Source organism: Zea mays, chromosome 2, assembly GCF_902167145.1.
Source record: "Zea mays cultivar B73 chromosome 2, Zm-B73-REFERENCE-NAM-5.0, whole genome shotgun sequence".
NCBI lineage: Eukaryota > Viridiplantae > Streptophyta > Magnoliopsida > Poales > Poaceae > Zea > Zea mays.
This window is the reverse complement of record NC_050097.1, coordinates 6125159-6196856: the sequence shown is the minus strand read 5'-3', so window position 1 is coordinate 6196856 and position 71698 is coordinate 6125159. Positions and strand designations below refer to the sequence as shown.

At 46.8% G+C, this 71698-nt stretch overlaps 3 protein-coding genes across 3 annotated transcripts; 1 reads left to right on the top strand and 2 right to left on the bottom strand.

Annotated features, from left to right (window-relative positions):
* The first annotated feature begins 56045 nt into the window (after positions 1-56045).
* LOC103645857 (NEDD8 ultimate buster 1) lies at positions 56046-60626 on the top strand. Its single transcript, XM_008670566.3, has 11 exons — positions 56046-56566; positions 57517-57642; positions 57722-57818; positions 57934-57969; positions 58054-58241; positions 58612-58714; positions 58850-59031; positions 59114-59191; positions 59760-59862; positions 59945-59981; positions 60082-60626. The coding sequence occupies exons 1-11, from the start codon at positions 56223-56225 to the stop codon at positions 60492-60494; spliced, it is 1707 nt and encodes a 568-aa protein (XP_008668788.1). The 5' UTR covers positions 56046-56222; the 3' UTR covers positions 60495-60626.
* Positions 60627-60915: 289 nt separating this feature from the next.
* On the bottom strand, positions 60916-61860 carry LOC100281790 (uncharacterized). The gene has a single exon (NM_001154710.2). The coding sequence runs from the start codon at positions 61803-61805 to the stop codon at positions 61194-61196; it is 612 nt and encodes a 203-aa protein (NP_001148182.1). The 5' UTR covers positions 61806-61860; the 3' UTR covers positions 60916-61193.
* A 1469-nt stretch (positions 61861-63329) lies between these two features.
* LOC100284748 (36.4 kDa proline-rich protein) lies at positions 63330-64012 on the bottom strand. Its single transcript, NM_001157643.1, has one exon. The coding sequence runs from the start codon at positions 63908-63910 to the stop codon at positions 63485-63487; it is 426 nt and encodes a 141-aa protein (NP_001151115.1). The 5' UTR covers positions 63911-64012; the 3' UTR covers positions 63330-63484.
* Positions 64013-71698: the final 7686 nt, after the last annotated feature.

Sequence of the window (71698 nt, the reverse complement as noted above, 5' to 3'; positions counted from 1 at the left end):
AAATTTAAATTTGCTCGTAGCATGCTTTATAATGGGAGACACCTTGGCATTAAGGATGGCATTGGCTACCAAAGGGGAGACAATGTCAAACTTAGTGCCCCTCCTAAAAGATTGTCAAATTTTGTTAAGGGCAAGGCTCCCATGCCTCAAGATAACGAGGGTTACATTTTGTACCCTGCCGGTTATCCTGAGAGCAAGATTAGGAAAATTCACTCTAGGAAGTCTCACTCTGGCCCTAATCATGCTTTTATGTATAAGGGTGAAACATCTAGCTCTAGGCAACCAACCCGTGCCAAGTTGCCTAGAAAGAAAACTCCAAATGCATCAAATGAGCATGACATTTCATTTAAAACTTTTGATGCATCTTATGTGCTTACTAACAAATCCGGCAAGGTCGTTGCCAAGTTTGTTGGGGGCAAACACAAGGGCTCCAAGACTTGTGTTTGGGTACCCAAAGTTCTTGTTTCTAATGCCAAAGGACCCAAAACAGTTTGGGTACCTAAAGTCAAGAACTAAATTTATTTTGTAGGTTTATGCATCCGGGGGCTCAAGTTGGATACTCGACAGCGGGTGCACAAACCACATGACAGGGGAGAAAAAGATGTTCTCCTCATATGAGAAAAACCAAGATCCCCAAAGAGCGATCACATTCGGGGATGGAAACCAAGGTTTGGTCAAAGGCTTGGGTAAAATTGCTATATCCCCTGACCATTCCATTTCAAATGTTTTTCTTGTAGATTCTTTAGATTACAACTTGCTTTCTGTTTCTCAATTATGTCAAATGGGCTACAACTGTCTATTCACTGATGTAGGTGTCACTGTCTTTAGAAGAAGTGATGATTCAATAGCATTTAAGGGTGTGTTAGAGGGTCAGCTATACTTAGTAGATTTTGATAGAGCTGAACTCGACACATGCTTAATTGCTAAGACTAACATGGGTTGGCTCTGGCACCGCCGACTAGCCCATGTTGGGATGAAGAATCTTCATAAGCTTCTAAAGGGAGAACACATTTTAGGATTAACAAATGTTCATTTTGAGAAAGACAGGATTTGTAGCGCATGCTAGGCAGGGAAGCAAGTTGGAACCCATCATCCACACAAGAACATCATGACGACCGATAGGCCACTGGAGCTCCTACACATGGATCTATTCGGCCCGATTGCTTACATAAGCATCGACGGGAGTAAGTACTGTCTAGTTATTGTGGATGATTATTCTCGCTTCACTTGGGTATTCTTTTTACTGGAAAAATCTCAAACCCAAGAGACCTTAAAGGGATTCTTGAGACGGGCTCAAAATGAGTTCGGCTTAAGGATCAAGAAAATAAGAAGCGATGTTGAAGGCTAAAATGAGCCTTGCGGACGGTCCGGCCCTGAGGCCGGACGGTCCGCGGTCCGGACGGTCCGCGGTGGCGGCGCGGACGGTCCGCGCGCGCGCAGAGTCAGTTAGGGTTCCTAGTTTCTCGCGGGATTTGTTGCCTAAAACCGCGGGATTAACTCAGGAAACAGTTGGAAACGGATCCAGACCTCCCCCTTTATATAGATGAAGGGCTACGGCCGATTGAACCCCCATCAATCGAACAAATCAAGTCTATTTCTCGTTTTTACCTTACGCATTAGGAATAGTTCTAGTCTAGTTCTAGTTTAGCCTCTCAATCTCCAAATTCTCCGCCTCTCTTCGACTCTACGTCGATTAGAGGAGTCTAGGTCGGCCTGCCGAGCCTAGACAATACCTAGGATCTCTCCTCCCCGACGGGGTCCCTCCCGGGAGCGAGATCCAGGCGCCGCCGGCGACCTTCGCCACCCCCTGCGCACGCGCGGACCGTCCGGCCTGTAGGCGCGGACCGTCCGGCCGTCAGGCAGGAAACCTTTGCCCCTGCTCCAGGTCGCGGACCGTCCGGTCCCTGGTCGCGGACCGTCCGCGCCTGTGCAGAGAGCACCGCCGCCGGTTCTTGTTGAGTGTTTGGCACCCGAAAAAGGTGTCAACATACTTTTGGCGACTCCGCTGGGGACGGTGTTTAGATCTACTAAAAATCAGGCCCTCAAATGGCCGGTTCTAAAGATCACACCGATATCTCCCCGGACAATATCCTGAAGCCGGCTGTTGAAAGTCTGACGGCCGATGAGCAACAGCAATACGAGGACTACATGCGTCAAGCGAGGGAGAAATTCTTATCACAATACACGGTGGATCGCCACCAGAAAGTTGTCAAAGATGGAGAGACCGACGTCGCATCTCTTCTATCTTCGCTTCAAGTCCCCAACGTAAGTAAACCCGACGACATCCAATTTATTAAACAGTATGTAGATCAGCAGCAGGATCAAATGAAACAACATATTGTAGGGTTAGAAGAGTCAATTAGAAAATTAACGCGTACGTTGGAGAAGTCTGTTGCTCCTAGTTTTCCATCATATGAGACTAGTAACAGGATATCTATGTCTAATACATCGGCAACAAATGGGGATTTGCAGCCCCAACCATTATATGGTATGCCGATGAACTCATATACAGGACAAGTACCACCACCGCCATCCCTGCTTGGTAGATCGGCACCCTTGAACACGGTCGGACCGTCCGAGCTTCTGCCCGGACCGTCCGGCCCATATGCAGACCGTCCGGCTTGCTCTGCCGGACAGTCTGGGGCCGCCCTAGGACCACCGTCGTCCCTGCTTGGCAGACCGGTGACCCTGGACACGGTCGGACCGTCCGAGCTTCTGCCCGGACCGTCCGGCCCTTACGCGGACCGTCCGGCTTTCCCTGCCGGACAGTCCGGGCCCGCACCAGGACTACCACATGGCGTCCCGATAATGGCGAACGCAACCGGTCAGTTCGGATTTACCACCGGGCAAGCTGGATATGCATACGCAGAACCTGTTGTTGCACACCATGCACCAAATTATTACACACCACAGCAGCAGTATGTTTCGCCCTCTACATATTTAAACCATAACGTACCATACAACCACAGACCGATCAACACTATCGATCGGTCACGGCAAGAAGGTCGGTATACTAATACCCGACCAAATGAGCCCCACAGCCCAGGATCCGGTGGTCTGCCGCCGGGTGCAATGGAAAAAATTAGGGAAGAGATGACTGAACTATTTCGAGATAAGTTCGGAGTTAGTGTAGCCAGAGTAGGGCAATCATACCAAAAGTCGTATAATCACCGGTTTGACACTGTCCCATATCCACAAGGGGCAAGGATACCAGAATTTTCCAAGTTTTCTGGTGAGAATGGGAGGAGCACACACGAACACATAGGCCAGTTCCTAGCACACCTAGGTGAATTGGCCGATGGAGAAGCATTTCGTGTTCGGTTATTTTCTCTATCCCTTACTGGTACCGCTTTTGCATGGTACGCCGCCCTGCCTCCTAATTCCATTAATTCCTGGAATGAGTTAGAAAGTAAATTTCATGAACATTTCTTTGCCGGGGAATATGAATTAGGACTAGCTGACTTAGCTTCAGTTCGACAAGGACGCGAAGAATCGGTTAATGATTATATCCGGAGGTTCCGGGACACTAGAAACCGATGCTTTCGGATCCATGTCGCAGACAAAGAGCTAGCAGGGTTAGCTTTTAATGGGTTGCTATCCTACTTAAGAGGCAAATTAGATGCGACCCAGTTCTTTTCGATAGCCCAGCTACATCAGCGGGCTTTAGCCTGTGAAAGCCGATTTAAAGAGACGTCAAAATCGGCCGCCCGTACTATACATCTAATAGAGCGTGATAGTTCAGATGATGAATCCGCAGATGTATATACCGCTGAGTTTATTTGGCCAACAAAGGCCAAATCTTCAGCATGTTCTTCCTTACAGCCGGTTCAAAAGAATTGGCAAGAAGAGATTAAATTTACCTTTAATGTTGCCAAATGCGATAAGATATTTGATGAGCTACTTAAAAATGGCAACATTAAATTAACTCATACTATCCCTCCTATAGATGAATTAAAGAGACGTGCTTATTGTAAGTGGCATAATTCTTTTTCTCATGCCACCAATGACTGTAATGTTTTTCGTCGACGGGTACAATCGGCCATAAATGAGGGCCGATTGGCTTTTCAGGAAATGCAAGTGGACACACAACCATTTCCTGTTAATACAATAGATATCGCATGCAAAAAGATCTTAGTTCGGCCCGAAATGGCCGATAAAGGCAAAAGCAAAGACATCATCATTGGTAGTCCTCGCACGTCGAATATATCACAAAAGGAGATTGTTCGAAAGGCTCCGGATGATAAGGCTAAAAAGTCCGGAGGCACCGGGGGGCAGGTACAATTAATGAGTCAAGCACGGTAGCCTGTCCTGAGCATCACGGACGATCTGGCACCTACGTGCGGACGGTCCGGTGTTCAGATAGACGGTTCGGCTAACTCTGCCGGACAGTCTGCCTATGCCCAAAGGCGTCAGCCTCCACACAAAACCTTAAAAGGGAAGGAGACACAACGGCGAAGCACAAATGGTCGGCTGATCAAAGCTGACTCTACTGTTGATCAGTTGCTCTCCAAAAATGCTAGCAAAAAGACCATTCCACGTGATCGGTCAACAAAGAAACCCCGGTCACCTACTAAAACGAAACGGCCGAACAAAATGGCCCAAAAGGCGACGCGACAAGCATCGTCTGTTCATCCTATGAGACCAGGGTACTTTCCACCTGTTTATTCATCGTCGGTATATTGTCCTACCCAAATGTGGAATAACATGGTGATGAATGCATGGTACATGTATAGTCCCTTTGTCTATCCAGGCTGGGGGGCACCTCCATTCTATTCATTTTGATCCATTAATGAAGTGGTCATGGCCGAGAAAGATACAATCCAAAACGGCCTTTATACATTGGTGCTTTATTGAATGATCTCTATTTTGAAAAGCCGATGACTTACATCAGGTTTAGCTCATATGCTTTTGGTTCATCAACCTTCACCAAAAGGCAGGGGGGCATATGTTGAAGGCTAAAATGAGCCTTGCGGACGGTCCGGCCCTGAGGCCGGACGGTCCGCGGTCCGGACGGTCCGCGGTGGCGGCACGGACGGTCCGCGCGCGCAGAGTCAGTTAGGGTTCCTAGTTTCTCGCGGGATTTGTTGCCTAAAACCGCGGGATTAACTCGGGAAACAGTTGGAAACGGATCCAGACCTCCCCCTTTATATAGATGAAGGGCTACGGCCGATTGAACCCCCATCAATCGAACAAATCAAGTCTATTTCTCGTTTTTACCTTACGCATTAGGAATAGTTCTAGTCTAGTTCTAGTTTAGCCTCTCAATCTCCAAATTCTCCGCCTCTCTTCGACTCTACGTCGATTAGAGGAGTCTAGGTCGGCCTGCCGAGCCTAGACAACACCTAGGATCTCTCCTCCCCGACGGGGTCCCTCCCGGGAGCGAGATCCAGGCGCCGCCGGCGACCTTCGCCACCCCCTGCGCACGCGCGGACCGTTCGGCCTGTAGGCGCGGACCGTCCGGCTGTCAGGCAGGAAACCTTTGCCCCTGCTCTAGGTCGCGGACCGTCCGGTCCCTGGTCGCGGACCGTCCGCGCCTGTGCAGAGAGCACCGCCGCCGGTTCTTGTTGAGTGTTTGGCACCCGAAAAAGGTGTCAACAAGCGACAACGGGACGGAGTTCAAGAACTCACAAATCGAAGGCTTCCTTGAGGAGGAGGGCATCAAGCATGAGTTCTCTTCTCCCTACACACCTCAACAAAATGGTGTAGTGGAGAGGAAGAATCGAACTCTTTTGGACATGGCAAGGACCATGCTTGATGAGTACAAGACTCCGGATCGGTTTTGGGCCGAGGCGGTCAACACCGCTTGCTACGCCATCAACCGGTTATATCTTCACCGAATCCTCAAGAAGACATCCTATGAACTCCTAACCGGTAAAAAGCCCAATATTTCATATTTTAGAGTTTTTGGTAGCAAATGTTTTATTCTTGTCAAAAGAGGTAGAAAATCTAAATTTGCTCCTAAAACATTAGAAGGCTTTTTACTAGGATATGACTCAAACACAAGGGCATATAGAGTCTTTAACAAGTCCTCAGGACTTGTTGAAGTTTCTTGTGACGTTGTGTTTGATGAGACTAACGGCTCTCAAGTAGAGCAAGTTGATCTTGATGAGTTAGGTGAAGGACAGGCTCCGTGCATCGCGCTAAGGAACATGTCCATTGGGGATGTGTGTCCTAAGGAATCCGAAGAGCCTCCAAATGCACAAGATCAACCATCCTCCTCCACTCAAGCTTCTCCACCGACTCAAAATGAGGATGAAGCTCAAGTTGATGAAGTAGAAGATCAAGAAATTGAGCCACCTCAAGATGACGGCAATGATCAAGGGGGAGATGCAAATGATCAAGACAAGGAGGATGAAGAACCAAGACCGCCACACCCAAGAGTCCACCAAGCAATCCAACGAGATCACCCCGTCGACACCATCCTCGGCGACATTCATAAGGGGGTAACCACTAGATCTCGTGTTGCTCATTTTTGTGAACATTACTCTTTTGTTTCCTCTATTGAGCCACACAGGGTAGAGGAAGCACTTCAAGATTCGGATTGTTTCTTCTGAAAGCTCTCTTGTGAGTTTTGGTGTTTGGATGACAACTCAATTAAAGGACTAACAAGTGTGTTGAGTGTTGAACAGGTGCTTAGTGTAAAGCTGACAGGGTTCAACACAAGTGAACAAGTGTGATGGCCCAAGGACTAGATGATGATAGATGATGGGCATCACAAGTGAGATGGACATTGCAAAAGTGATACTCGGGTGCGTAGCTCGGAGACAACTGATCAAGCCAAGGACGGAGGCAAGAAGAGCTTCGAGGTACCAAGTGCACGGGAGAAGGTCAAGGAGACTGAGGAACCCAAGGCCAAAGGGTGAAGAAGAAGGCTTGCAAAGTCAAGGGTGATCGAGTTGAGAACAGCTACGGCACATCAAGGATCACTACATAAGGACGTGACTTACAACCAATGAGGTAATAGCTACAGTTATGTGGTGTAAGTCATAAGGCTCAAGATCAAGCTCTAAGAAGGAGATTAAAGTCACTAGAAGGAGAACAAGTGTCAAAACCAGAACTGGAAGCAGCCCAAAAGAGCTAAGTTCATCTTGATCTTTAGTTTGGGTTGTTCCTATGTTTGGAGATGTTCTATGTGACCTTTGCAGGATGTTGGAGCTAAGAAATATCAATCTAGATCAAGTCAAGCCGACTTGATGATTTATGAGTCCAACATCAAAGCTCAAGCATGTGAAATGCTATAGATGTAATAATTAAGAGAAGGTATGTTTCTAGACTTAGTACATTGGTTTTTGTGTACTAACATATTTGTCTAAGTGTTAGAAACAGAAAGAAGAAGAAAAGAAAGAGGTGAGAAAAAGGCTTGGCTGTGTACAGCCAAGAATCAGCTCAGTCTGGCACACCGGACTGTCCGGTGGTGCACCGGACAGTGTCCGGTGCGCCAGGCTGAACTCCGGTGAACTGCCTGCTCTCGGAAGAAGTCTGGCGGCGATCGGCTATAATTCACCGGACTGTCCGGTGTGCACCGGACTGTCCGGTGAGCCAACGGTCGGCCGAGCCAACGGTCGGCCGCGGAATCTGCGCGCGACACGTGGCCGAGCCAACAGTCGGAAGGGGGCACCGGACTGTCCGGTGCGCCAACGGCTCCCAGATCTGCAACGGTCGACTGCGCCATTTAAGGAAGGAAATCGGGCACCGGACAGTGTCCGGTGTGCACCGGACTGTCCGGTGCACCACCCGACAGAAGGCAAGGATTGCCTTCCTGGATTGCTTCCAACGGCTCCTAGGCCCCTTGTGCCTATAAAAGGGACCCCTAGGCACCTCAAGCAACATACAAGTGCAGCCAACAAGTGTAGACATCACTCGGATCAATTCTCACTCTCCCTCTTGCGTGTAACTCTATAGTTTGTGTAGAAGGCACAGCTATAAGCCTTTAGAGAGAGGAGAAGTACTGCTAAGAGCTAGAGCAAAGTCTTGAGCGTATCGTTACTCTGCTGAGGTGCTGCCAAGAAGGTTGTAAGCAGCCGCGGTTTCGTTGTAACAAACTCGATATAGTGGAAGGCTCTATCTGTCTGACTGACAGATCTGAGCAAACGGAAGACGGAGTTGAAATAGACTCCAAGCCCAGGTGTGGCTAACTCCAACGAGGACTAGGCAAGCATTTCAGGCTTGGCCGAACCTCGGGATAAATTCCTGTGTCCACGTGCTCTGCTTTGTGTTGTGTGCTGATTCTCTGTCTTATTCAGTTCTTACATTTGCACTTCACTACTCACTTGTGGTACTAGCTTTCTTTGAAGTGCAGGATATTCTTAAGACAGGAATCTCAATTCCGCTGCAACCTACTCGAAGAGTTCTTCACTCCACTGCGATCTTGTCTTCGAGTAGAGTAAGATATAAGTTTTAAAGTGATAATTTTTATTCGCCTATTCACCCCCCTCTAGGCGACATCCAGATCCTGTTCCCGGGCCAAAGGGAACTTTCAATTGGTATCAGAGGTAGGCCTCTCCAGTGTGGGCTTAGCCGTCCGGAGATGACGATGTCGTCACAAGAGGTAACTGTAGAACTTCTTTTAGGCGATGGTTCTAATTACAAGTCTTGGTCTATCTCTATTTATAATGCTTTCATGAGTGTTGATCCTGATTTGAGACAGATCTTTAATAGAAGTATTTTCCCCTCTGATTTTAGTAAAAATCCTTCTAATGAAGAACTAAGATGTTTATCTCTCAATCATCATGCTTGCAACATCTTAGTTAACTCACTTTCTAGAAGTGCTTATTTTTCTATCATGAGTAGTGATAGTGATTCATTTGCTGATGCTCATGATTTATGGAAAAGAATTAAAGTAAAATATTTCATGGCAAATTGTGTTGCTTCTACTCCCTATATTGCCTGTGATACTAACCATCCAAAGGGAGAAGAACGATGGCACCCAAACGATGAATCCACCTCGTCGACAGGTTCGTTCTCCACTAGTGATAAATGTTTTATTGCTAACAATGACGGTGGAGACGAAAGCCATAATGAGGAGGAATATGGGGATGACAGCAAGGATGAATCTTCATCATCACAAGATACATTTTCCTATATTGCTTCCACTGACATTAATGACAGGGAAAATGAGACCGATGATGTGGAAGAAGAGGAGATTCGCCGTTTCTACACCCATCTCAACAAAGAAGACAAAGCGCTCTTAATTAAGCTGTTGAGAAGGAACAAGGAACAAGGCGAGACGCTTCTCAGGCTAGAGGAGACTCTCATCAAAACAAACAACAGCCTGGAGAAGATGACCAAAGAACATGAGGAGCTAAAGTGCTCTCATGATGTCTTGGTCCAACGGTATGATTCAATTTTAATTGAGCAAAGTAGTAATGATGATACTTTATCTTGTGTTGCTCAACTTAAAATGGAAAACGCCATGCTTGAGAGACAAGTAGAAATTCTAAATTTAGAAAAGCTTGCTCTAGGTGAAGAGTACGATATGTTGTCATATTCTCATAATAAACTAGTTGATGACCATATCATGCTTGATGTTGCTCATGAGGTTATAATTGCGAACTTAAATTCATGTGAACCTCATTCTCGCACATGTGCGCATTTGAATTGTATATCACCATGTGCTAACCCCTGTTGTTCAAAAGAAAGCCAATGCTTGAATAAGCATCAAGATGCAGGGTCACAAAAGAAATTGTGTGGGAACAAGAAGCAAAGACAACTAAGGAGAAGACGCATTGCTCAACTCTCTCAAGATATCCACGGGCGCGTGGTGAAGAAGCTTGAGAAAGGAAAAACTGCAGCAAGTGTTGAGCTCCATAAGAAGATTGTTCCTAAAAATGATTCAATTAGTCATGTTATTTGCACTAATAATCTCTCTATGTCACCCAAAAGCAAAAAGAGAAGAGGAAAAAGGAGGTGCTTCAAGTGCAAGAGATTAGGTCACCTCATTGCTTCTTGTCCATACAAAGACAAGGACGAAGGGATAAGGAGATGTTTTGGATGCAATGAAAAGGACCACATGATCACCTCATGTCCGGTCATAAAGAATCAAGGACATGCACCCTCCAAGATGACCCTCATCAAGGAAAATGATAAACAACAAGCTTCATGTCGGGTTGAGCGACGTTTCTGCTATATGTGTGGTGAGCATGGTCATCCACCTGAGGTATGTAATAAAGGTAAGGTTCCTAAGCAAGTAAATTTGTCTCAATCTTATTCGCTTAGAATACCCAAACCATACACTTGTGCTAGATCAGTAATGAGATCACCTAGAACTAGCACAATTGCTATTTGGGTGCCAAAGGCACTTTTAGTTGATCATTATGGACCCATCCCGAGATGGGTACCAAATTGTGCTAACTAGACTATGCAGGCGCCTTGAGATGGACTGGAGACCATGGGAGAGCTTAAGACGGTTATCTAAAACTCTATGCTGAAGCTGTTAATTGTTTTGGTGTTTATTAACCCAAGGTTGAATTATTATAAGACACTAATCCCATGTTCATCTAAAGTGAAAAATGGAATAGGTCCTTGATCATTATTGGTGAATCAAACAAAGGACCTCGATTGCGCATCTTGCTCTCCAAAGGACGGTACCCGTGTATTTTAAATACATAATTGCAATTTAGCATTGCTCTTAAGTTGGCTTGTTGTGCTACCTGTCCTTGGAGTAGTTATGCTTTATGATTGCCTGTGTTAAATGGATCATAATAATGCTTGCTTAATCATGATTGGTGCTCTATAGGATATATCTCTTGAATCATTCATGGGTAGCTCTTTCATTTGTTATATCCACAACGATTAACTCTCTTGGTGTATATGGATTAACATGTAACTGTTTGTAAGTCATGCTATGTGCAAATATGACATTATTGTTTAGTCCATGTTCACATAATTACCCTGGTTTAGTATTGGGTGAATTTCAAATCCATGTCGTGCCCTTTTGAGCTATGAGGTGCGTGAGCAAAAGGAGCCCTGAATTTGTGATAACAAGTGCTCTCATAAAGGCAAAGGTATGGAAAATAGAGCTATGTTCTTGTCTTTCATTGGTAGTATCTTGGCTTAGGTGATTTATGCCTTAAAATGTTGTTTCTTTTGGTGCACCTAAGAAACCTTCTTAATTATGGCATGCTTAGACATTACGCTTAATATGCATGATTATGTTATTCTTCAATTGGCACTATGTGTTATACCTCTACTGCATTCTCTCGAGCTATGAAGTGCATAAATAATAGGAAATTTTCGGTTGGTATAGGTGGTGCACCTTCAATTGGTATATGTGATGCAATGATAGTTAAGTATGAAGCATGTCTAAGTAGAGTGTAAATGTTAGACTTCCTGTGAGTATTCAATTGGCTTAAGTGCTCCTGAGGCATGCATTGTTGTATTTAGTCAACCCTTCATTTAGCCTTCAATGGGTATTAAGTGGCTTTCAATTTGGTATTTAAATTGATATCTCTTTGTGTGATGAAAGTGATAGAGTATGCCTTGACCAAGGTATGTTGTGATCCCCTCTAGTTCTGAGGAAGCTAGAATGTGCAATGTGCAAGTCATTCAAATACTTGATGCACAACTTGAGGGGGAGCACACATAACTTGTGTATTTTTGAGACTAACTGCTTCTTGAGTGATCTTGTATAGTTTCAAGATGGAGAAAAGAAAGATAAGCAAGAAATGAAGCAATCTGGACTTGGGTATCTTCGTATGTCGAGAAATTGGTATCTTAAGGACAACAAGAAAAGGTGAGGATAAAGAATCAGGCACAAGTGTGGAGAAGCTCTCGAGAGATTAAATACTTTCAAGATGGGAAGTACACTACAACATGATAAAGGTACAAAAGGAAGTAGTAATCTTTTTGCGTATTTGTATCTTACTTAAATGTTGGTAGTGCATATGCTCAATAAGTAAGGGGGAGTTTTGATTATGTGTCTTAACACCCTGCTGACCCTTGACATCATCCTATGTTCTTGCTTGAATATGGTTTTGGTGTTTGATGTCAAAGGGGGAGAATATGTGCATTAAAGCTTATCTTAACCTGAGAGGAAAGCTTATCCTAAGGGGTTGTTGGGGACTTGTTCTCAAATGCTATGAATCAAGAACAAGGCAACATAAAATGTTAAATGATAATGTCCTTCGTCCAACGAAGCATCATTCCTTTGGAAATAATGAACTTTGGATGAAGGTGTGTAATAGTTTGATTACGAAGGTTTAATCCTCGTAATCGGATTTTGATAAATTGTATGAAATAATGTAAAGTATAAAATATCAGAGGTAAATGAATCGAACAATATTCATTTAATATATTCAAGTATTGGATACAATAATACCTATGCCTTGGCAAAGGATGATTTCCGAATGACGCGATTGCAATAAAGCAGGAAAGCGTGAACAGTAAAGGAATACTGTTCACTATTTATAGGCACAGGACACAGCCAGTGAGGAATTACAATTATGCCCCTCATAAAAGTTTACAACATTGACCCAGACCTTTGTGGACTAAAAGGTCATTCTATCTTTAAGTCGGTTTGTAATACCGAAGCTTCGTGAAGAGGAACCTTCGGCCATCTCACACAAGCAGCTTCAGCCGAAAACCGCTTCTTCCTTGAGGACCTTCGGCGACGAAGCATAGACCCAACAGTAGCCCCTTTCGCGGTGCCAAATCGTTTTTCGTAACGAGCTTGATCCGTGAAAAAAAACTCTTAAGCTTCGGGCAGCCGAAGGTCCAAAAAACACCTTCCCTGAGCTCGTTGTCGAGAAACGATTCAGTTTCCCAGCGCGTAGCGGTCCCACCTTGCAGAGTTACTGTTTGGTCTCTGCGGTCCACCACGCAGCGAGTGCGAGCGGGTGCCCGCCTGGTGTAAAAATCCTGGCGCTTCGCCTTCTTACCTGCAGTACTATATAAACAGACGAGTAGGTGTGAAGTTACCACAGCATTCATTGCTATTTGCACTGTTTCGCTGCCAAAATTTTTAACCATAGCCGAAGCTTGACTCTCGGAATCCAACGAAGCTCCTGCCTGAAACCTGCTTCGTCAGAAGAAGGAACTTCGGAAGAAAAAGTATTTATTTTCCACAAATTCAGAATTAAATGGCCAGAGTACGCTCTACTGCTAGGGTTGAACGCGAGGGAGGCGAGGCTGAAGGCTCGGAAACTGTTCCCATCTCCGAAGCAATGCAGCGATCTGGACTAGTAACTTCGGAAAGAACCCCCGCTGTTGAAGCAGATCAAGCAACTGCCGAAGCTGAAAAAGAGAACATTGATGAAAATATTGAGGAAACTGATCCTGAAGATGATTATCGCATTGCTATGCCAAGCAAACCCAACCACTTGGACTTTGGACAGTCTACTGTTTCGAAGGCTGATCTCTCCAAGATGGTAAAGTCGGGCTTTTTTAGTGAAAATCAGAAGAAGCTGCTTCGCTTCGGGGGAGAAGAAACTACCCCGAAGCCGGAGAAAAATGAAATAGTTATCTTTAAAAGCTTTTTAAAAGCTCGGTTGAGATTCCCCCTGAATGGGATTATTGCAGAAATATTGAAAAGGTTTGGAATCTATTTTCATCAGCTGACTCCTAACGCTATCGTTAGGCTCAATGTTTATATCTGGGCTCTCCGAAGCCAAGCGGTGGAACCGTTTGCTGACAGCTTCTGCCGGGTTCACGAGCTGCACTATCAGACGAAGGCCAGGAAAGATGGTTTGCATGACAATTTTGGTTGCTATAATTTTGCTTATCGGAAAACTACGAAGTTTCCTGTAATCAGCTACCGAAGCAAATGGGCAGCAGGCTGGAAGTCGGAGTGGTTCTATGTCAAGGTTGATGACGACAAAGAGAAGCTTGTGCAGAGTCCGCTTGAATTAATCTTCGGAGAAACTCGACCTCTTTGCAACATGGCACCAGAAGGTGTAACCCAACAAGCGATGGATGAATTCAAAATTATTGCAGAGCATATCAGTACAAGAGACCTGGTACAGGAGTTTTTGGCCTTCAGGGTTTTCCCTAGTTTAAAGGAATGGGATATGCCGAAGCTAGTGAGGAAGAAAAAAGAAGGAGAACTTGTGCGATTACCTTATTATTTCAAGTTCAAGAAATACTTTAAAGCACCATGCCAAGAGTGGCTTGATACAATTGAAGTAATGTGCAATGAAATTCTTGGCAATTACTCTAAAAAGGAAGACCAGTTAATGACTGCAGCCTTCGGCACCCGTCCGAAGCGGAGATTGAACCGAGTGCTGGACGCTTTGGGTTTTGAATACCCTGACTACGAAAATTTGAATAAAGATGCCGGAGGCCAGAAAAGAAAAAGAATAGTTGAAACTTCAGATAAAGATGAAATGGGACTAGCAAAAAAGAAGAATATTCCGAAGAAGAGGAAAGCGCCTTCTCCGAAGCGAAAAATATCTGACGAAGAAGAAACCGCCACATCACCCTCTGCCACTGATGTGGAGGCAATTTTGAAGGTAATGACTGAATCTCTGCCTGCGAAGCTAAGTCCATTGGGACATCAACTGACAAAGTTTTTTCAGAAGGAAAAGGAGCCTGAAAAAATGAAGAAAACGACTAAAGCAAAAAGGCAAAGAATCATCGCTGTGACAGAGGTCATTGACAAGACACCTCCAAGAGCTTCGGCTCAAAAGACACCAGCGGTTGAGGAAAGAACGGATGTTGAAATCACACCTTCGGAGGATGCGGCTGCCGAAGCTGCCTCAACTGAAAATTTGAACATGGAAAGCACAATCGAACACATTGACAAAATACTGCTAAATATGGCCACAGAGGAAGCTGCCACTGCTGCCGAAGAGGCTATAGCTGCAGTGCCAGGGAAAGAAAGGGGGATTGCTGACGAAGCTTCAGAGGACGAAGCCTTTATGTTCCAAAACTTGGTTGGAGAAAAATTATCAAAACCCGAAATAGAAGAGCTAAAAGAGTATGCCAAATCTTGCGGGTACAAACCAGGAGCACTCCTTTTCGGAGGTATTGATGATGAAAAATTGAACTGTATCCGAGACCAAACTGGAGCTAAGGTCATCGGTACTCTATCAAAGAGTATCGGTTTTCCGAAGCTAGAAACAGACATCAGCCGCTACCGACGACAGCATATCGTTGGTAGTTTGTTTTATTCTAATTTCAAGGTTAGCCACTTTCCCTCGAATTTTATTGTTTGTAGTAATAAAAACATGTATAACAAAAGTTGTTTTTGTGTAGAGTATGCTATTGAGCAAAGCCCTGAAAATGCAGCAAGATTTTGAAGACAAGAAACACGAAGTTATAATTGAAAATTTAGAAAGCAAAATAAAGGAGCAATCAGATGCTTTTGAGAAAAAGAACTTCGAGCTTCAGGCAACCGAAGGTTTATTGGCGGAAGCTGAAGCAAAAATAACAGATCTGAACACAAAGCTTCTCCGCCAATCTGAGCAGTTTGAACAAGAAAAGCAAGAGCTCAATATAAAACTTGAAACCGAAGCTCAACAAAATTCAGATTTGAAAAAAATATTGACGGGCCTTCAAGAAAAATGTTTGGAATTTAGCAACAGATGCATTCAACGATTAAGAAAATTTTTTCACTCAGTTGGAGCCAGCAGTGAAAAATTCACCCCGTCAGCCGAAGACCTACCAAAGACCTTCGAACATATTGAAGGTGAAATTGATGAGCTTGACGAAGTTATAGCCGGGCACGGTGACTTCTGTGCCTGGGTAGCTTCTCGGGGTACTGCTGCAGCTTTCCTGAAAGCTGGGTGTGATCATGGAAAGATTGTCAATAGGCCTAATTTTACTCTATCACCATCAATTCTAGATGATATTCCTGATCTCGCCCGAAGCATTTCTAACAGATTCGTGAAGTTAATATGGACACAAGGCGGGCGAGAAAAGGCTGGAGACGAAGCTCGGAGTCACCTTGAACCAGTAAGAAATCATACCTTATGCTTACCTTTTTCTTCAAGCTCAATTTTGACTTACAACAACTAAATTCATGTAGAACGACGAAACCGAAGCTGATGATTGAAAAGAATGACGCCGAAGCTAAGATCCCCGAAGGAGTAGTCTGTAAATAAACTTAGGAAACTTTTGAGATAACTTTTGTAAATGTAATTAAACTTGTCTTTAATGAACTCTGTTCATACCTTTTATCTTGTTCTTACCCTTCCAATGTGAAGTGCTTTGCTGTGGACGAAATTATCTTTTTTGAGCCGAAGGCGAAAAAAAACACCTTCCCTTCTTTTCGTACACAACGAAGCATAGAAAACAATATTTTCCTTTCTTCCGAAGCTCTTTCTTTTTGTACACGCAGAAGCTCTTCTCTTTTGTCGAAGCAACCACTTATGCCATGATGATGATTATCCTACGTATGCCTGGATGAATGTTTATGAATGCAAATGCTATGATGTCATGTGATGTGCGAATGAATGTTCAAACACATATCCGAAGCCATACTTGCAGCCATTTTTCCTTAGAAACAATCACACATCAGCTCTGCATTCCCTTAGGAATGACTTTGGAGCTTCTTCGCCTTTTACTTTCGGCGGAATCAGCGTTGACTTTTCGCTGTAAGCTCTGCATTCCCTTAGGAACGACTTTGGAGCTTCTTCGCCTTTTACTTTCGGCGGAATCAGCGTTGACTTTTCGCTGTAAGCTCTGCATTCCCTTAGGAACGACTTTGGAGCTTCTTCGCCTTTTACTTTTTGGCACTCGATGGTGCGTTCTCAGCTTTTACATTTACATCTTTGGGGGATTTCGCTCTTATAGAGCAAAAAATAAGAAATTACATGTGATGGCCCCATTAAAAACCTTTCTCCCCCTTCAGAAAGGAAAAGGGTGCCATGAAAAAAGAAAAAACATAAAAAATTACATCAAGTTACACATAATATCGCCGAAGCTCATCCGCATTCCAAGATCTAGGAATGTCGTTGCCGTCCATATCCTTCAATCTGTATGAACCGGGTCTTGACGAAGATGCCACTAAGAAAGGTCCCTCCCATTTCAACTGCAACTTGCCCACTGTGTCTGGGTTGGCCACCCTCCGAAGCACCAAATGTTCTGGCTCAATATTTTTTAGCCGAACCTTTCTATCTCGTCATTTGATTGTTTCGGCTTGATATTTATTGATATTCTCCACAGCCTGAAGCCTGATCCCTTCTATGGCATCTTTTTCCACAGAATGGTCAGCTTCGGAGTCTAATTCTGCCGAAGCTACAACTCTTATTGATCCGGTTTTTGCTTCCTCCGGAGTTATTGCTTCATCACCAAACAATAATTTGAATGGAGTAAAGCCTGTTGATCTTGATGTTGTTGTATTGTGGCTCCATACCACTTTGATTAGTTGATCTGGCCACTTTCCTCTGGGTTGGTTGAAGATTAACTTCATTATTCCTGTCATTATAATGCCATTGGCTCTTTCAACGAGCCCATTTGACTCCGGATGCCTGACTGATGCAAAATGGATCTTCGTACCAATTTGTTCACAAAAATCTCTGAAAGCTTCAGAATCAAACTGTGTTCCATTATCCATAGTGATGGCTTTTGGTACTCCGAAACGACAAACAATATTCTGCCAGAAAAACTTTTGAATAATGGCCGAAGTTATTGTGGCTAAAGGCTTTGCCTCAATCCATTTAGAAAAATATTCCACAGCCACTACAACATATCTTAAGTTTCCTTGGGCCGGTGGTAATGGACCTAATAAGTCAAGACCCCACCTTTGCAATGGCCAGGTGGGTTGTATCAACTGAGTTAGAGACGAAGGTTGTTTTTGATCTCTTGCACATTTCTGACAACCTTCGCACTTTTGAACTAATTCCGCTGCATCCGAAGCTGCCTTCGGCCAATAAAACCCTTGACGGAAAACTTTTCCAAGTAACGGCCTAGATCCAATGTGAGATCCACACAGGCCTGCATGTATCTCTTTCATCAACTTTATGCCTTCGGTTCTAGATAAACATTTGAGTAACGGAGCGCAAACTCCATGCTTGTACAACTCCCCGTCTATCATGACATATGGACGAGCTCTTGCCTCTATCCTCCTGTTATAAGTTTCGTCATCTGAAAGAAATTTACCCTGAAGGTAAGAGATGATCTCAGTTCTCCAATCTTCGCTATAAACAGGAGATATATTGAGAACTGCTCTTTCGAGAAGTTCTACCGAAGGTGCTTTTATTGTTTCGAAGAAAACATCCGAAGGTAAAGGCAGCCCCTGTGCTGCTGACTTGGCTAGCAAATCAGCATGCTCATTTTGTCCTCGAGGGATACTTTTGACAGAAAATCCTTCGAAGGAAGCTTCGACTCTTCGAACCATGTCCAAATATTTTTCAAGCTTCGGATCTTTAGCTTTGCAACTTTTGTCGATATGACCCGAAACAACCTGGGAATCAGTTTTAAGAATAGCCCTTCTGATTCCCATTGCTTTTAATTTCCGAAGGCCCAAAAGCAAGGCTTCGTACTCAGTAATATTGTTTGTACAACTAAAATCAAGTCTTGCCGCATAACAAGTTTTGACTTTGGATGGTGAGACCAACACAGCGGCTGCTCCAGCTCCGAAGGTTCCCCAAGACCCATCGCAAAACACTGTCCATACTTCGGCATCTTTATTTGTTTCTTCATCCTGAGCCCCTGGCGTCCAATCGGCAATGAAATCTGCCAACGCTTGGGATTGAATCGAGGATCTATGCACATAATCAATGCAAAATTCATTGAGCTCTGCAGCCCATTTCCCAATCCGTCCAGTAGCTTCTCTATTTCTCATAATATCCTTCAACGGCTGCGAAGAAGGAACAACAATATTGTATGCTTGAAAATAATGCCAAAGCTTCCTGGACGCCATCAAAACAGCATATAATACTTTCTCCAATTCTGTATAATTTTTCTTTGATACACTGAGAACTTCAGATACAAAATAAACTGGAACCTGCTTCTTGACCTGGCCATCAAGCTTCTCTTGAACAAGTGCTGCACTTACCGCTGAGTGCGAAGCTGCCACATATAACAACAAAGGAGCCCCTAGCATTGGTGGAGTTAATGTTGTTAAATCTATCAGATATTGCTTCAGTTCCTCGAAGGCTTTCTGTTGGCTTGGTCCCCATTGAAAGACTTCGGCTGACTTTAGCACTTCGAAGAATGGTAAATTTCTTTCTGCTGATCTGGAGATAAATCTATTAAGAGATGCCAACCTCCCTGTTAATCTTTGGGCCCCCTTTTTTGTAGTTGGTGGCTCCATTCGAAGTATAGCTTCAATTTTATTTGGATTAGCCTCAATCCCCTTTGTTGAAACTAAACATCCAAGAAACTTCCCCTTCTTTACTCCGAAGACACATTTCTCTGGATTCAACTTTAAACCAGCTTGTCTGAAACTGGCGAAGGTCTCCTGCAAATCAGCAATATGATTTTCCTGTTTCGTGCTTTTTACAATAATATCATCAACATAAGTTAACACATTTCTGCCTATCTGAGACTGGAGAACCTTCGCAGTCATCCTGCTGAAACTTCCTCCAGCATTTTTGAGCCACTCAGGCATCCGAAGATAGCAATATGTGCCACTTGGGGTTATGAAGCTAGTCTTTGGCTCATCTTCCTTCTTCATCCAGATTTGGTGATAGCCTGAGTAACAGTCTAGCAGACTCATAAGCTCTGAAGAGGCTGCTGCATCAACTAAAGAGTCTATCCTTGGCAATGGGAATTCGTCCTTCGGACAAGCCTTGTTGAGATCTGTAAAATCGATACACATTCGCCACTTGCCATTGGCCTTTTTTACCATAACGGTGTTAGCTAGCCATTCTGGGTACTTTACTTCTCTGATAACTCCTGCACTGAGGAATCTTTTGACTTCATTACGAGCACCTTCGGCCTTATCATCAGACATTTTCCGAAGCCTCTGCTTTCTGGGTCTGAAGGATGGGTCAACATTAAGCGAATGTTCAATAACATCCCTATTAACTCCGCAGAGATCATTGGCTGACCATGCAAAAACATCTTTGTTGTTGAACAAAAACCTTATCAAGGTTTTCTCCTGCTCTTCGGATAACTGTGAGCCCAACAGCACCTTCTGCTCTGCTATATCCTCACATAAGAGCATGGGCTTCGGCTGATCTGCGGAAGCTGCTTTCTCCCTTCTGAACTTGTACTGTTCACAAGCTTCAACTCCATCTATGTTGTGGATTGCTTTTGAGTCAGTCCAGTTCCCTTCGGCCCTTCTGGCAGCTTCCTGACTTCCATGAATAGCGATGGGTCCCTGATCCGAAGGTATCTTCATGCAAAGATAAGCAGGATGAAGAATTGCTTCGAAGGCATTAAGGGTACCACGACCAATAATTGCATTGTAGGGGTATTCCATGTCAACAATATCAAACACAACTTGATCAGTTCTGGTGTTGTTGATGAATCCGAAGGTCACTGGCATGGTGATCTTGCCGAGTGCCACAATCTGTCTTCCTCCGAAACCACAGAGAGGGTGTGTAGCATCATGAATCTTATCTTCTGGCTCTTGCATTTGTCTGAAGGCTTTAGCAAATATGATATCAGCTGCACTGCCTGTATCAACCAAGACGTTGTGGACCAGAAATCCTTTGATAACACAAGAGATAACCATGGCATCGTTGTGTGGGTAATCCTTGAGCTAAAGGTCCTCTTGAGAGAAGGTAATAGGGATATGAGACCATCTTGACTTGATGAAGGGTCCTTGCACACCAACATGCTGTACCCTTCTCTGTGCTTCCTTCTTCTGTTTCTTGTTGGCTGGCTCTGAGGACAAACCACCTGTAATCGGGAGCACCAGCTTCGGAACCGAAGCAGCTCCAGCTTGATCGTTGAACGAAGCCATCAGCTCAAAAAGTGGAAGTGAGTTCACCGGAGGTGGGCGCCAATGTTGGGGACTTGTTCTCAAATGCTATGAATCAAGAACAAGGCAACATAAAATGTTAAATGATAATGTCCTTCGTCCAACGAAGCATCATTCCTTTGGAAATAATGAACTTTGGACGAAGGTGTGTAATAGTTTGATTATGAAGGTTTAATCCTCGTAATCGGATTTTGATAAATTGTATGAAATAATGTAAAGTATAAAATATCAGAGGTAAATGAATCGAACAATATTCATTTAATATATTCAAGTATTGGATACAATAATACCTATGCCTTGGCAAAGGATGATTTCCGAATGACGCGATTGCAATAAAGCAGGAAAGCGTGAACAGTAAAGGAATACTGTTCACTATTTATAGGCACAGGACACAGCCAGTGAGGAATTACAATTATGCCCCTCATAAAAGTTTACAACATTGACCCAGACCTTTGTGGACTAAAAGGTCATTCTATCTTTAAGTCGGTTTGTAATACCGAAGCTTCGTGAAGAGGAACCTTCGGCCATCTCACACAAGCAGCTTCAGCCGAAAACCGCTTCTTCCTTGAGGACCTTCGGCGACGAAGCATAGACCCAACAGGGGTGATGTGTTAGTTTGAGCTTTGCTAGTGTGTTATTCATATGTTTCCTGCCCTGCAGTATTATATGTGTTGCATCATATGGATTAGTGCTTCCGTTGCTATGAATTAATTGGCATCTATTGTGTTCATTCTGAAATAGACAGTCATATGGATAATGATGCATGTGGTTTATGGTGCTTAAGATTGCTTTAAGTTAGTATCTTAGTTTAAATTGGTATCTTAAATGTGAATAATGGTACGTTGATATTCCTGTGATATATCCACTCAATTGATTGGTGTTTAACTCTGATTGTGTGCATTTGTGTGTTATAGCATCATGGTTTGATCCTTGACACAATGCATTCCAAAAGGTCCTAAGGTGTAGAAATGCTTCGAATTGCCTAAGTATGTGCAAATTGGCATATAAGGCCAAAATTATGATTCTGAAGTAAGCACATATTTAGGGGGAGCAATTCTATAAACTCAAAATTCAAAACTTGTGCTTCAAATCTTATTCTTATGTAAGCTTTAATTGTGTTGCCATCAATCACCAAAAAGGGGGAGATTGAAAGCTCTCTTGTGAGTTTTGGTGTTTGGATGACAACTCAATTAAAGGACTAACAAGTGTGTTGAGTGTTGAACAGGTGCTTAGTGTAAAGCTGACAGGGTTCAACACAAGTGAACAAGTGTGATGGCCCAAGGACTAGATGATGATAGATGATGGGCATCACAAGTGAGATGGACATTGCAAAAGTGATACTCGGGTGCGTAGCTCGGAGACAACTGATCAAGCCAAGGACGGAGGCAAGAAGAGCTTCGAGGTACCAAGTGCACGGGAGAAGGTCAAGGAGACTGAGGAACCCAAGGCCAAGGGTGAAGAAGAAGGCTTGCAAAGTCAAGGGTGATCGAGTTGAGAACAGCTACGGCACATCAAGGATCACTACATAAGGACGTGACTTACAACCAATGAGGTAATAGCTACAGTTATGTGGTGTAAGTCATAAGGCTCAAGATCAAGCTCTAAGAAGGAGATTAAAGTCACTAGAAGGAGAACAAGTGTCAAAACCAGAACTGGAAGCAGCCCAAAAGAGCTAAGTTCATCTTGATCTTTAGTTTGGGTTGTTCCTATGTTTGGAGATGTTCTATGTGACCTTTGTAGGATGTTGGAGCTAAGAAATATCAATCTAGATCAAGTCAAGCCGACTTGATGATTTATGAGTCCAACATCAAAGCTCAAGCATGTGAAATGCTATAGATGTAATAATTAAGAGAAGGTATGTTTCTAGACTTAGTACATTGGTTTTTGTGTACTAACATATTTGTCTAAGTGTTAGAAACAGAAAGAAGAAGAAAAGAAAGAGGTGAGAAAAAGGCTTGGCTGTGTACAGCCAAGAATCAGCTCAGTCTGGCACACCGGACTGTCCGGTGGTGCACCGGACAGTGTCCGGTGCGCCAGGCTGAACTCCGGTGAACTGCCTGCTCTCGGAAGAAGTCTGGCGGCGATCGGCTATAATTCACCGGACTGTCCGGTGTGCACCGGACTGTCCGGTGAGCCAACGGTCGGCCGAGCCAACGGTCGGCCGCGGAATCTGCGCGCGACACGTGGCCGAGCCAACGGTCGGAAGGGGGCACCGGACTGTCCGGTGTGCACCGGACATGTCCGGTGCGCCAACGGCTCCCAGATCTGCAACGGTCGACTGCGCCATTTAAGGAAGGAAATCGGGCACCGGACAGTGTCCGGTGTGCATCGGACTGTCCGGTGCACCACCCGACAGAAGGCAAGGATTGCCTTCCTGGATTGCTTCCAACGGCTCCTAGGCCCCTTGTGCCTATAAAAGGGACCCCTAGGCACCTCAAGCAACATACAAGTGCAGCCAACAAGTGTAGACATCACTCGGATCAATTCTCACTCTCCCTCTTGTGTGTAACTCTATAGTTTGTGTAGAAGGCACAGCTATAAGCCTTTAGAGAGAGGAGAAGTACTGCTAAGAGCTAGAGCAAAGTCTTGAGCGTATCGTTACTCTGCCGAGGTGCTGCCAAGAAGGTTGTAAGCAGCCGCGGTTTCGTTGTAACAAACTCGATATAGTGGAAGGCTCTATCTGTCTGACTGACAGATCTGAGCAAACGGAGGACGGAGTTGAAATAGACTCCAAGCCCAGGTGTGGCTAACTCCAACGAGGACTAGGCAAGCATTTCAGGCTTGGCCGAACCTCGGGATAAATTCCTGTGTCCACGTGCTCTGCTCTGTGTTGTGTGCTGATTCTCTGTCTTATTCAGTTCTTACATTTGCACTTCACTACTCACTTGTGGTACTAGCTTTCTTTGAAGTGCAGGATATTCTTAAGACAGGAATCTCAATTCCGCTGCAACCTACTCGAAGAGTTCTTCACTCCACTGCGATCTTGTCTTCGAGTAGAGTAAGATATAAGTTTTAAAGTGATAATTTTTATTCGCCTATTCACCCCCCCTCTAGGCGACATCCAGATCCTGTTCCCGGGCCAAAGGGAACTTTCAGCGTCCCAACGGACGAGGGTTGCAATCAACCCCTCTCAAGCGGTCCAAAGACCAACTTGAATACCACGGTGTTTTGCTTTTCCTTTCAATATCCCGTTTGCGAGGAATCTCCACAACTTGGAGCCTCTCGCCCTTACACTTGAGATTCACAAAGAAATACGAAGTAAGGGGGGGAACTAACAACGCACACAAGACTCAAAATCAGAGCAATAGCACGCACACAAATCGCAACAAGAGCTCGCAACACAACTCAATGAGTTCGCAACTCAACAAGAGCTCTAGATGCTATCACAATGAAACGAATGCGCGAAATCGATGTCTTGGTGCTTAGGAATGTTGTAGGAATGCTTGGTGTACTCCTCCAAGCGCCTAGGGGTCCCTTTTATAGCCCCAAGGCAGCTAGGAGCCGTTGAGAACAAATCTGGAAGGCCATCCTTGCCTTCTGTCGTCGGGCGCACCGGACAGTCCGGTGCACACCGGACAGTGTCCGGTGCCCGATTCCTTTCCTTAAATGGCGCAGTCGACCGTTGCAGATCTGGGAGCCGTTGGCGCACCGGACATGTCCGGTGCACACCGGACAGTCCGGTGCCCCCTTCCGACCGTTGGCTCGGCCACGTGTCGCGTGCAGAATCCGCGGCCGACCGTTGGCCCGGCCGACCGTTGGCTCACCGGACAGTCCGGTGCACACCGGACAGTCCGGTGAATTTTAGCCGTACGCCGTCGGTGAATTTCCCGAGAGCAGCCACTTCGCTCGAGGCAGCCTGGCGCACCGGACACTGTCCGGTGCACACCGGACAGTCCGGTGCTCCAGACCGAAGCAGCCTTCTGGCTGTACACAACCAACTCTCCTCTTCTCTTCTTCTTTCTGTTTCTATCACTTAGACAATTATATTAGTATACAAAACCAATGTATTAAAGCTTAGAAACATACCTTTACACTTGATTTGCACTTTGTCCACTCTTGGGCATAGATTCACAGTTAAGCACTTGTGTTGGCACTCAATCACCAAAATACTTAGAAATGGCCCAAGGGCACATTTCCCTTTCAATCTCCCCCTTTTTGGTGATTTATGCCAACACAACATAAAGCAACTAGAACAAGTGCAAAATCACTTCAAATAAAACTCAAATTTATTTTGATTCAATTTTGGCATATATGGATCATCCTTTGCCACCACTTGGTTTGTTTTTGCAAATCAAACTCAAATCTCTATCTCTAAGTCAAACACACATGTTGAAGCATAAAGAGAGTCATTTCAAAAGAGATTGATCAAAAATTTCAAAAACTCCCCCTATTTCCCATAATCAACACTTCTCCCCACAAGAAGCCAACTTTTGACAAGAGACACAATAAAAGAGTTTTGACAAAACAAAAAGCTCTATTCTACTTATTTTCAAAATCTCTCAAGTGGTAGCTGATCCATCTATTGCTTTGGCCTTTATTTTCTCCCCCTTTGGCATCAAGCACCAAAACGGGATCAATTTTGGCCCTTTAACCCCATTGCCTCACCAAAATCTTCAATTAAGAGCAAAATAGGCAATAAGAGTTTAAAGATGAACTTGGAATAAGTTACCCTCTCATCGGAGTGCAGTGGAAGTCTTTCACGGTCCAAGTCCACCTTTTCCCTTTCAATTCTCCTTCGAGACTAAATCAAGCAAACTCAAGCATATGGTAAGTCTCAAAGGGTCAAGTTGTAACACATCTCCCCCTAAACATGTGCATCACTTTGCAACGGACTTGGAAGGTCCAGGGAGTGTTTGTACAACTTGAGCACCACAATAAGCAACAAAATGCAGAATGAACATGATCAAAGGCATAAACACATGTATGCTACAATTCAATCCAAGTTCCGCGAATCTAAGATATTTAGCTCACTACGCAGCCTGCAAAAGGTCTTCTCATCTAGAGGCTTGGTAAAGATATCGGCTAGCTGGTTCTCGGTGCTAACATGAAACACTTCGATATCTCCCTTTTGCTGGTGGTCTCTCAGAAAGTGATGCCGGATGTCAATGTGCTTTGTGCGGCTGTGTTCAATAGGATTTTCCGCCATGCGGATAGCACTCTCATTGTCACATAGGAGTGGGACTTTGCTCAGATTGTAGCCAAAGTCCCGGAGGGTTTGCCTCATCCAAAGTAGTTGTGCGCAACACTGTCCTGCGGCAACATACTCGGCCTCAGCGGTGGATAGGGCAACGGAGGTTTGTTTCTTAGAGTTCCACGACACCAGGGACCTTCCTAAGAATTGGCACGTCCCCGATGTACTTTTCCTATCGACCTTACATCCAGCATAGTCGGAGTCTGAGTATCCAACCAAGTCAAAGGTAGACCCCTTTGGATACCAGAGCCCGAAGCAAGGCGTAGCAACCAAATATCTAAGAATTCGCTTCACCGCCACTAAGTGACACTCCTTAGGATCGGATTGAAATCTAGCACACATGCATACGCTAAGCATAATATCCGGTCTACTAGCACATAAATAAAGCAAAGAACCTATCATGGACCGGTATGCTTTTTGATCAACGGACTTACCTCCTTTGTTGAGGTCTGTGTGTCCGTCGGTTCCCATCGGCGTCTTTGCGGGCTTGGCGTCCTTCATCCCAAACCTCTTTAGCAAATCTTGCGTGTACTTCGTTTGGGAGATGAAAGTGCCGTCCTTGAGTTGCTTCACTTGGAACCCAAGGAAGTAGTTCAACTCACTCATCATCGACATCTCGAATTTCTGCGTCATCACCCTGTGTGGGGGATGGATATCCCCTGGGTCCAAATGAGACGTATTATCTACATGGGCCGACCGACCGACTCGGGCCCGAGGCCAATGGGCTAAACAAACTTGGCGCACAAAACAAGGACTCTATTGTAATCTAAACCGTCTAGGAGATATATAAGGAAATTGACTTGTAACCCAGGCCACGCCGGATTATATAAGGCGAGCTAGGGATCCCTCCCAAGGCAGATATTAGAGGGATCTGATCTCATACACGCCACCGCTCTCTCATTAAACATCCAAACCCTAGCCCTCATTGTAACCTCTAGATATCAAAGCAATACAACCCGCTGCAAACAGGATGTAGGGTATTACGCATCCCGCGGCCCGAACCTGTATAAATCTTGTGTTTTGTCGTGCCTCAAAGTGAACCATCGAGCTACAGTTGATGTTGCCAACTCACAAAAGCATCACGTGGTACACCCCGTGGTGCATTGTCGATATAAAACTTCGACAGCTGGCGCCCACCGTGGGGTAGGCGACACCGACATTAGCTAGCTCCATGGCCATCAACTCTGCCAACATCATCAACATCAGGAGATTAAAAATTAGGGTTTCAGTCCCTGTTGATATCACCATCGCCGACGATGTTCACCGCATCGCCGCCATCCGCGCGTGTTCTACATATTTGCTGCTGCTCCCGAGGCAGCGGGATACATCTGTTCTTCCTGGCGTTTGGGTTTGACGCCTATCCTGCAGAAAAGACCCATCTGCTCCTGTCCTCCTGTTAATGCCGATCTGAAGTCCTTCTTGGTTCCTGCTGTCATAATTCAAGTCGCATTCATGATTCGCATGCAAACTGAAGTCCAATCAACGGAGGCATCCTGTCCTCACGAGGAGCAAGTAGGCAATTGCAGAGGCCGTTTTACGTACGGTTCAAGGAAGTGCTGCCATAGTCCGAGTCGTTTCTTTACTCAAAGAAAAATACCAGAGATAAAGAAGAAGCAGCATGTCTTCCACATCGGACTTGGATCAAACCAGCCGTCACTCAGATCTGGTCCAAATTACTCGGCAACATACAGAGCTAAGTTTCTCTAATATCTATTTTGTGCATTTATTTAATTACTATTGTCTTTTCAAAAAATCTGTTTCCTACATCTTCTCTTGTTTAGTCCCGTAGAAGAGATACATGGGACAATTTTGCAAAATACTTCGGTTGATTAAATATATATTCTGTATATTTTGCATCATGCTACATAATATTCGCATTGTCTATTTTGTAGTCCGCTGGTGGGTTTTATATTTCTACCAGCCCGAAACTCAAAGGCTGCATTACTTAACTCCCAAACGCTCGGACGTCCTCGCCGACTAAACGTCCTCGCCGACTAATTCATCAACTCGGGGGGCTATTATTCATGGATCACTCGGATTATCTATATTATTTCTAGATCACTCGGGATTTCGGATCATTTCTGGATTATTTATACTGGATCATTATTCGTGGATCATTCATATTACTTCAGCATCATTATTTCTGGGATCACTCAGGATTTCATATTACTCAAATTATTTCTGGACATTCAAACTGTGCATTGCGTACCTCGGCGAACTCAGATCATCTCTACATCCTTACGTAACTGGCGTCATGAACCCTATATGACCACGGTTAGAACGAGGCAATCGGTCTGGCCCGCCGGTGCTACATGCCTCACTTGACTCATGGGTGACCTCTAAGCCCTTACTTACACGAGGCAATCACCTTAAGTCACTCTTCGACTTATGGGTGGTGTTACATGCCTTCGTCAGCTCTTGCAGGGTGAACTCAGGCCCTACCTCGTGAGGCAATCGGCTTAAGTCGTGTTGCCGACTCAAGTTTGGTGCTACATGCCCACGCAAAATCTCGACAGGGTAACTCTAGACCCTTCATACATGCAGTCGGCCTGGCCCGCCGGCGCTACATGCATGTCGCTTACTCAGTGAAGGGTGCCTCTCTCCCCTTTCCCACGGGCGTTACCTGCCCTCGCGTCCTCATAAAGTCATGTTCTCAAGGTGCAGACTCAGATGTCAGATTTCCATAGTAGCCGACTCAGGGGCTATCCTAAGACATCCTCGTTAGCTCAAGGGTTGTGCCATCGTCACGCAGCTTCGCCGCCTCTCTGTCACACGGGGCTACGTCACCACCGCGCAGCCTCCTTGACTCATCGTCAGCTTGGGGGCTGGGCTGCTGCCCGCCTTGCCGACCACTTCGACAGCTCAGGGGCTAGGTGTCGCCCGCCTCACCGACTCGCTACTTCGACAGCTCGGGGGCTGGGCCATTGTCCGCCTCGCCGACTCGCTACTTCGACAGCTCGGGGGCTGGGTCGTCGCCCGCCTCGCCGACTCGCTACTTCGACAGCTCGAGGGCTGGGTCATCGCCCGCCTCGCCGACTCGCTACTTCGACAGCTCGACGGCTGGGTCGTCGCCCGCCTCGCCGACTCGCTACTTCGACAGCTCGGGGGCTGGGTCGTCGCCCGCCTCGCCGACTCGCTACTTCGACAGCTCGAGGGCTGGGCCGTTGTCCGCCTCGCCGACTCGCTACTTCGACAGCTCGGGGGCTGGGTCGTCGCCCGCCTTGTCGACTCGCTACTTCGACAGCTCAGGGGCTGGGTCGTCGCCCGCCTCGCCGAGTCACTACTTCAACAGCTCGAGGGCTAGGCCATTGCTCGCCTCGTCGACTCACTACTTCACCGGCTCGAAGGCTGGGCCATCGCCCGCCTCGCCGACATGCTGCTTCGCTGGTTTGGGAGCTGGGCCATCGCCTCCCTCGCCGACTCGCTACTTCGCCGACTCGAGGGCTGGGCCATCGCCCGCCTCGCCGATTCGCTGCTTCGTCGACTCTGGGAGGCCACGCCACTGCCTCATCTGCTCGGGGTTGTGTTACGACACACCTCACCGACCACTTCGTCAGCTCGGGTGCTGCTTCCCACCTCACCAAGACCACTCGAAGGAGTAAGTTGCTTGATCCTCGAATGGAGGATACCATCAGAAAAACTTTTGAAGACTACAAGGAAAAATCTTCAGAAAGCAGAATTTGGATCTTCAAGCTGATTGTTTCTCAAGTCAACCTGAAGCTCGAGGGCTTGTGGGGGATGGATATCCCCTGGGTCCAAATGAGACGTATTATCTACATGGGCCGACCGACCGACTCGGGCCCGAGGCCAATGGGCTAAACAAACTTGGCGCACAAAACAAGGACTCTATTGTAATCTAAACCGTCTAGGAGATATATAAGGAAATTGACTTGTAACCCAGGCCACGCCGGATTATATAAGGCGAGCTAGGGATCCCTCCCAAGGCAGATATTAGAGGGATCTGATCTCATACACGCCACCGCTCTCTCATTAAACATCCAAACCCTAGCCCTCATTGTAACCTCTAGATATCAAAGCAATACAACCCGCTGCAAACAGGATGTAGGGTATTACGCATCCCGCGGCCCGAACCTGTATAAATCTTGTGTTTTGTCGTGCCTCAAAGTGAACCATCGAGCTACAGTTGATGTTGCCAACTCACAAAAGCATCACGTGGTACACCCCGTGGTGCATTGTCGATATAAAACTTCGACACCCTGCTAAACTCTTCACAAGACTTTTGGTTAGTAGAACCAAATATTATGTCATCGACATAAATTTGGCACACAAACAAATCACCATTACAAGTCTTAGTAAAAAGAGTTGGATCGGCTTTCCCAACCTTGAAAGCATTAGCAATTAAGAAATCTCTAAGGCATTCATACCATGCTCTTGGGGCTTGCTTAAGTCCATAGAGCGCCTTAGAGAGCTTACACACGTGGTCGGGGTACCGTTCATCCTCGAAGCCAGGGGGTTGCTCCACGTACACCTCCTCCTTGATTGGCCCGTTGAGGAAAGCGCTCTTCACATCCATTTGGAACAACCTGAAAGAATGGTGAGCGGCATATGCTAGCAAAATACGAATGGACTCTAGCCTAGCCACAGGAGCAAAAGTCTCCTCAAAGTCCAAACCTGCGACTTGGGCATAACCTTTTGCCACAAGTCGAGCCTTGTTCCTCGTCACCACCCCGTGTTCGTCCTGTTTGTTGCGGAACACCCACTTGGTTCCCACAACATTTTGCTTGGGACGAGGCACCAGCGTCCAAACTTCATTGCGCTTGAAGTTGTTGAGTTCCTCCTGCATGGCCAACACCCAGTCCGGATCTAGCAAGGCCTCCTCTATCCTGAAAGGCTCAATAGAAGAGACAAAGGAGTAATGCTCACAAAAATTAACTAATCTAGATCGAGTAGTTACTCCCTTGCTAATGTCACCCAAAATTTGGTCAACAGGATGATCCCTTTGAATCATCGCTCGGACTTGGGTTGGAGGTGCCGGTTGCGCTTCTTCCTCTTCAACTTGAACATCCTGTGCTCCCCCTTGATCATGCGCCTCCACTTGAGGTACCTGTTCGTCATCTTGGGTTGGGGGATGCACCATAGTTGAGGAAGATGGTTGATCTTGCTCCAATTGTTCCCGAGGCCGTACATCTCCAATCGCCATGGTGCGCATAGCGGCCGTTGGAACGTCTTCTTCATCTACATCATCAAGATCAACAACTTGCTCTCTTGGAGAGCCATTAGTCTCATCAAATACAACGTCGCTAGAGACTTCAACCAAACCCGATGATTTGTTGAAGACTCTATACGCCTTTGTATTTGAGTCATAACCTAACAAAAACCCTTCTACAGCTTTGGGAGCAAACTTAGAATTTCTACCCTTCTTCACTAGAATGTAGCACTTGCTCCCAAATACACGAAAGTAAGATACATTGGGTTTGTTACCGGTTAGTTGCTCATACGACGTCTTCTTGAGGAGGCGATGAAGGTAGACCCTGTTGATGGCGTGGCAAGCCGTGTTCACGGCTTCCGACAAAAAACGCTCGGGGGTCTTGAACTCTCCAAGCATAGTCCTCGCCATGTCGATTAGCGTCCTGTTCTTCCTCTCTACCACACCATTTTGTTGTGGTGTGTAGGGAGCGGAGAACTCGTGCTTAATCCCTTCCTCCTCAAGGAACTCCTCCACTTGAAGGTTCTTGAACTCGGACCCGTTGTCGCTCCTTATCTTCTTCACCTTGAGCTCAAACTCATTTTGAGCTCTCCTGAGGAAGCGCTTGAGGGTCCCTTGGGTTTCAGACTTATCCTGCAAAAAGAACACCCAAGTGAAGCGGGAAAAGTCATCAACAATAACTAGACCATACTTACTTCCTCCTATGCTCAAATAGGCGACGGGTCCGAAGAGGTCCATATGTAGCAGCTCCAGAGGTCTTGAAGTGGTCATCACATTCTTGCTATGATGTGCTCCTCCCACTTGTTTCCCTGCCTGACAAGCTGCACAAGGTCTATCTTTTTCGAATTTCACATTAGTTAATCCTATCACGTGTTCTCCCTTTAGAAGCTTGTGAAGGTTCTTCATCCCTACATGTGCTAAGCGGCGATGCCACAGCCAGCCCATGCCAGTCTTAGCTATTAAGCATGCATCTAGACCGGCCTCCTCTTTTGCAAAATCAACTAAGTAAAGTTTGCCGTCTAGAACACCCTTAAAAGCTAGTGAACCATCACTTCTTCTAAAGACAGACACATCTACATTTGTAAAAAGACAGTTATATCCCATATTGCATAGTTGACTAACAGATAGCAAATTGTAACCAAGAGACTCTACTAAAAACACATTAGAGATGGAGTGCTCATTAGAAATTGCAATTTTACCTAACCCTTTTACCTTGCCTTGATTCCCATCACCGAATATAATTGAATCTTGGGAATCCTTGTTCTTGACGTAGGAAGAGAACATCCTCTTTTCCCCCGTCATGTGGTTTGTGCATCCGCTGTCGATAATCCAGCTTGAACCCCCGAATGCATAAACCTGCAAGGCAAATTTAGGCTTGGGACTTAGGTACCCAACTCTTGTTGGGTCCTACAAGGTTAGTCACAATTTCCTTAGGGACCCAAACGCAAGTTTTATCACCCTTGCATTTTGCCCCTAACTTCCTAGCAATTACCTTTCTATCCTTTCTACAAATTGCAAAGGAAGCATTCAAAGCATGATATATTGTAGAAGGCTCATTAACTTTCCTAGGAATATTAACAACATTTCTCCTAGGCATATTATGAACAACATTCTTTCTACCAACATTTCTATCATGCACATATGAAGAACTAGAAGCAAACATAGCATGAGAAAAATCATCATAAGCATGTGAATCAAAAGCATCATAACTTCTAAAAGCATTTCTAGAACATCTCCTATCATGGTACATGAAAGCATGGTTTCTTTTAGCACTACTTGCCATAGGGGACTTTCCTTTCTCCTTGATGGAGATAGGGGCCTTATGGCTTGTTAAGTTCTTGGCTTCTCTCTTGAAGCCAAGCCCATCCTTAATTGAGGGTTGTCTACCAATCGTGTAGGCTTCCCTTGCAAATTTTAATTTATCAAATTCGCTTTTGCTAGTCTTAAGTTGGGCATTAAGACTAGCCACTTCATCATTCAATTTAGAAATTGAAACTAGGTGTTCACTACAAGCATCAACATCAAAATCTTTACACCTAGTGCAAACCATAACATGTTCTACACAAGAGTTAGATTTACTAGCTACTTCAAGTTTAGCATTTAAATCATCATTAACACCTTTTAAAGTAGTAATGTTTTCATGACAAGAAGATAATTCACTAGAAAGCACTTCATTTCTTTTAACTTCTAAAGCATAGGATTTTTGTGCCTCTACAAACTTATCATGTTCATCATACAACAAATCCTCTTGCTTTTATAAAAGCCTATCCTTTTCATTCAAGGCATCAATCAATTCATTGATTTTATCAATTTTATTTCTATCCAATCCCTTGAACAAACTAGAGTAATCTATTTCTTCATCACTGGAATCATCATCACTAGAAGAATCATAAGTACTATCATTCCGAGTGATTACCTTCTTCTCTCTTGCCATGAGGCAAGTGTGATGCTCGTTGGGGAAGAGGGCTGATTTGTTGAAGGCGGTGGCGGCGAGTCCCTCATTGTCGGAGTCGGAAGAGGAGCAATCCGAATCCCACTCCTTTCCGATATGTGCCTCGCCCTTGGCCTTCTTGTAATGCTTCTTCTTTTCCCTCTTGCTCCCGTGTTCCTGGTCACTATCATTGTCGGGACAGTTAGGAATAAAATGACCAAGCTTACCGCATTTGAAGCACGAGCGCTTCCCCTTGGCTTTGGTCTTGCTTGGCTATCCCTTGCGACCTTTAAGCGCTGTCTTGAATCTTTTGATGATGAGGGCCATCTCTTCATCATTAAGTCCGGCCGCCTCAATTTGTGCCACCTTGCTAGGTAGCGCCTCCTTGCTTCTTGTTGCCTTGAGAGCAAGGGGTTGAGGCTCATTGATCGGACCATTCAAGGCGTCGTCCACGTATCTTGCCTCCTTGATCATCATTCGCCCGCTTACGAATTTTCCGAGTACCTCCTCGGGCGTCATCTTCGTGTACCTGGGATTCTCACGAATATTGTTCACGAGATGAGGATCAAGAACGGTAAAGGACCTTAGCATTAGGCGGACGACGTCATGGTCCGTCCATCGCGTGCTTCCGTAGCTCCTTATTTTGTTGATAAGGGTCTTGAGCCGGTTGTAAGTTTGGATTGGCTCCTCTCCCCTTATCATTGCGAATCGTCCAAGTTCGCCTTCCACCAACTCCATTTTGGTGAGCATGGTGATGTCGTTCCCCTCGTGAGAGATCTTGAGGGTGTCCCATATTTGCTTGGCATTGTCCAAGCCGCTCACCTTATTGTATTCTTCCCTGCACAAAGATGCTAAAAGAACAGTGGTAGCTTGTGCATTCTTATGAATTTGTTCATTAATAAACAAAGGGTTATCCGAGCCATCAAATTTCATTCCACTTTCCACTATCTCCCAAATGCTTGGATGGAGAGAAAACAGGTGACTACGCATTTTGTGACTCCAAAATCCGTAGTCCTCCCCATCGAAGTGTGGAGGTTTGCCAAGAGGAATGGAAAGCAAATGCGTATTCGAACTATGTGGAATACGAGAATAATCAAAGGAAAAGTTCGGATTAACCGTCTTCCTGTAGTCGTTGTCGTCGTCGTTCTTTTGGGAAGAAGTAGACTCGTCGCTGTCGTAGTAGACGATCTCCTTGATGCGTCTTGTCTTCTTCTTCTTCCCATCTTTACGTCTGTGGCCCGAGCCAGAGTCGTTGGATTTGTCATCTTTTGGCTCGTTGACGAAGGACTCCCTCTCCTTGTCGTTGATCACGATTCCCTTCCCCTTAGGATCCATCTCTTCGGGCGGTTAGTCCCTTTCTTGAAGAGAACGGCTCTGATACCAATTGAGAGCACCTAGAGGGGGGGTGAATAGGTGATCCTGTAAAACTCAAACTTATAGCCACAAAAACTTGTTAAGTGTTAGCACAATGAATGCCAAGTGGCTAGAAAGGAGTCTCAACAAAACACAATACCACAAGAGATCAATCACAGAGATGACACAGTGGTTTATCCCGTGGTTCGGCCAAGACCAACGCTTGCCTACTCCACGTTGTGGCGTCCCAACGGACGAGGGTTGCAATCAACCCCTCTCAAGCGGTCCAAAGACCAACTTGAATACCACGGTGTTTTGCTTTTCCTTTCAATATCCCGTTTGCGAGGAATCTCCACAACTTGGAGCCTCTCGCCCTTACACTTGAGATTCACAAAGAAATACGAAGTAAGGGGGGGAACTAACAACGCACACAAGACTCAAAATCAGAGCAATAGCACGCACACAAATCGCAACAAGAGCTCGCAACACAACTCAATGAGTTCGCAACTCAACAAGAGCTCTAGATGCTATCACAATGAAACGAATGCGCGAAATCGATGTCTTGGTGCTTAGGAATGTTGTAGGAATGCTTGGTGTACTCCTCCAAGCGCCTAGGGGTCCCTTTTATAGCCCCAAGGCAGCTAGGAGCCGTTGAGAACAAATCTGGAAGGCCATCCTTGCCTTCTGTCGTCGGGCGCACCGGACAGTCCGGTGCACACCGGACAGTGTCCGGTGCCCGATTCCTTTCCTTAAATGGCGCAGTCGACCGTTGCAGATCTGGGAGCCGTTGGCGCACCGGACATGTCCGGTGCACACCGGACAGTCCGGTGCCCCCTTCCGACCGTTGGCTCGGCCACGTGTCGCACGCAGAATCCGCGGCCGACCGTTGGCCCGGCCGACCGTTGGCTCACCGGACAGTCCGGTGAATTTTAGCCGTACGCCGTCGGTGAATTTCCCGAGAGCAGCCACTTCGCTCGAGGCAGCCTGGCGCACCGGACACTGTCCGGTGCACACCGGACAGTCCGGTGCTCCAGACCGAAGCAGCCTTCTGGCTGTACACAGCCAACTCTCCTCTTCTCTTCTTCTTTCTGTTTCTATCACTTAGACAATTATATCAGTATACAAAACCAATGTATTAAAGCTTAGAAACATACCTTTACACTTGATTTGCACTTTGTCCACTCTTGGGCATAGATTCACATTTAAGCACTTGTGTTGGCACTCAATCACCAAAATACTTAGAAATGGCCCAAGGGCACATTTCCCTTTCAATCCTGTAAGTATTTATATTGGCTCAATTCCAAGCAACCTTTTCACTTATATCATGCAAACTAGTTCAATTATGCACTTCTACGTTTGCTTTGGTTTGTGTTGGCATCAATCACCAAAAAGGGGGAGATTGAAAGGGAATTAGGCTTACACCTAGTCCCTAATTAATTTTGGTGGTTGAATTGCCCAACACAAATATTTGAACTAACTAGTTTGCCCAAGTGTATAGATTATACAGGTGTAAAAGGTTCACACTCAGCCAATAAAAAGATCAAGTTTTGGATTCAACAAAGGAGCAAAGGGCCAACCGAAGGCACCTCTGGTCTGGCGCACCGGACTGTCCGGTGTGCCACCGGACAGTGTCCGGTGCACCACCGGACATGTCCGGTGCACCAGAGGACTCCAACGCAAATTCGACACCTTCGGAAATTTCTGGAGGCGACTCCGCTATAATTCACCGGACTGTCCGGTGGTGCACCGGACAGTGTCCGGTGCGCCAGGCAGCCTCGGCCGAAGTGGCCGCTCTCGGGAATTTGCCGACGGCGTACGACTAAAATTCACCGGACTGTCCGGTGTGCACCGGACTGTCCGGTGAGCCAACGGTCGGCCGCGGATTCTGCGCGCGACACGTGGCCGAGCCAACGGTCGGAAGGGGGCACCGGACTGTCCGGTGTGCACCGGACATGTCCGGTGCGCCAACGGCTCCCAGATCTGCAACGGTCAACTGCGCCGATTAAGGAAGGAAATCGGGCACCGGACAGTGTTCGGTGTGCACTGGACTGTCCGGTGCGCCCGATGACAGAAGACAAGGATGGCCTTCCAGATTTGTTCTAAACGGCTCCTAGCTGCCTTGGGGCTATAAAAGGGACCCCTAGGCGCATGGAGGAGTACACCAAGCACACCAAGCATTCCTACAACATTCCCAAGCACCAAGACATCGATTCCACGCATTTGATTCATTGTGATAGCATCTAGAGCTCTTGTTGAGTTGCGAACTCATTGAGTTGTGTTGCGAGCTCTTGCTGCGATTTGTGTGCGTGCTATTGCTCTGATTTTGAGTCTTGTGTGCGTTGCTCATTCCCCCTTACTCCGTGATTCTTTGTGAACATCTCAAGTGTAAGGGCGAGAGGCTCCAAGTTGTGGAGATTCCTCGCGAACAGGATATTGAAAGGAAAAGCAAAACACCGTGGTATTCAAGTTGGTCTTTGGACCGCTTGAGAGGGGTTGATTGCAACCCTCGTCCGTTGGGACGCCACAACGTGGAGTAGGCAAGCGTTGGTCTTGGCCGAACCACGGGATAAACCACTGTGTCATCTCTGTGCTTGATCTCTTGTGGTATTGTGTTTTGTTAAAGACTCCTCTCTAGCCACTTGGCAATTACTGTGCTAACACTTAACAAGTTTTTGGTGGCTATAAGTTTAAGTTTTACAGGATCACCTATTCACCCCCCCTCTAGGTGCTCTCAATTGGTATCAGAGCCATTCTCTTCAAGAAAGGGACTAACCGCCCGAAGAGATGGATCCTAAGGGGAAGGGAATCGTGATCAACGACAAGGAGAAGGAGTCCTTCGTCAACGAGCCAAAAGATGACAAATCCAACGACTCTGGCTCGGGTCACAGACGTAAAGATGGGAAGAAGAAGAAGAAGACAAGACGCATCAAGGAGATCGTCTACTACGACAGTGACGAGTCTACTTCTTCCCAAAAGGACGACGACCACAACGACTACGACAAACAAAAGACGGTTAACTCAAACTTCTCTTTTGATTATTCGCGCATTCCGCATAGCTCAAATGCTCATTTGCTCCCCATTCCACTTGGCAAGCCTCCTCACTTTGATGGAGAGGACTACGGATTTTGGAGTCACAAAATGCGTACTCACCTATTCTCTGTCCATCCAAGCATTTGGGAGATTGTAGAAAGTGGAATGAAATTTGATAGCTCGGATAGTCCTTCGTTTATTAATGAACAGATCCATAAAAATGCACAAGCTACTACTGTGTTGCTAGCCTCTTTGTGCAGGGACGAGTATCACAAGGTGAGCGGCTTGGACAATGCCAAGCAGATTTGGGACACCCTCAAGATCTCTCATGAGGGGAATGATGTCACCTTACTCACCAAGATGGAGTTGGTGGAGGGCGAGCTCGGACGATTCGCGATGATAAGGGGCGAGGAGCCAACACAAACATACAACCGGCTCAAGATCCTTATCAACAAAATAAGGAGCTACGGAAGCACGCGATGGACGGTTCACGACGTCGTCCGCCTAATGCTAAGGTCATTTACCATTCTTGATCCTCATCTCGTGAACAATATTCGTGAGAATCCCAAGTACACGAAGATGACGCCCGAGGAGGTACTCGGAAAATTCGTAAGCGGGCGGATGATGATCAAGGAGGCAAGATACGTGGACGACGCCTTGAATGGACCGATCAACGAGCCTCAACCCCTTGCTCTCAAGGCAACAAGAAGCAAGGAGGCGCTACCTAGCAAGGTGGCACAAATTGAGGCGGCCGGGCTAAATGATGAAGAGATGGCTCTCATCATCAAACGCTTCAAGACGGTGCTAAAGGGTCACAAGGGGCAGCCAAGCAAGACCAAGACAAAGGGGAAGCGCTCATGCTTCAAGTGCGGTAAGATTGGTCATTTTATCGCTAACTGTCCCGATAACGATAGTGACCAGGAACAGGGGAACAAGAGGGAAAAGAAGAAGAATTACAAGAAGGCCAAGGGCGAGGCTCATATCGGTAAGGAGTGGGATTCGGATTGCTCCTCCGACTCCGATAATGAAGGACTCGCCGCCACCGCCTTCAACAAGTCATCTCTCTTCCCCAACGAGCGTCACACTTGCCTCATGGCAAGGGAGAAGAAAGTAAGTACTCAAAACTCTACTTATGCTTCTTCTAGTGAGGATGAGTCTAGTGATGATGATGACATAGACTATTCATACTTATTTAAGGGACTAGATAGAACCAAGGTAGAAAAAATAAATGAATTGATTGATGCCTTAAATGATAAGAATAGGCTCTTAGAAAAGCAAGAGGATTTGTTGTATGAAGAACACGACAAATTTGTAGAAGCACAAAAATCACTTGCATTAGAGATTAAGAGAAATGAAATGCTTTCTTGTGAGTTGTCTACATGTCATGATTCAATTTCTAGTTTAAAGAGCATAAATGATGATTTAAATGCTAAACTAGAAAAATCTAGTAAATCAACATCTTGTGTAGAAATTGTTGAAACTTGTACTAGGTGTAAAGATCTCAATGTTGATGCTTGTAGCGAACATCTAGTTTCAATTTCTAAATTGAATGATGAAGTGGCTAGTCTTAATGCTCAACTTAAGGCTAGCAAAAGCGAATTTGATAAGCTAAAATTTGCAAGGGATGCCTACACGATTGGTAGACACCCCTCAATTAAGGATGGACTTGGCTTCAAGAGGGAAGCCAAGAACTTAACAAGCCATAAGGCTCCCATTCCCGCTAAGGAGAAAGGGAAAGCCCCTATGGCTACTAGTGCTAAAAAGAACCATGCCTTTTTATATCATGATAGGAGACAATCTAGAAATGCTTTTAGAAGTTATGATGCTTTTGATTCACATGCTTATGATTCCTATGCTATGACTGCTTCTAGTTCTTCATATGTGCATGATAGAAATATTGGTAGGAGAAATACTTTTCATCATGTGCCTAGAAAGAATGTTATTCATGCTCCTAGGAAAGTAATGAATGAACCTTCTACAATATATCATGCTTTGAATGCTTCCTTTGCTATTTGTAGAAAGGATAGGAAGATAGTTGCTAGGAAGTTAGGGGCAAAATGCAAGGGAGACAAAACTTGCATTTGGGTCCCTAAGGATATTTGCACTAACCTTGCAGGACCCAACAAGAGTTGGGTACCTAAGTCCCAAGCCTAAATTTGCCTTGCAGGTTTATGCATCCGGGGGTTCAAGCTGGATTATCGACAGCGGATGCACAAACCATATGACGGGGGAAAAGAGGATGTTCTCTTCCTACGTCAAGAACAAGGATTCCCAAGATTCAATTATATTCGGTGATGGGAATCAAGGCAAGGTAAAAGGGTTAGGTAAAATTGCAATCTCAAATGAGCACTCAATTTTTAATGTGTTTTTAGTTGAGTCTTTGGGATATAATTTACTATCTGTAAGTCAATTATGCAACATGGGGTATAACTGTCTATTTACAAATGTAGATGTGTCTGTCTTTAGAAGAAGTGATGGTTCACTAGCTTTTAAGGGTGTATTAGACGACAAACTTTATTTAGTTGATTTTGCAAAAGAAGAGGCCGGTCTAGATGCATGCTTAATAGCTAAGACTAGCATGGGCTGGCTGTGGCATCGCCGCTTAGCACATGTGGGGATGAAGAACCTTCACAAGCTTCTAAAGGGAGAACACGTGATAGGATTAACTAATGTGCAATTCGAAAAAGATAGACCTTGTGCAGCTTGTCAGGCAGGGAAACAGGTGGGAGGAGCACATCACAACAAGAATGTGATGACCACTTCAAGACCTCTGGAGCTGCTGCATATGGACCTCTTCGGACCCGTCGCCTATCTGAGTATAGGAGGAAGTAAGTATGGGTTAGTTATTGTTGATGACTTTTCCCGCTTCACTTGGGTGTTCTTTTTGCAGGATAAGTCTGAAACCCAAGGGACCCTCAAGCGCTTCCTCAGGAGAGCTCAAAATGAGTTTGAGCTCAAGGTGAAGAAGATAAGGAGCGACAACGGGTCCGAGTTCAAGAACCTTCAAGTGGAGGAGTTCCTTGAGGAGGAAGGGATCAAGCACGAGTTCTCCGCTCCCTACACACCACAGCAAAATGGTGTGGTAGAGAGGAAGAACAGGACGCTAATCGACATGGCGAGGACTATGCTTGGAGAGTTCAAGACCCCCGAGCGTTTTTGGTCGGAAGCCGTGAACACGGCTTGCCACGCCATCAACAGGGTCTACCTTCATCGCCTCCTCAAGAAGACGTCATATGAGCTACTAACCGGTAACAAACCCAATGTATCGTACTTTCGTGTATTTGGGAGTAAATGCTACATCTTAGTGAAGAAGGGTAGAAACTCTAAATTTGCTCCCAAAGCTGTAGAAGGGTTTTTGTTAGGTTATGATTCAAATACAAAGGCGTATAGGGTCTTCAACAAATCATCGGGTTTGGTTGAAGTCTCTAGCGACGTTGTATTTGATGAGACTAATGGCTCTCCAAGAGAGCAAGTTGTTGATTGTGATGATGTAGATGAAGAAGATGTTCCGACGGCCGCTATTCGAACCATGGCGATTGGAGAAGTTCGGCCACAGGAACAAGATGAACGAGATCAACCTTCTTCCTCAACCATGGTGCATCCCCCAACTCAAGACGATGAACAGGTTCATCAAAAGGAGGTGTGTGATCAAGGGGGAGCACAAGATGATCATGTGATGGAGGAAGAAGCGCAACCGGCACCTCCAACCCAAGTTCGAGCGATGATTCAAAGGGATCATCCCGTCGACCAAATTCTGGGTGACATTAGCAAGGGAGTAACTACTCGATCTCGATTAGTTAATTTTTGTGAGCATTACTCCTTTGTCTCTTCTATTGAGCCTTTCAGGGTAGAGGAGGCCTTGCTAGATCCGGACTGGGTGTTGGCCATGCAGGAGGAGCTCAACAACTTCAAGAGAAATGAAGTTTGGACGCTGGTGCCTCGTCCGAAGCAAAATGTTGTGGGAACCAAGTGGGTGTTCCGCAACAAACAGGACGAGCACGGAGTGGTGACGAGAAACAAGGCTCGACTTGTGGCAAAAGGTTATGCCCAAGTCGCAGGTTTGGATTTCGAGGAGACTTTTGCTCCTGTGGCTAGGCTAGAATCAATTTGTATCTTGCTAGCATATGCCGCTCACCATTCTTTCAGGTTGTACCAAATGGATGTGAAGAGCGCTTTCCTCAACGGGCCAATCAAGGAGGAGGTGTACGTGGAGCAACCCCCTGGCTTCGAGGATGAACGGTACCCCGACCATGTGTGTAAGCTCTCTAAGGCGCTCTATGGACTTAAGCAAGCCCCAAGAGCATGGTATGAATGCCTTAGAGACTTTCTAATTGTTAACGCTTTCAAGGTTGGGAAAGCCGATCCAACTCTTTTTACTAAGACTTGTAATGGTGATTTGTTTGTGTGCCAAATTTATGTCGATGACATAATATTTGGTTCTACTAACCAAAAGTCTTGTGAGGAGTTTAGCAGGGTGATGACGCAGAAATTCGAGATGTCGATGATGGGCGAGTTGAACTACTTCCTTGGGTTCCAAGTGAAGCAACTCAAGGACGGCACCTTCATCTCCCAAACGAAGTACACGCAAGATCTGCTAAAGCGGTTTGGGATGAAGGACGCCAAGCCCGCAAAGACGCCGATGGGAACCGACGGACACACAGACCTCAACAAAGGAGGTAAGTCCGTTGATCAAAAAGCATACCGGTCCATGATAGGTTCTTTGCTTTATTTATGTGCTAGTAGACCGGATATTATGCTTAGCGTATGCATGTGTGCTAGATTTCAATCCGATCCTAAGGAGTGTCACTTAGTGGCGGTGAAGCGAATATTGAGATATTTAGTCGCTACGCCTTGCTTCGGGCTCTGGTATCCAAAGGGGTCTACCTTTGACTTAGTTGGATACTCAGATTCCGACTATGCTGGATGTAAGGTCGATAGGAAGAGTACATCGGGGACGTGCCAATTCTTAGGAAGGTCCCTGGTGTCGTGGAACTCTAAGAAACAAACTTCCGTTGCCCTATCCACCGCTGAGGCCGAGTATGTTGCCGCAGGACAGTGTTGCGCGCAACTACTATGGATGAGGCAAACCCTCCGGGACTTTGGCTACAATCTGAGCAAAGTCCCACTCCTATGTGATAATGAGAGTGCTATCCGCATGGCGGAAAATCCTGTTGAACACAGCCGCACAAAGCACATTGACATCCGGCATCACTTTTTGAGAGACCACCAGCAAAAGGGAGATATCGAAGTGTTTCATGTTAGCACCGAAAACCAGCTAGCCGATATCTTTACCAAGCCTCTAGATGAGAAGACCTTTTGCAGGCTGCATAGTGAGCTAAATGTCTTAGATTCGCGGAACCTGGATTGAATTGTAGCATACATGTGTTTATGCCTTTGATCATGTTCATTCTGCATATTATTGCTTATTGTGGTGCTCAAGTTGTACAAACACTCCCTGGACCTCACAAGTCCGTTGCAAAGTGATGCACATGTTTAGGGGGAGATGTGCTACAACTTGACCCTTTGAGACTAACCATTTGCTTGAGTATGCTTGATTTAGTCTCGAAGGTGGATTGAAAGGAAAAAGGTGGACTTGGACCATGAAAGACTTCCACTGCACTCCGATGAGAGGGTAATTTATTCCAAGTTCATCCTTTAAACTCTTATTGCCTTTGTACTCTTAATTGAAGATTTTGGTGAGGCAATGGGGTTAAAGGGCCAAGATTGATCCCATTTTGGTGCTTGATGCCAAAGGGGGAGAAAATAAAGGCCAAAGCAATAGATGGATCAGCTACCACTTGAGAAACTTCGAAAATAGTAGAATAGAGCTTTTTGTTTTGGCAAAACTCTTCTATTGTGTCTCTTGTTGAAAGTTGGCTTCTTGTGGGGAGAAGTGTTGATTATGGGAAATTGGGGGAGTTTTTGAAATCCTTGATCAATCTCTTTTGAAATGACTCTCTTTATGCTTCAACATTTGTGTTTGACTTAGAGATAGAGTTTTGAGTTTGATTTGCAAAAACAAACCAAGTGGTGGCAAAGGATGATCCATATATGCCAAAATTGAATCAAAATAAATTTGAGTTTTATTTGAAGTGATTTTGCACTTGTTCTAGTTGCTTTATGTTGTGTTGGCATAAATCACCAAAAAGGGGGAGATTGAAAGGGAAATGTGCCCTTGGGCCATTTCTAAGTATTTTGGTGATTGAGTGCCAACACAAGTGCTTAAATGTGAATCTATGCCCAAGAATGGACTAAGTGCAAATCAAGTGCAAAGGTATGTTTCTAAGTCTTAGTACATTGGTTTTGTATACTAATGTACTTGTCTAAGTATTGGAAACAGGAAGAAAAAGAAAAGAGAGAGCTGGCTGTGTACAGCCAAGAGGCTGTTTCGGTCTGGGGCACCGGACTGTCCGGTGGTGCACCGGACTGTCCGGTGGTGCACCGGACAGTGTCCGGTGCGCCAGGCAGCCTCGGCCGAAGTGGCCGCTCTCGGGAATTTGCCGACGGCGTACGGCTAAAATTCACCGGACTGTCCGGTGAGCCAACGGTCGGCCGGGCCAACGGTCGGCCGCGGATTCTGCGCGCGACACGTGGCCGAGCCAACGGTCGGAAGGGTGCACCGGACTGTCCGGTGTGCACCGGACATGTCCGGTGCGCCAACGGCTCCCAGATCTGCAACGGTCAACTGCGCCGATTAAGGAAGGAAATCGGGCACCGGACAGTGTCCGGTGTGCACCGGACTGTCCGGTGCGCCCGATGACAGAAGGCAAGGATGGCCTTCCAGATTTGTTCTAAACGGCTCCTAGCTGCCTTGGGGCTATAAAAGGGACCCCTAGGCGCATGGAGGAGTACACCAAGCACACCAAGCATTCCTACAACATTCCCAAGCACCAAGACATCGATTCCGCGCATTTGATTCATTGTGATAGCATCTAGAGCTCTTGTTGAGTTGCGAACTCATTGAGTTGTGTTGCGAGCTCTTGCTGCGATTTGTGTGCGTGCTATTGCTCTGATTTTGAGTCTTGTGTGCGTTGCTCATTCCCCCTTACTCCGTGATTCTTTGTGAACATCTCAAGTGTAAGGGCGAGAGGCTCCAAGTTGTGGAGATTCCTCGCGAACGGGATATTGAAAGGAAAAGCAAAACACCGTGGTATTCAAGTTGGTCTTTGGACCGCTTGAGAGGGGTTGATTGCAACCCTCGTCCGTTGGGACGCCACAACGTGGAGTAGGCAAGCGTTGGTCTTGGCCGAACCACGGGATAAACCACTGTGTCATCTCTGTGCTTGATCTCTTGTGGTATTGTGTTTTGTTAAAGACTCCTCTCTAGCCACTTGGCAATTACTGTGCTAACACTTAACAAGTTTTTGGTGGCTATAAGTTTAAGTTTTACAGGATCACCTATTCACCCCCCCCTCTAGGTGCTCTCAATTAGAGAGAGAGATTTGTCGTGTTCTTTTGAGCTCTTGCGCTTGGATTGCTTCTTTTCCTTCTCACTTGTTCTTGAGATCATAACTCCATTGTAATCAAGGCAAGAGGCACCAATTGTGTGGTGGCCCTTGCGGGGAAGTTTTGTTCCCGGCTTTGATTTGAGAAGAGAAGCTCACTCGGTCCGAGGGACCGTTTGAGAGAGGGAAGGGTTGAAAGAGACCCGGCCTTTGTGGCCTCCTCAACGGGGAGTAGGTTTGAGAGAACCGAACCTCGGTAAAACAAATCTCCGTGTCTTACTTGCTTATTCGCTTGGGATTTGTTTTCCACCCTCTCTCGCGGACTCGGTTCTTTATTACTAACGCTAACCCGGCTTGTAGTTGTGTTTATATTTGTAAATTTCAGTTTCGCCCTATTCACCCCCCCCCCTCTAGGCGACTATCATTATTCGGATGTCGATTGGGCAGGGTGTAAGATTAATAGAAAGAGCACATCGAGGACTTGCCAGTTCTTGGGAAGATCCTTGGTGTCTTGGGCTTCAAAGAAGCAAAATTCCATAGCTCTTTCTACCGTCGAAGCCGAGTACATTGCCGCAGGCCATTGTTGCGTGCAACTACTTTGGATGAGGCAAACCCTTAGGGACTATGGTTACAAACTAACCAAAGTTCCTCTTCTATGTGATAATGAGAGTGCAATCCGCATGGCGGATAATCCCGTTGAGCATAGCCGCACTAAGCACATAGCCATTCAGTATCACTTTTTAAGGGATCACCAACAAAAGGGAGATATCGAGATTTCATACATTAATACTAAGGATCAATTAGCCGATATCTTTACCAAGCCACTTGATGAACAAACCTTTAACAAACTTAGGCATGAGCTAAATATTCTTGATTCTAGGAACTTCTTTTGTTAATTTGCACACATAGCTCTTTCATATACCTTTGATCATGTCTCTTTCATATGCTATGACTAAATGTGTTTTCAAATCTATTTCAAACCAAGTCATAGGTTATTGAAAGGGAATTGGAGTCTTCGGCGAAGACAAAGGCTTCCACTCCGTAACTCATCCTTCGCCGTCACTCTGGGCAACTCTCCATCTTTGGAGGAGAGAGCCTAAGTACAAAGCAAAAGGACTCCGTCTTTGGTATAATCTTCACTCATATGTTTTATTTTGCCAAAGGGGAGAAAGTAGTGTTACAAGGGCTCTAATGATTCCGTTTTTGGCGATTTATGCCAAAGGGGGAGAAAGCATGAGCCCAAAGCAAAAGGACCGCACCACCACCTAATTTTAAAATGATTTTTAATTGGAAATTTCAAATTGGTATCTTATTATGTTCAAAAGGGGGAGAAAGTAGTATTTCAAAATTGATATATCAAAACCCTCTTGAACACTAAGAGGATGATTTCATCTAGGGGGAGTTTTGTTTAGTCAAAGGAAAAGCATTTGAAACAGGGGGAGAAAATTTCAAATCTTGAAAATACTTTGCAAAATCTTATTCATTCACCTTTGACTATTGCAAAAAGAAAGGAAAAGGATTTACAAAAAGAATTTGCAAAAACAAGACAAGTGGTGCAAGCGTGGTCCAAAATGTCAAAAATTAAAGAAACAATCCATGCGCATCTTATAAGTATTTATATTGGCTCAATTCCAAGCAACCTTTGCACTTACATTATGCAAACTAGTTCAATTATGCATTTCTATACTTGCTTTGGTTTGTGTTGGCATCAATCACCAAAAAGGGGGAGATTGAAAGGGAATTAGGCTTACACCTATTTCCTAATTGATTTTGGTGGTTGAATTGCCCAACACAAATAATTGGACTAACTAGTTTTGCTCTAGTGTATAAGTTATACAGGTGCCAAAGGTTCACACCTAGCCAATAAAAAGACCAAGAATTGGGTTCAACAAAGGAGCAAAGGGATAACCGAAGGCAGCCCTGGTCTGGCGCACCGGACTGTCCGGTGTGCCACCGGACAGTGTCTGGTGCACCAGGGGACTTCACGCTGAACTCCTCACTTTCGGGAAAATCCAGAGGCGCTCCGCTATAATTCACCGGACAGTGTCCGGTGCTCCAAGGAAGAGCGTCTCAGGAACTCGCTAGCTTCGGGAATTCGCTCCGCTATAATTCACCGGACATGTCCGGTGTGCACCGGACTGTCCGATGAGCCAACGGAGCAACAACTACTTCGCGCCAACGGTCACCTGCAGAAGCATTAAATGCGCGCCAGAGCGCGCAGAAGTCAGGCACACGCGAAGTGGCGCACCGGACACTCTACAGTACATGTCCGGTGTGCCACCGGACATCTAGGCGGGCCTAGCAGTCAGAGCTCCAACGGTCGGAACCCAACGGCCTGGTGACGTGGCTGGCGCACCGGACAGTGTCCGGTGTGCACCGGACTGTCCGGTGCACCATGCGACAGACAACCCCACCAAACGGCTAGTTTGGTGGTTGGGGTTATAAATACCCCCAACCACCCCACATTCAAGTCATCCAAGTTTTCCTACTTCAACCACTTACAAGAGCTCTAGCATTCAATTCTAGACACACCCAAGTGATCAAATCCTCTCCACATTCCACACAACGCCTTAGTGATTAGTGAGAGAGATTTGCTTGTGTTCTTTCGAGCTCTTGCGCTTGGATTGCTTTCTTCTTTGATTCTTTGTTGCGATCAACTCAATTGTAACCAAGGCAAGAGGCACCAATTGTGTGGTGGCCCTTGCGGGGAAGTTTTGTTCCTGTTTAATTGAGAAGAAGAAGCTCACTCGGTCCGAGGGGCCGTTTGAGAGAGGGAAAGGGTTGAAAGAGACCCGGTCTTTGTGACCACCTCAACGGAGAGTAGGTTTGCGAGAACCGAACCTCGGTAAAACAAATCCGCATGTCACACTCTTATTTGCTTGCGATTTGTTTTGCATCCTCTCTCGTGGACTTGATTATATTTCTAACGCTAACCTGGCTTGTAGTTTGTGTTTAAGTTTGTAAATTTCAGTTTCGCCCTATTCACCCCCCCTCTAGGCGACTTTCAGTGACAACCACCAGTCGCCCACATCCATGTCGGGGCGGCACACATGCGGCCCCCGCTCCGTGCAGTTGTCGTCCTTGCAGGGCATCGTCGGAATTGCCCAGACGAACGGCGGGCCCGACGCAAGCAGCCAGGTGGACAACTCACGAAGTTGTATCTCCTCTGAGTTCAAGCACTCCTCCATCCCAGCCTCCAACCAGAAGGTCTTCAAGCTCTCATCTAATGTCCTCACTAAGAGAGATGTGTGGAACGATACCTTCGACCACATCTTCACCGAGCTCGGCCAACCACAACGCCTGGAAGCTGTCGAGCTTCCCTGCCACCCGCGTCATCGACTACCGGACTTCTCCCAGTTAGAGTTCATTGACAATGTGTTTGCTACACAGGAGGTGTTCGAGGAATTGCCTCTTAGCTCCCTTGCTGCTTGGGTTAGTATTGGGAAGCTCTTAGCCTATCTGTGTTGGAAAATTCCTTGGCCCCCACCACATATGCATGTTGGGTTGGGGTGTGGCAGTGAGGCTTTACATTCAATTCCATGGCTATATCCATCCATAGCTAGTACCAACGAGGAGAGAATATTCATCGTATCTGAAGATGGCAAGGTTGATGATGTGGTTGATCGGTCGATGGATGAACAGATCGCAGTTGCAGTATTTGTGTTAGGGATGAATGCAAAAAAAAACCATGGAGGCCTTTGTTGATCATCAGAATTTGGAGTATGACAGTGGATTGAACAATAAGGATCAGAAAATATCATTTGAAGATGAGATATCTGAGGATGGGCAAGCTGAACAAGCTACTCCACAACAGGAATTATGTGATCTGCTAACAAATCCTAGTGACCGTGAATTTGTTGAAAGGATAACCAGAAGTAGTGAGGCGGAGCATTTTCCACAGACTGAGTCAAAGAGTAAAATGAACTCTATGTCAGTGGAAGCTTCTGAGCATGTCACTGTAACTCAGATTGAGGTGAAGCAGGTTCAACAAGTTGAGGTAACTCAAGAATGGGATTCACTGTCAATATGTTCCAAGGTGCATGCTGATGAGGAACTTGCAAGAGAGGGAACCACGCAGGCTGGATTGCGACAAGAGTGTGATTCTATGCTAATTGACTCTAGGGGACATGATTGCCTTACTTCATATGCTCATACTGATGACGAGGCAGCTGAGAGGAAGCAGAAGAGTCACAATGGATGCATAGGCAATACAATTGTCATCATGTCAATTCAACGAGATTCAGCTCAAAGCGAGGTGCTGAGAATATTGTCAAGTATCAACTCTTTTCTTTTTGCACTATGGCTCAGTGCAAATCAATATGCTGCACATTCTTCTCATAGGAATTTAATGGCTTGCATGACGTTGATCCACCTCAGATATCCGCACAAGCAACCATGGCCACCACCCATGCAGTTGGTGATACCTGGGCTATCTTTTTACTGTTATACCACCGGGGTGTTGTGGATTAAATCATGGGTCGCGACCTGTCACATTCCGCCAAAGCCTCCTTGGTTAGCAGTTGATCCAGGCAACCGGTTCAAAGTTGTCCGTAGCTGCAATACTGCAACAAATTTGGATGCTGCAAGCATTCAACTGTCTGCCATTATGTATGAGGTGCACCAACAACTTGAAGAACATGGTGTCTGCCAAGTAACTATTACTCAGGGGTGCGGATCATGGACTCAGAGGGGGATCAGGAGCCATCAGAAATATGGAAATGGTACACAGATTTTCCTGACATCCTTGATGTTCTGTTAGCCAAAAGCAGCGTGGATGAAGCACTAGACATAAGTTTATTAGTCAATACTATAATATTTTCTAACTTTCATGATTCCATTGTTTGGGGTACTTTGGGAGGGCTGTTCCTTATCACTGGTTCAAGAGCATGTTTGGGTGTACAGATCTGAAAATCGGTGTTGGACGTTGGTGCGGTAGTGTCCATTTTTCAAGCAAACCCAAGAAGAGCAACGGTTTCAAATTGGGTCATTGCATCCGTCTTACCTGAGTAGTTACTCCTTTAACTCATTGCATCGGTATGCAGTCTTGGTGTTGGCAGTCCCTGTGCTCAAAGGGAGCGTGGATTTACAGCAGAGGGCTGCTGACAGTTCTGTGATCAAAGAGATTGCCTAAGGTTATGCGGCACTGCACACATTATAGTGACCTTAAGCGCAGTCTTTTTGCCTTTCAGTATTTTGGACCATACATGGTATTGAAAACAGTTGGGGCAGTGGTATACGGTCTGCAATTTCCAGCCGAGACCCAAGAAGGTGACACACCAAGGGAAATCAAGAACCTCAGATTGGTAAAAAAATGGGCCAGGTAGCTATTGTTTTGGTTTTGTTCCAAGGGTCGGGCATGCTGCTGAAGTTCTCTACTCGAAAAGATTTACATGATGTGCAAACTTGTCTTCCTATTGATCTTGCTTGAGGACAAGCAAGTTTTGGCGAGGGGGCAAATGTCATGCTCGTCCGTTGCAGAGAAGGCATACGACTGGAGTGCTGCATGTGATGCCTGATGTCTGAAGTATCTGAAGACGGAAGTGGTTTTAGATTGTGTGTGAGCTGTGTTGGCTATAGTGTGGGCCATGTGGGACAGTGTCTGTTGGGCTTTGGAAATGTTTGAAAGGGAAATAAGGTTTAACCTTTTTCCTAAATGATTTTGGTGGTTGAATGCCCAACACAAATAATTGGATTAACTAGTTTGCTCTAGATTATATATTCTACAGGTGCTAAAGGTTCAACACAAACCAATAAAAAGATCAAAGTTAGGGTTCAAAAGAAAGGAGCAAAAGAAACCGAAGAGAACCCTGGTCTGGCGCACCAGACTGTCCGGTGCACCAGCGGCCGTACAGACTGAACTCTTCACCTTCGGGTTTCTCTGGCGCCACTCCGCTATAATTCACCGGACTGTCCGGTGCACCAAGCGGAGCAACGGTTCCCAGCACAACGGTCGACTACAACGGTCACTGTCAAACGCTACAGTGCGCAACAGTGCGCGACAGAGTCAGAGCGTAGTGTCAGAGCGCACCGGACTGTGAACAGTGTCTGCCCGATGCCCTAAGATGTCAGAGCTCCAACGATCAAAACTGTCAAAACTCTAATGGTTGGGTGTCGTGGCTGGCGCACCGGACTGTCCGGTGCGCCCATCGACAGACAGCCTCCCCAACGGTTGAATTGGTGGTTGGGGCTATAAATACCCCCAACCACCACCACTCCAAGCATCCAAGTTTTTCAGACATCTCATTCAATACAAGAGCTAGTGCAATTAATACAAGACACAATTCAAAAGAATCAAAGCCTCTCCAAGTCCCAAACACACTCCAAACACTTAATGACCAGAGAGAGAGTTTTGCTCGTGTTCTTTGAGCTCTTGTTCTTGGATCACTTTCTTCCTTCCTCATTCTTGTTTCCAATTGTTTTGTAACCAAGGCAAGAGACATCAATTGTGTGGTGGTCCTTGCGGGGTCTAAGTGACCCGTGAGAATTAAGGAGAAAGCTCACTCGGTCTAAGTGACCGTTTGGGAGAGGAAAATGGTTGAAAGAGACCCGGTCTTTGTGACCACCTCAACGGGGACTAGGTTCTTTGGAACCAAACCTCGGTAAAACAAATCACTGTGTCATCTGCTTTATTTCTTGGTTGATTTGTTTTCGCCATCTCTTCCGGACTTCAATTTTATTATAACGCTAACTCCGGCTTGAAGTGTGCTTAAAGTTTGTAAATTTCAGTTTCCGCCTATTCACCCCCCTCTAGGTGACTTTCAATGTTCCAATCCATGATGATGATGTATAAAGGATAAGAAAGAAAACATAACTCAGTTTCCAGGTATCCAACTTGCGTCGTCGTGTTGTTTACCGGCGTTTTCTGGCCAGGTCTGCACGTGCTCACGTCGGCGACACCACGCCGGCTAAGGGCCGTGACAATTGGAATGATGGATTAATTGGGGAATGTTTGAAGAATATGCTATAATAAGGAAGGAAGTTTCTGTGTAAACAAGACGCAAGCTCCTTCCCATTCCATCATGAACCACATCGGTGCAAAACTGTAACAGTTGTGCTGTAAAAAAAATTTCCACATAGCGTCGTGAACCCAGCTTCCATTTAAACGATAGATGGCGATCATATCAACTGTCTAGATATGGAGGGCACTGGGCGCCAAATCCGCTCTGAAATGGAAAGGTGTCGCAAAGGCACGTGGAATTCTCAACATGAGTGATCTCTATGCTCTAAGGCTGTCCACAGGATAGTATAAAATAGGAGATTTGTTCCGTAGATTATACTGTTTGTGGAGTGAAGTTTAAAATATGGGAGAAGATAGAGTAGCTGCTTGAGGCAGTCTAAAGGCAGTCCTAACTCTCCACGTCATCTAGTTTCTATAGCATTAATTTAGCGTCACATAAACAATTTGATGACATGACAAAAAAATAATGACAAATAGTGAGAAATTATTTTCTGTATGAGAAATTAGGTCTACATGTGCAACGTAAGACACAAGAAACCACTATTTTGAATTTGGGGACGAGCACCTGGTCTCTATCTGTAGAGCCCACATGCCACACTCTTTCCAGGTCGTGCCTCACTAGCCGCATCGTCGCGTACACATTTATTACGTCACCACAACAAATAAATTAGCGTTGGAACTTATAGTTTCTATAAGTGCTTTTTTAGTGATGTGATAATGAATATTACTTAGTGGTTTCTGGATTGTGACTGCCCTAAGGGGTGTTTAATTCCACTCAACTAAAGTTTAGTATTTTTCACATTGAATGTTTAAATGATAATTGTGAGTACTAAATATAGTACAATTATAAAACAAATTATAAAGATAAAAACTAAAAGACTAGACAAATTTATTAAACATATTTAAGTCTATATCTTATACCCATACTTGATATTCAAATATTTGATGTAACACAAATTAAATTTTTAGTCAGGGAACCAATTACCCCTAGGACATGGCATTCTTTTTTTTGGTAAATTTGGTTCGGTATTTCAGTGTAAAATACTTTGGTTTTGGAGGTATCATAAACTGGTTGGTGTACTCGAAATTGAAAACCACCCAATTCAGTGTCGGTTTCTTACTTCGGGTTTTCATAAAATTCGATTCACCGCCGCTGCCGCCTTCAGAGCCTGATGCTACTGCCTCCCAGACATTGTATAGAGCAAGACATGGGCTTTCTTGAGCCGGGCCTCTATTTGAACCGTCATCCTATTTTTTAGACAAAAGAAGGCCTTTCTGATTCTTTCTTTTTGCTGAAGTAGATGTTTCACAGTTGAGAGTGTTTCCACTATGTGTCATCTGAAATATGTTTCACAGTAGATGTATGACGCATTAAATTAGTCATATCTTGCGCAGCTGGAAACTTGATATGTATATGTGTTGTTAATTTGGTACTTCCTCCGTTCATAAATATATGACACCATTGATTTTTTTTAAAAAAACTTTGACCACTCCTCTTATTCAAATAAATAATGAGTTATCATTTTTTGATTTGTTTTATCACTTAAGCTAGTTTGTGCTTAACTTAAACTTTTATATTTTTGAATAAAACGAGTGGTCAACATTTTCAAAAAAATCAACGATGTCATATATTTGTAAATGGAGGTACTATATAGTATATGTGATTCATATGTGCTGTTTTTTTCTTGCACAATTTGGAATATGTGGCACAAAAGTAATCGAACACAGATGATGTCCATCAATTTTGACATTGATGATATTGCTACTGCTACCCAGATTAGTTAACTTAGGCTATCTCCATCAATTTACTCATCCTCATATCCATGTTTAAACTCCAATTTGCAAACATTGTAGTCTACAGTACAAAACAATATTTTTGATGATCATACAGATGAACTACTGGGCATGGTCTTATAGTGCTATAAGGAGGCGATGTTCGAATGCACTAGAGATAATAAGTATTTCACTAAAAAATGCTAGTGAAATTAACTAGCTAACAAATAGTTAGGTAACTATTAACTAATTTGCTAAAAGCAACTAATACCTGAACTATTAGCTAGATTTTTGAATTTCTTTAGTTAATTTTAGCAGTTAACTATTAACTTTAGTGTATTCAAACACTCTGAAGAGAAAGGCAATCTGCACTTCTCCAATTATGTCAATCGTGGGAGAACATAAGTTTATATTCTATCACTAGAAATGAGCAACCTAGCAAAGCATATTTGATGTTTTAGAGCTAAACTACTTAACCAGGGGCATAATAGTCCAACTCCCTATTTGATGATCTGACGACGACATTTCCTTCAAGGATTTGCTTTGTCTTGATGTAATCTCCATGATGGCTCCAGGTGTCGCATCCGATTTCCGATGGAACCACACCTCCATTTTTTAGCCAAACCGTTAAACTGTCGCAAGGTGGGTTTGAGGCTCAATCATCAAAACACCATAGTAGCATATTCCATACGTATCACTAATGTCTTGGAGATGTATCATGTCAGTCCTCAATTGTGCTAGCAACGTGATCCGCTCCGATATGTCCTTGCGTCTATTCGTGTCATACACTATAGCTAGTCACACTTTCCAACACTTTCTGAGCGATGAACGTATGGGAGCTCATTCTTGCTATAATCACATCAGATCAATAATAGGTACCACAAGATGAGGAGAATGAAAGATGTTACGATGAATTTGGATAGGTCTAGATCGCCATCTCCCAATTAACAATGGTTGTAGAGGATCGTTGTCATCATATGATATATTATTTAGATATTTTGTACACAACTCCTATTATGTAATAAAGATGTGACATTAATTTCTGTACCATGAGTCATTACATGTGTAAGACTTGATTCTAGCACACATTTGAGATGGACCTGAATTTGCCCTTAAATCTGGGTGTGACATAACGCTCGTCCTTCAACGCTCCTAGTATATCGGCATGAACTCTTGTAACATTCATCTTCACCATCGATCACCGCCTCCGGGCTCCACGTCTACGTATCACAAGCCATAAAACATGTTGCACATACTCAAACTCAACTTAAGACATTAATATATTGACAATCACTCATCACAAACTCGAACCATAAGGACACATAACAACCTTATGTTTGCAGATATTTTTAAATGACCTTCCATCTACATTGTTGTGTGAATCAAAGAGATGATCATAAAGAAATTTCTCTTTATATATACACACACGAATGAATTAAAATTTAAAATTTGACATATTGGTATAGGAATCAATGAAATATATCTAATTTTTGATAACTTTTATGTTTTTTATAGTTCGATTACGTGACGGTTATTTGAGAAATTTAATTAGACATAGTTTTAATTATTATAGGATCTAAACATCCCTGAAAATCTATGGGGATCTAAACACCCATTGAAGAAGGCAAGATGAAGGGGGCAGAAATGGTGGCCAACCGAACTCGCCCGGGGGTACCCTGCTCCTTCGATCCACTTTCCTCATCTTCTTGAACCCCAAGTTAGTACTCCCTCCGTCCCAGGATATAAGGCGTAACCACCTCTGGTTCAAAGACCAAGAAATACATTTAATTGTCTCTATACCACTGCATCGATATACGTATGCATAGAGAGAGCACGCCTTATATTGTGGGACAAGAATAAAAAGTGGTTACGCCTTATATCTTGGGACGGAGGGAGTATCTGCCCAATCTAAGAAAAGAAAGAAAAAAAAAGTTACACTCTGATAAGAAAACCTCGACGGCCCAAACTCCCGAAGTCCCCAACACTCTCATTAACAAAGCCACGGAAAAACCATCCACGCACCCAACAGTCGACCCAAGCTCCAACTCCGACTCCGATCATACCGATGGCGTCAGAAGGGGCTCCCACGCCGGCGGCGGAGCGAATTAGGGTGGTCGGCAAGTGGGCCGGCGCCTTGGAGGTGGACCTAGGCTCTTGGACGGTGTCGATGCTGCGGGCGGAGGTGGCGCGGCGGGTTGGGGACGGCGTGGAGCCCGAGTGTGTTGGCCTCATCTTCGGCGGCCGCGTGCTCAAGGATGATCCACCCGCCTCGTTGCGGGAGGCTGGACTTAAGGCCAACGCCAAGGTGCTATCCTCCCTCACCTCCCCTGATCGCGCTAAAGAAATCGATGCTCAGGCCGCCAAAGCGAAGGCTGAAGAGGAGCACGCTGCAAAGCTTGTCAGACTGTGGTATGGATAAAAATTGTTTTTTAGATTGTTAGGTTTCCGTACCCTTTGTCTGGTGCTGAAATTTCTTAGGGACTTTATTCTAATCTGTTTACTGGCTTACTGCTCTAATTACGTATTTTTATAACTGCCAAAAAAACGAACAGATTGCAAGTTGTTCCTAGATAGTATTCAATGCAGTATTAGTTGGTATTCAATGCAGTAATAAGAAATTATTAATTCAGTCTTGATTGATTTGTTTGTATGGTTCTGTGATGTACAAAAATCGGAAATAATCATATAATCTGAAAAAAGATATCATGGACATCATCGACGTGTTTGGTTCACGGAATGACACCGTGAGGAGTTATCCGATCCTGCATCCGAACCTCGATGAGTTGTTTGGTTTGATGAAGGGAACTAACCTGTCCGTCATACGTTTGCACCCTCCACTAGTATATTCACGGCATCTACTTATTCCTCGAGAAATAGTCGGTCGAACACATACCGGACACACTGATGCCAGACGGGGTCACTCCCCAAACCAAACAGCCCGCATATGAACGGAGGACAGGAGGAGGTAATAGTACTAGTATCACACAGATAGAATAGCGGGCCTGGTGCAGTAGTGATAGTGTAGTAGTAAGAGTTGTCTCACTGAGTCATCGGATAGCGGGTTTAAAGCAGCCCCTCTTGCATTTGCAGGAGACGGCTTGCCTCTTCCCTTGATCCCACTTGTGTCCGAGCCTCCGGCACTGGTTCTGCCCGGCCCAGTACTTTAATCAATCAATCGATGAGGCACATGAGGTGCAGGATAGGGCTTGTCCTAAACCTGAAAGAATATTGAGAGTTTGTTTGTTTAAATATATCTTGGAACAACATGTGACCAAGATTGGCCTCGAAGTTGCATTGAATTCACTAGGAACTCACAAAGTTGTTTCATTGGATGACCGCTGAATACGGTGATTTCGCAGGGAAGCTGCAAAAGCGTTGTCTCAAAGGCACACGGATGGCTCCTACCTTGCGGAAGAAGACTACAACTTAGATCTTGAGGATCAAAGTGGCCAAAAAGTGATGTTTGGATCTGTAGATGATAAAAAGTAATGGACTGAATCTTCTATTTATGACATCTCATATGATCTTTACTATTTAACACCATTATCATCAATCTTCTTTTAGGGCTTTGACGATGGCTCTAATGCTTCACCAAAAAGCTAAAACCCAGATGAAGAAGGGAATGTATAAGGAAGCACTAGATGTGTTAATAATGGCTGAGGTACACTGCTATTTTGTGTCCTACCATGTTTTCTATCTAGCTTACGTGATTATAGTACAATCTTACCACACCAAGAAACATGCATGGATTGACATTTTCTTTGTTGTCGTAATAGGAAGCTTTCTCTCTTTGTGACCCAAAGCTTATTGAGGTAACTTGAATATTCAAGAATATTTCCACTAGTACCAATAACATGCTGAAATTTTTACTTACACTTGGTGTACATGTTCTGCAGAAAGTTGATAATGTGCCAATGCTCCAATTAGATATAGTATGGTGTTATTTTGTGCTTCGTGATGTATCGTGCTTAGAGGTCGCAGGGGCCCGCCTAGAAAAAGCACGGTTAGGTTTTGAGCGTTCTCATGGGAAAGATTCCACCCGCTTCAGAATACTCCAGGCTGGCCGGCAAGCTGATCTTGCTATGTGAGACCCTTACTATTATTTGCCTCTTGCTGTATTATATTTTTTTACCGAATGTGCTCATTTTCAATCAGAAGTCTGAATTGCTACTTAGACACAAATGTATGGGAACATTTATGGAAAAAGGTTTCTCTATCTGTGCATGTGTGGATGAATGGAAGGTCCTGGTATCTTCTTCTTCGAAAGGGAAAAAGGACCAATAGAGGGAAGGAACTATAGCAATATAGATATATGTTTTTTTAAGAAACCAACTAGGAGTTTATTAAGCTTGTTCTAGTCTTGGTTCTTTATGGGTACTTTCCTTTTGAAGCATTCTACAGTTCACTTGTGTTGATGCGCCTAGCATACATTTTTTTCCTTTGGTGTGTAATAGTTATGTAAGGCTGGAGCTTTTGGAAGGAGTGGTGGCATACCATAATGGTCATGTTGAAAAGGCGCGTGAATCTCTCACTTCTGCCCATGCTAAATACCTGCAGGTACATTCTGTAAAAAATATATTTTATTTTCTTCTTATAGCATATTATTCCTCTGAACCTCAGTGCTTTAGCATCTTTTCATGTTTAGCAAATCAGTTTAAATCTTATTTTTTGTGAAACGGATATGAAATTTAGCTCCAAGTGCCAGACGAAGCTATATCAATGTTAATGGATATGGGCTATGAAGCACGGTCTGCAAAAAGGGCATTGAAGATGACTGGCTATGATATTCAATCATCAGTCGAACTGTTATGTGAGGAGCGTGAAAAGAAACTTCGTAGAAGAGAGGAGGATCGAGTGAGACAAAGAGAGATTTTGTGAGCTTCTCATCATGAAATCTACCCTTCCCTCTCTTCTTCTATTTTTGCTTAGTAGTGAACTTTCTTGGTGTTACCGTAGGAAACAAATGGCATATGGTAAAACTCCCATGAACAAGGCAGTTGACATGCAGAAGCTGAAAGGCTTGACTGCTATCGGGTAAGAATGTGGGTCTTTTCATATTAATCTCAAGAGTTATTTTAAATTGTATTTTCATGTGCTGTAGTTTTAGTAAACTGCCAGATGAAATGGGGCCTAAACCTGGAAAAACAGGATGTATAATGGCCGCACATGAGCGCTGATTCAGCTAGTAAATCTGACATAACAAAATAGAAGTTCTTGAAAAGGCCACCACAATGCTTGACACATCCACCCAAAACAATGCCAGCTCTTCCACCATATTGTGTATGGGCTTAATTTTATTCAACATTTGGCTGATTGCAAACAATGAGTCAAATTGTAGTTGTTACAGAGGAATGCTATTGACCAAATGTTTGTGACCAAATGATGAAAGGCAGTAATATTTTATTTTAGAAATTGACTAATATGTTTTAGTTGACTAATATTTTAGAAATTGACCTTCTAGAAATTGACTAATATGTCAGATACAAAGGTAGAATACGTTTTAGTTGTTTGTGCATGGTGATGCTATTTTTCTTTACATGGGCGATGATTTGTACTGCCTGTATTTCCTGTCTATTACTGACCGATTGTTTCAACCTTCAAGATTTGAGAAGTATCTTGCTGCAGAAGCACTGCGCATAAATGAAAATGATGCTGACAAAGCATTAGACCTTTTGACAAATCCTGAACAAAACTGTATCCTACAAGTATGCCTTCTCTGCACCCCCGTTGTTCTTTTACTCGTAACAAGCTACTCCACAGTTGCTAACACATTATGTTTAATCGCAGAGTAAAATTCAGGCAAGGAGAAGCCGGGCATCTTGTGGTATGTATGGGTCAACACAGATCTCCAAAAACTTTGTGGCCTCAAATCAATTGGAGTAATGAATTCCCACTCCCTTATCTGTTATCTTCTTTCTTGCCAGGGTTTGGTGCAGGATCCTCGCGTTCCAGGGCAGCTGTTGCCAGGGCTGCTCCAGCAATCAACAATTCTCAGACTCTTGATAATGCTCCTCCACATCCTGCTGATGGAGATGCCCCTCCACATGCTGCCGATGGAGGTGCTCCTCCACATGCTGCAGATGGAGATGCTCCTCCAATGAACAATGAAGAAATTGCAAACCAAGATGAAATTATGATTGGTGAAGTAGCTGTAGATGATGAAGATGAAGACGCAAACTCTCATCCAGTTCCAGCCAGGGATGCGTCGATGGAAAGTGAGCTTGCCAATGAACTGAAGGGGGATGCCTTGGATGACTACGATATTGATGTCAGTAACGAAGGACAGGCTATCGCAGAGTACTTGAGCTTACTGGAGGCTGCTCCTAGCAGTTCTTAGATTGCAAAGATCTACAGTGCTCGATAGGTATCTCCGACTTTAGAAGGATAAAATACAGGTGGTTTCAATCGATTTGTACATAAATAATGCTACCCTTATGGATTATATATATGATGCTTAGAAATTTCTTAACGTTGTGTCGAAGAAGTCTCTTGCGCTGCATACACAGTTACGTGGGGGCTCTGACACGTTTGCTGGATACGAAAGTTCAGAACTACATCGCTTGTAGCGGTGTTCTGAATTGAATCATCAAGCGCCCCGGTTTCGCTCCATTCATATACAGCCGCATCCGAATTCCCAACCCATAAAAACAACTAAGACCTAAGAAGTGCTACTTAGACCACATGCACCTAACAACTTAGCTAGAGATCCTTTCGCACAAGATTTGAATAAATGATGATGACAATGCGCCTTAATTTAACACTTCAAACAATAATCGAATCCAACTAAAAAAAGTTTGATACAGGTTCACACAAAGTACAAAGTGACATTTGAGAAGACACTAAGGAAGAATGAAATAAGGAAGAATGCAGTAGCCGAAGAGCCCAATCCGTCGACGAGCCTTCGAAACTTTGCATTCGGGTGGGCAAAAGGAGACCCAAATCCGTCGACGAGCCTTTCAAACTTTGCATTCGGGAGGGCAAAAGGAGACCTCGCTGTGCACGCATGGTGAGATGGGATGAAATGGAATGGAGTCGTTTAAGTGCATTTGTAGCCTGGCGGGACCTCGCAGCCGCAGTTGACGAGCACCTCCAGCGCGATGGGCACGTAGACGGAAATGTCCAGCACCTTGGCCTTGATGGCGGTGCACAGGCACGCCGCCGCGGAGAGCCCGGCGATGCCCTTCACGAGCGGGCAGCACTTGACGTTGGCGTCGCCGATGTGCACCTCGTTCCCGAGAATGTCCACGCACGCGCCGAGCTTCAGCGCGTCGATGGGGCACTTGTCCGAGGACGGCGTGGGCGTGGGCGTGGGCGTCGGGGGAGACGGAGGCGGCGGGCACGCCTTCCGGTGGCCCTTCTTCGGCGGGCTTCCTCCGATGATCGGAATGGGAGGAAGGGTCACCGGCGGCAGTCCGACGACTGGGGGCAGCTGGGTGACCGGTGGGATGGGGACCGACGGTATACTGACAGGGGGCAGTGGGACTGACGGTATGCTGATTGGGGGCAGGGGGACGCCGGTCGAGGGCGGCGAGCCGGACTCGCACGAGTGGCATTCCGGCTCCGCCTTCTCCCACGCGAGAGCGAGCGGCGACGAGGAGAGCGCGAGCATGGCGAGCGCCAGCAGCGCGGATAACTTGGTGGAGTCCATTGCTGGTTGCTGCTATGCTAGCGAGCTGATGAGGCTTGTACGTACTGTGTGTGGCGGGAGGCGTCGTCGGGGCTCGCCGTTTTTATATAGGCGGGCGCTGGCGGCATGGGGCCGGGGCATTATTGCGCGCGCCGGGCATTGGTGCGGTGGCATTGGCATGCAGCGCGGCAAGAGCTCACGTGGAGAGCCAGTGGGATTGCTGGTGCTGGACAGTGGACACCTTGGCCCTTGGCTCGCTGCCATGGCGCCAAAGCAAGCTTGTGACACTCGCTTGGTCGCGTCCGAGAGCATGATTGACGCATCGTCCCTTCCCTTTCGTCGCGCTGCTCTGTGCCTCTGTTCATAGTGCTGGCGGTGCACGATTTTTCTGTACATCGGTGCTCATCGTTTGCTCACTATGTATGCAATGGCTACATGTTTCATTGTTTCCCCAAGAGCAAGTTGGCAACCCAAAGAGTTTCTTGAAAGCTTGGTTCAGAACACGTAGGAAAGGGCGGTGAAACTCCGGCCGTTCATTTCTTCTCAGCAGTCTCATCATTTGTTTAACTATGCTTTCATCGGAATTTACCATCTCGCCGCCCAATATGACCAAGGGATTGAATTTCAGAATTTGGATGGGCAATGCATATGCAAGTAGGTAGATTTGTTCGATCCATTCTTCTTCTTCTTCTTCTTCTTCTTCTTCTTCATCTTCATCATCATCATCATAGAGTTAAATAAAAGGGTTTGATCATATTACAACCATGTTATTAGGAGTTACAAGTACTCTTCTTCTTAATTAATCTTCACCTACTCCTCTTGTTAATTCACGTTTTTTCACGAGGAGTTAGTTAAAAAAGAATTCAAACATTGACCGCGAAAAACTTTCGAATGTTTCAATTTTAAAGCATTAAACCATACATACTTTCTTGTTGTTATTAGGGAACAGTGGTATAGCAAAATTGTATAGATGCATTATTTCCGTTTGCTATTTTTTTCCTAAAAAATACTGATCAGAATCGCACATAAAGATCGGAGATAATAAAAGGCAAATCATGTCAAATTTTTTTTGATCAGATTGGAGCTAGTATGTCCCGAACACCGGATGCATGCATACCTATAGGCTGCCAAGCTCATGCATGTCCTCGTTTCCTAGTGGCTGCATGGGATCGGATGCCTAACGGAACCAGATCTGGCCAGAGCAACCACGGAAGCTTTCCATGCACAACATATATAGATGGTAGATCTGTTGTCGGGTAACTGTTCCCTGATGCCTGCATTATACTCCTATCATATCATACGTTGATCATAACATGCTAAAACCAGCAGGGGAAGTAGCCCCCCCCTCCCGAGTCCTGGGTCCTGTTCCTGATTCTGACAAGTGACAAGCTCTACGACCAACCCGTCTGCTGCATGTCATGCCGGGCCAGTGGAGCCCGCGGTGGGGCATCTTAATTTGGCTGCTTTCTGATGACCAGATTGCCAACCAAATTGATTCGGTGCACATACGTTCTACAACAAGTTAACTAGACACTTTACCTGATGCAGAACAATTCAAACAAATTTACAACTCATTCGGTAACACGTACAGTAAACATTCGGGGTTCCGCAATGGCAGTGGCAGCAAGTGCACCGGCACAGGCCGGAGCCTGACGCATGCACTGCACTCGCGCATGCATGGCGGCCAGGCCATCATCAGATCAAACACACTTGAACCCGTCGGGCAACTCCGTCTTGCAGGCGCTGGCGAGGACGCCGACGCCGACGTCCCACTCCGTGGGGACTCCCAGCACGGCCTCCTTGACGGTGGTGCAGAAGCAGGCGCCCGCCTCGGCCGCCGCGAGCCCCTGCACGACGTCGCAGCACTTGCTCCCGAGCTGCGCGCCGCCCTGCAGCCCCGCGGCGCCCAGCACGCCGACGCAGGCCCCGAACTTGACCGCGTTCCAGGGGCAGAACAGGCTGGTGGCGGGGTAGCCCAGCTGCTTCCAGTGCAGCACCTTGCGCGACGTCGCCGCCGCCGTCAGCACGGCCGGCGGCGAGGACGACGGCGACGCGGCCGAGACCGAGAGGAGGAGGAGGAACGCGAGAGTGGCGGCCGCGGTGGCTTGTCGGCGGCGGGTTGCCATTACTCCTACGGTTCTACCCTCTAACGTGCTCGATCGCTCGGCGTTCAAATGGTATGCACGTTACGAGCGCGACTACGCATCTCGTGCTCTTTTTATAACCTTGGGGGGTCTTCGTTCCCAACTTCCCATGTATATATGGCGCGCGGAGCATGCACGTACGTACGTACGCTGGTACGCAGCAAACGTGCCAAGAAACAAAATGTTTTTGGTGCTGCGCTGCGTTACCAGTAGTAGATCCGTAACTTGTCGCACTGCTGTGCAGTGAATCATGCAGGTAGACTATGATGTGTGTTTTTGTTCTAGTGCACGAGATGATGATGTGTCCGATACAGTTATTACATGCATGCATGTGGATGTGGCAAGTGGGCAGTGGCATGTCGTCCCTCACGCATAAGACGACGGGCAGCAGTGCAGACACGACGGTGACACCACGGCCGGGGAATGGACGGTTGTGAATTTGCGATCCGGCCGGCCGCCGGTGGTCCACGGCTGCGTCGCCGGCCGCGCGCACCGGACGAGCCCGCGCCTGCTGGTTGCGATGGCGAGAGCTAGCTCATGTGAGGAGGGAGCGGCTTCATCGATGCGGCGAAGCAGGGACAGGGTGACGATGGCGAAACTAGCTGCGAGTGGCGACACAGGTGCCAGCCTGAGCGGCTGAGCCTATCTCGTCGTCGTAGTCGTTGCAGGTTACTCAAGTCGCTTCAGCGTCCCACTCCCATCTAACAATCAGCATGTTGACTGTGTCATTAGTTACTGCTATAGTTGTACATTCGAGTCGTCCGGCCTAGCCCGACTCAAGCCCGAAAAGACCCGTATTATTTGAATTTCGGACTAGCCCGGCCCGTTTGAATTTCAGTCTGTGTCGGGCCGTGGGCCGAGGGCTAGACATGCCGGGCTTATTTCGGGCGGCCCGAAATTCAGTTTTTGGCCCGAAATTCACATCAGAGCCCTAAATTCAAAATAATAATAATAAAACAAATAAAAGATAAGACAAATAAATCTGAACAAAAGCAAACTTAATATTTGTATTAAAGTTACCACAACTATGCAATGACTACCTCGTTTACAAATCATTTTGTTAGAAGAAAAAAGAGTATAATCAGCTCTATACAAAGTTCGTAAGTTCAATTTATTGTCTAATGTTCATAACAAAAGTAAAATTACATCACATACTCTAATTCAAAGCTACAAAAAACATCTAACTATCATTATCTCTAGCTTTGTGTTCCTTATTAAGTATATGAAAGTGTGGAATTAAGTGTGGTTTTAATAAATATATGAGCCTTTTCGTGCCTGCCTTAAACGGGTCGTGCTCGTGCCTGCCATAGGCCGTGACCTTGGCCCAAACCTGGCCCGATATATCGGGCCGTGTCGGCCCGGTACTAAAATATTTTGGGTCGTGCCGTGCCTGGGCCGTGCTTTTTTCCGTGCTTCGGGCCGGCCCATCAGGCCCGGCCCAAATGTACACCTATAGTTATTGCTGCATACTAGTTCTTTTTCCGAGGAGTGTAGACTTTTCACACCAAATCACTAGAAAAATAAAAGTATAACAATATATATGTTGTAACATATCACAAAGAAATGAAATTTATATAAAAACATACATACTCAACCCTTGATTATATAAATATTTTACTTAAACAACCACAATCTTTTAAATGTTTCTTGAAATAATTCTTCAATAATATGATCATATTTAATGTTGTCTAACAATCCACTCTCAAGTGATATCGTGGCTAAATCAGTAAGTCCTTTTGTTGTGTCATTAATTATAAAACGCAAATAACACTTTAATAGTTTCATTTTAGAAAACCTTTGCTACACTGAAGCAACAATCACAGATATAGTTATTTGAACTATGTATGCAATACTTGCATTAGTAAAAGGATCATGTCTAGAAACTTTAGAATTTCTGCGGGCCCAACTTTTGTTTTGGAATGGAATTCTAAGGCCTTGTTCGTTTACGTCGGATTGCACCCGGAATCGTTCCGGATAATCAAAGTTTATATAAATTAGAGAAGCAATCCGGTTAGAAATCGTTCCGACCCACCAATCCGGCATAAACGAACAAGGTCTAAAGGAACTTTCATTACCACTAACATCAGTGTCGGCGTTTCGAGACCGGGGGGTCCCTGGGCCGACGAGTGAGTGTCGCCGCGTGCCCCAGCCCAGATGGGTCGAGCGCGAGGGCGAGCGCGAAGGGGGGAGAGCGAGGCGGCCGGAGACCGGCGTGAGAGAGGTGGGAATCCCGCGGTCTTCGTGTTCGTCCCGCGCCCAGGTCGGGTGCGCTTGCAGTAGGGGGTTACAAGCGTTCACGCGGGAGAGGGAGCGAGCGGCCCCAAGCGAGCGCCTATCTCGTCCTCGTCCCCGCGCGGCCAACCTTCTCTAAGAGGGCCCTGGTCCTTCCTTTTATAGGCGTAAGGAGAGGATCCAGGTGTACAATGGGGGGTGTAGCAGAGTGCTACGTGTCTAGCGGGGGAGAGCTAGCGCCCTAAGTACATGCCGTCGTGGCAGCCGGAGAGATTTTGGCACCCAGCTGGTGTGATGTCGTGGCCGTCGGAGGAGCGATGGAGCCTGGCGGAGGGACAGCTGTCGAAGCGGTTGGGTCCTTGCTGACGTCCTCTTGCTTCCGTAAGGGGGCTGAGAGCCGCCGTCGTCACAGAGCATGCGGGGCGCCATCATTGCCTATCTGGCGGAGCTAGCCAGATGGGACGCCGGTCTGGTTCCCTGTGGCCTGAGTCAGCTCGGGGTAGGGTGATGATGGCACCTCCTGTTGACGTGGCTGGCCTGCGCCCTAGGTTGGGCGATGCGGAGGCTCCTCCGAAGCCGAGGTCGAGTCTGTCTTCCGTGGCCGAGGCCGAGTCCGAGCCCCTGGGTCGGGCGAGGCGGAGGTCGTCGGCTGAGGCCAGGGCGGAGTCCGAGCCCTGGGGTCGGGCGAAGCGGAGTTCGTCGTCTTCTGGGACTTAGCCCGAGTCCGAGCCCTGGGTCGGGTGGAGCGGAGTTCGCCGTCTTCCGGGACTTAGCCCGAGTCCGAGCCCTGGGTCGGGCGGAGCGGAGTTCGCCGTCTTCCGGGACTTAGCCCGAGTCCGAGCCCTGGGTCGGGCGGAGCGGAGTTCGCCGTCTTCCGGGACTTAGCCCGAGTCCGAGCCCTGGGTTGGGCGGAGCGGAGTTCGCCGTCTTCCGGGACTTAGCCCGAGTCCGAGCCCTGGGTCGGGCGGAGCGGAGTTCGACGTCTTCCGGGACTTAGCCCGAGTCCGAGCCCTGGGTCGGGCGGAGCGGAGTTCGCCGTCTTCCGGGACTTAGCCCGAGTCCGAGCCCTGGGTCGGGCGGAGCGGAGTTCGCCGTCTTCCGGGACTTAGCCCGAGTCTGAGCCCTGGGTCGGGCGGAGCGGAGTTCGCCGTCTTCCGGGACTTAGCCCGAGTCCGAGCCCTGGGTCGGGCGGAGCGGAGTTTCCTATGGTGCCTCCGGCGGGGCCTGACTGCCTGTCAGCCTCACTCTGTCAAATGGCACCGCAGTCGGAGTGGCGCAGGCGGCGCTGTCCTTCTGTCAGGCCGGTCAGTGGAGCGGCGAAGTGACGGCGGTCACTTCGGCTCTGCCGGGGGGCGCGCGTCAGGATAAAGGTGTCAAGCCACCTTTGCATTAAATGTTCCTGCGACTTGGTCGGTCGGTGCGGCGATTTAGTCAGGGTTGCTTCTTAGCGAAGGCAGGGCCTTGGGCGAGCCGGAAATATGTTCGCCGTTGGAGGGGGCCTCGGGCGAGACGGAAATCCTCCAGGGTCGGCTGCCCTTGTCCGAGGCTAGGCTCGGGCGAGGCGTGATCGAGTCGCTGAATGGACTGATCCCTGACTTAGTCGCACCCATCAGGCCTTTGAAGCTTTATGCTGATGGGGGTTACCAGCTGAGAATTAGGAGTCTTGAGGGTACCCCTAATTATGGTCCCCGACAGTAGCCCCCGAGCCTCGAAGGGAGTGTTAGCACTCGCTTGGAGGCTTTCGTCGCACTTTTTTGCAAGGGGACCAGCCTTTCTCGGTTGCGCTTTTGTTCCGGTGGGTGCGCGCGAGCGCACCCGCCGGGTGTAGCCCCCGAGGCCTCGGAGGAGTGGTTTCACTCCTCCGAGGTCTTAATGCCTCGCGTAATGCTTCGGCTGGTCTGGTTGTTCCCTCATGCGAGCTGGTCGTAGCCCGGGTGTACGGTCGGGTCCCAAGTTCTCGGGCTGGTATGTTGACGCTGTCAACGGTTCGGCCGGAGCCGGGTTTGCGAGAGCAGCCCCCGAGCCTCTGCACAGGGCGAGAGGGCGATCAGGGACAGACTCGGCTTTTTTACATACGCCCCTACGTCGCCTTTCCGCAAGGAGGAGGGGGGGAAAGCGCCATGTTGCCCTCGATGGGCGCCGAACATGGTGTCTCCGGTGAGCTGCAAGCGGGTAATCCGAGTGGACGTCCGTGCCCCGTTCGTTAGGGGTCGGCTAGGGGCCCAGAGGCACGCCCAAAAGTACCTGCGGGTGATCTGCCGGACCCGGTCCCCTGGCGACGGGGTCCGAGGGCTCGATGCCTCCCTCTGATGGGATTCCGTTACAAGATCGCTCCCGCTGGTCTCAGAAATGTCCTAGGGTACCTCGGGAGCGCAGCCCGAGCCTTGGTTATGTATCGAACGTACCCATGGTCATCCCTCGCTCGGCGTCTAAGGCGGCTGTGAACCCTTCGGGGGCCAGCCTTCGAACCCCTGATCAGTAATGGGCACGGAGCCCGAGTAGCCTGAGGCGGCCGTAGAACCCTTCGGGGGGCCGACCTTCGAACCTCTGACCAGTAGTGGGTGTAGGGCCCACGCGATCTGAGGCGGCTGTCGAACCCTTTGGGGGGCCAGCCTTCGAACCTCTGATCAGTAGGGAGGCTCAGAGCCTGGTTCCTTCACGGGGAAGGACCCTTTTCGGGGTATCCCCCTTTCCCGGTCCCTGTTGCAAGAGAGAGAGAAAGAGGAAAAAAGGAATAGGATACGAAATTGAACGACGCGGCGTACCTTTACTGGCGCGGTCATTATGGCGAAGGCGAAGCGTTGCCCGCTTCTCCTGCCAGAGGCGTCGCCTGTCCCGCCGCGGAGTTAATGCGACGGGGCGAGTGGTTGACGGGGCGGTCGTTGCGCGTGCGCGAGCCGCTCGAGGAACGGAACACGGGCGCGTTGTCTTCACGCCGTGGGAGAGGGTTCTCTCGCTGCCCCCGGATGGGACGTAAGTTTGGCTGACGACATGACTGCTGCTCCTGCCCGCCTGCCACCGTCATTACTGCTGGCCCATTTTTGGCCGCACTGACCGCCGCGCCAGGCTGGCGCTGCTGAGTCGTGCGCTGGGTCGCCTCGAGTCGCGGTATTGGTTCCGCAGTCGAGGAGGCGCGGTGGTGGCACAAGTGGCGGTGCAGTTGCATGCACGAAGCAGTCGGCGCGCCGGTTGCATGACGCGTGGGCCTGGGCCTCCAGGCTGGGCGTGTTGGGAGTCTGAGAAGCGCGCCCACTTGGCGCGGTTGCATGCCGCCTGCATGGCCGCCCACCCTTTCGCCCGCTGGTCTGGGCAAAAGTGGAGGGTCGCTTGTAACCGCTGGGCGGTTGTATGCACCGCGCGCGGCGGTTTGGCTTCTTCTGCCCTGAGTCGGCTTGCATGACGTGTGGGACCCAGCCCCCGCGCCGTAGGGGAGGACCTTGGAGTGTGTTGGAGAAGACTCAGCCCGTGACGGCTGGGGACGCAAGTAGGGAGAACCGCCCTTAAAAGGAGGGTGACCCCCTTGGAAGGCGACCATGTCTTCGCGCTCCCTTATGCATCGTGTCTTTCCACCTCCCAAGCCCCCGGATGGGGGACATCCGCCGTCTTTCCGCCTCGTCGTTGGGGGAACGCAACTCCGCGGGAGTTGGTACCTTTCAGCCATCGTTCGGCTTCAAGGATTTTCATCATGCAGCCCGGCTGCACCCCTCCGCCGACGGTCACCCAAGATAGTGACCTCCAGCTTGATGGTGGGGGAAAGCGAGCCGGGTTGCGGCCTCTGCCCCTCCCTCAGCCTCAAGGATTTTCATCACCAGGGCTGGGGAGGGGAGTGTGCCGAGTTGGGGTCGGCCCCTGCGTGGGCGGTGGCCCGCTCCTTCACTCAGTGATCGGAGGGAAGGGCGGTCGTCGTCCATGGCACCGGCAGCTGCACCGTGCCTGGCTCTCGGACGCGAGTGGCTTCGGAGCCGCTCGCAGCGCCGGCGTCTGCCACGGTAGCTGGAAGAGGTTCTTCCGCCGACGAGATAGCCAGGGTCGGCCACGAACCGACCTCCAACTCTACGGCCTTCTGCCCGTCCTTGCCTCACGAGTTTGGGCATGGGCGGGGGCCTCTTGGCAGCAGCATCCGCCCTGAGGTCAGTGCTGCCGCTGTTCGGCCCCTCGGAGCAGAAGTCGTCGTCGTCGCTGCTGCTGGAGCGGGCGACGGCGCGCCGTTCGTCGGTCTTCTGTTGCTCCGCAGGCCCTCCCCCATCGAGTGGGGTTGTTCGTCCCTGCGGAGGGGGAACCAGAGTTCCGTTTGTAATGGCACTTTGAATGCCAGTGTTTTTTGTTCATTGTGGCTGTCGAGGCCTGAACATGTATGTAATGGAGCCGTGTTTTTTCCTCATTTTCGAGCACTGGGACTCACCTGTTGGTTGTCTGAACCGCTTCACCAAGCGTGAGTCGCCCCGTGCCAAGGTGACGAGTGAGGTATCCGTATCCTGGAGGCGTAGGAGTCTCTCGGCTCGGTCGGCCTTGCCGCTTACGCGCACTTTTACCCGTCCATGAGGCTCTGTCACCGACTCAGTCGAGAAGGCTCGAAGGATCACTTCGGCAGAAGAACTTCCGAACGTGAAGACTTGTTCGGTCCGCGGAACCACTTATCCGAACGTGAGTTACTTATCGCAGAAGGTGATGAGTGAGGTATCCGTATCTCGGAGGCGTAGGAGTCCCTCGGCTCGGTCAGCCTTGGCTGCTTACGTATACTCCGTCGTTTTCAGGATCCACTTTTCGAAGTAGTCAAAAAGCACGAAAGACATTCTGGCAGAAGAGATCTTTTTTCGAGGAAAATTTCAACGCAGGGGGGTTCCCCCCCTTTTAGCCCCCGAGGGAGGGTCGGGCTTTGCCGAGGCGAGGCCGACCCTTCCTTGATGACTAAACTTTGCGTGGGCGCAAGGTATATGAACAACTTGAAAACATCTTAAGGGTAGAAGCGACGTAGCTGTTGGATGTTCCAAGTGTTGCCGTAGACTTCGCCTTGACTGTTGGCCAGCTTGTACGTTCCGGGCTTCAGAACTTTGGCGATGACGAATGGCCCCTCCCAGGGGGGCGTGAGCTTGTGCCTCCCTCGGGCGTCTTGTCGCAGCCGAAGCACCAGGTCGCCCATCTGGAGGTCTCGGGACCGGACCCCTCGGGCGTGGTAGCGTCACAGGGACTGCTGGTACCGTGCCGAGTGTAGTAAGGCCTTGTCCCGAGCCTCTTCCAGCTGGTCCAGCGAGTCTTCTCGGCTGGCTTGGTTGCTTTGGTCGGTGTAGGCCCTCGTCCTCGGGGAGCCGTATTCCAGGTCTGTGGGCAAGACAGCCTCGACCCCGTAGACTAGGAAGAACGGCGTGAAACCCGTGGCTCGGCTCGGCGGCGTCCTCAGGCTCCAGACCACCGAGGGGAGTTCCTTCATACATCGCTTGTCGAACTTGTTGAGGTCGTTGTAGATCCGGGGCTTGAGCCCTTGTAGGATCATGCCGTTGGCGCGCTCTACTTGTCCATTTGACATGGGATGAGCCACGG

Excerpts from the sequence above, each read along its gene's own strand:
- LOC103645857 (XM_008670566.3), top strand. The coding sequence starts at position 56,223 with ATGGCGTCAGAAGGGGCTCCCACGCCGGCGGCGGAGCGAATTAGGGTG. Across the intron at positions 57,819-57,933 it reads ATGTGTTAATAATGGCTGAG|GAAGCTTTCTCTCTTTGTGA; the intron begins GTACACTGCTAT and ends TTGTCGTAATAG. Across the intron at positions 59,032-59,113 it reads GTGAGACAAAGAGAGATTTT|GAAACAAATGGCATATGGTA; the intron begins GTGAGCTTCTCA and ends GTGTTACCGTAG.
- LOC100281790 (NM_001154710.2), bottom strand. The coding sequence starts at position 61,805 with ATGGACTCCACCAAGTTATCCGCGCTGCTGGCGCTCGCCATGCTCGCG.
- LOC100284748 (NM_001157643.1), bottom strand. The coding sequence starts at position 63,910 with ATGGCAACCCGCCGCCGACAAGCCACCGCGGCCGCCACTCTCGCGTTC.